General features: G+C 42.0%; 4 protein-coding genes across 6 annotated transcripts; 1 reads left to right on the forward strand and 3 right to left on the reverse strand.

Moving 5' to 3' along the window:
* Positions 1-22,475: 22,475 nt before the first annotated feature.
* LOC111970606 (apoptosis facilitator Bcl-2-like protein 14) lies at positions 22,476-26,497 on the forward strand. Its single transcript, XM_023997419.2, has 6 exons — positions 22,476-22,584; positions 22,958-23,600; positions 23,940-24,044; positions 24,235-24,296; positions 24,629-24,910; positions 25,305-26,497. The coding sequence occupies exons 2-6, from the start codon at positions 22,967-22,969 to the stop codon at positions 25,350-25,352; spliced, it is 1,131 nt and encodes a 376-aa protein (XP_023853187.1). The 5' UTR covers positions 22,476-22,584; positions 22,958-22,966; the 3' UTR covers positions 25,353-26,497.
* A 152-nt stretch (positions 26,498-26,649) lies between these two features.
* LOC111970507 (uncharacterized) lies at positions 26,650-33,907 on the reverse strand. 2 transcript variants are annotated; one of them, XM_023997309.2, is made up of 5 exons: positions 30,522-33,907; positions 29,979-30,263; positions 29,151-29,220; positions 28,654-28,764; positions 26,650-28,201 (listed from the first exon to the last, which is right to left on the reverse strand). In XM_023997309.2, exons 1-5 carry the CDS (start codon positions 30,721-30,723, stop codon positions 27,538-27,540), a joined length of 1,332 nt encoding a protein of 443 aa, XP_023853077.1. In that variant the 5' UTR covers positions 30,724-33,907; the 3' UTR covers positions 26,650-27,537. The 2 variants fall into 2 exon arrangements, with proteins under 2 accessions (XP_023853077.1, XP_023853067.1); XM_023997299.2 differs by having other exon boundaries at positions 29,151-29,274.
* A 101-nt stretch (positions 33,908-34,008) lies between these two features.
* On the reverse strand, positions 34,009-39,336 carry LOC111970698 (large ribosomal subunit protein P2). 2 transcript variants are annotated; one of them, XM_070445895.1, is made up of 6 exons: positions 39,211-39,254; positions 35,908-35,952; positions 34,972-35,095; positions 34,779-34,827; positions 34,349-34,441; positions 34,009-34,141 (listed from the first exon to the last, which is right to left on the reverse strand). In XM_070445895.1, the coding sequence occupies exons 3-6, from the start codon at positions 35,092-35,094 to the stop codon at positions 34,065-34,067; spliced, it is 342 nt and encodes a 113-aa protein (XP_070301996.1). In that variant the 5' UTR covers position 35,095; positions 35,908-35,952; positions 39,211-39,254; the 3' UTR covers positions 34,009-34,064. The 2 variants fall into 2 exon arrangements, with proteins under 2 accessions (XP_070301996.1, XP_023853246.1); XM_023997478.2 differs by lacking the exon at positions 35,908-35,952 and having other exon boundaries at positions 39,211-39,336.
* Positions 39,337-51,948: 12,612 nt separating this feature from the next.
* Positions 51,949-60,708, reverse strand: LOC111970636 (adenosine receptor A1). Its single transcript, XM_023997443.2, has 2 exons — positions 60,165-60,708; positions 51,949-54,555 (listed from the first exon to the last, which is right to left on the reverse strand). The coding sequence occupies exons 1-2, from the start codon at positions 60,473-60,475 to the stop codon at positions 53,886-53,888; spliced, it is 981 nt and encodes a 326-aa protein (XP_023853211.1). The 5' UTR covers positions 60,476-60,708; the 3' UTR covers positions 51,949-53,885.
* Positions 60,709-64,385: the final 3,677 nt, after the last annotated feature.

A 64,385-nucleotide genomic window follows, 5' to 3' on the forward strand; every position in this document is an offset into this window, starting at 1 on the left:
TGCAGTAGTATCTAAAAATTCACAGCAATACACACAAATCTAAAAGTAAAATAATGGAATTAGTAGTGTGCAATATACAGTACATTTAATGACATATGTTCTAAGYTGTATTTATGGTTTAATGAGTGCCTTTAATTAAACATCTACCCTACTTCCCTACGTTTAGTGTTTTCCATTTTGATTTGTAGTCATTGACAGAGAAATACAGGTATCTGCCAAAATAATGGAAAAACAGGTGCGTCACACAGGTGTGGTTCCTGAGTTAATTAAGCAGTCAAAATCCCATTAAGCTTAGGGTACCGCATAAAAATGCTGGGCAGGCCATTATTTTGGTCATTATTTTGGCACCCAGGTCTATGCCCCCATCAACAGGGCACTAGTGGTTACTGAATGGTTTGATGAGCATGAGAACAATGTAAACCATATGCCATGGCCGTCTTAGTCACCAGATCTCAATCCAATTGAACACTTATGGGAGATTCTGGAGTGACGCCCGAGACTGCGTTTTCCATCACCATAAACAAAACACCAAATGTTGAAGAMTGTTGAAGAATGGTGTTGCGTCCCTCCAATAGAGTTCCAGAAWCGTGTTGCATCTATGCCAATGCACATTGAAACTGTTCTGGCTCATGGTGGCCATATGCCCTATTCAGACACTTGGTGTTGGTGTTTCCTTTATTTTGGTGGTTACCTGTACAACCAGTTCACATCCACATATAGAATGATAAATAAAACAAAAATAGAAACTGACCCAGTGCTGTAGGTATCTCAGGCATCATGCCTATAGGCATCATGCCTATTGTAACTGAGGGTGGCAGCAATATGTAACACATGCACAGAATTCATGCAAATATACTGAATATAACTTGGCCATCAGTGTCCACTCAAAAATGTCTGATACATGAGGTCACTGGCTGTAGGCCTATACCTCTGCAGACTAGTAGGCCGATACCTCTGCAGACCAGCAAGCCTATACATATGCAGACCAGTAGGCCTATACCTCTGCAGACCAGTGTTCCTATACAGTACCTCTGCAGACTAGTAGGCCTATACCTCTACAGACCTGTAGGCCTATACCTCTACAGACCTGTAGGCCTATACCTCTACAGACCTGTAGGCCTATACCTCTACAGAACTGTAGGCCTATACCTCTACAGACCTGTAGGCCTATACCTCTACAGAACTGTAGGCCTAATCCTCTACTGGCCTGTAGGCCTATACCTCTACAGATCTGTAGGCCTATACCTCTACTGACCTGTAGGCCTAATCCTCTACAGACCTGTAGGCCTATACCTCTACTGACCTGTAGGCCTATACCTCTACAGACCTGTAGGCCTATACCTCTACTGACCTGTAGGCCTAATCCTCTACAGACCTGTAGGCCTATACCTCTACTGACCTGTAGGCCTAATCCTCTACTGACCTGTAGGCCTATACCTCTACTGACCCTGTAGGCCTAATCCTCTACTGACCTGTAGGCCTATAACTCTACTGACCTGTAGGCCTAATCCTCTACTGACCTGTAGGCCTATACCTCTACTGACCTGTAGAGACCTTAGGTGGTGAGAAGTGAGTAGTCAGAATGTGACACCGTGCCTGTTTTCTTGTTAACACTTTGTGTTAACTGTTATCAACGCCTTCTCACTGCACTGTAGACTCAGTGCTGCAGTCAGTCAGCATGATGACGGTCTTTCTCTCACTCTGTAACCCTCTCGAAACAGCACAGAGCTCCCTCGTGTGATTGCCTGAGGATGTGTCATGTCACAGGAGGATGGGTTCTTTTTATATCTAATAGATGGCAGAAAGAGTGAATGCCAAGTGCTTGTTTCCTCAAACGCTGTGTTTGAAATCAAAAGAGTGAGTGGGATGGGGATTGTTTGAAGATGGGGGTTGTGTATATAATGGGCCGTATCAATTAATGTAAAAACGTTAAATAGCTTTTAAAAAGATCAGAGATGGCTATTTTTTTTATCCCCGTCGGCCGGGATAAAGTATGAAATACTCCAGAGATTTGAAATGGAGGAGATTGCCCGCATGACTTAGAACGGACAGAAATATCAATGGTATTCACCCTATGACAATATTTCTACACGYCAGATGTACAATATACTGTAATGAGCTTGACAATGCCTTTTGCCACAATAGCTTCAAAAGCACTGCATTAAATATTCAAAACAAATGAATCTTTTATAAGATGATCTGATCTTGGCTTCCTAGGCTAAGAGCAGAGTGTTTCAGTTGTAAGAAACAGGGCACATTATAGATCCTGTAGGTGTGATACACAGCACAAATAACGGATTGATGCGTACACACTGTTTCTGTGTTTTCTGTGTTGCTGAGTTTTGATTATACTGACGGCTGTCAATTTATTACCAGTTCAATTCATGTGACTTGCTGCTTGATTTTGGTCATTGTCATGTTGGTCAGTATGAGTGGGGTCTGTTGGGTTCTGTGATCAGATGTCTGTAGTTACTACCTAGCCAAGTGGCCTGCCCTAGCGCCCCACTGATCACTGATGGTGGCTAGTGGTATCTCCAAATCACTGAGCAGCCTAAGTGTATTCTGTCATTAAACAGACAGGTTGTAGACACAAGGTCGAACACAAAGTGAAGCAGCATTTATTATTCATCAGGCAGTCCAAAAAGAGATCAAATGCATCCTGCCTTGATACCGCTCCCAAACCAAGAAATCCATTGAAACGTCCAACAAATGGCCGACGCTATGACACCGTACACCATAATGAACCGCGATAATGGTTCTATAATTATCACAGTTTTACTCATTTCTACAAATGGTAAAATGCTGTTCCGATGTTTTATTAATACGGTGGACGGTGCCGTGCCAGAGCACAGAGAGTGAATCTCATATCAATGTGACCGGGTTACTGTTTTGTCAGCAGACACGCAATGAGCCAATTATAGAGCTGCTCAGCTAGCAGCTTGTATACCCAAGTGTCCTCTGGAGGACAGAGTCCCTGGTGTTGAAGGAAAGGCTAGGGCAAAGGCTGGCTGTATTCAAAACATCCAAAGTCTCCTCTCCTCTCTCTGTCTCAACTACCTTGATTATCTCCTCTGAATGTAACATACTGGAGGGAAAGAGTGGCATCAGCCTTGAGCGTACCCTTCCCTTGACTTTGAAACTGTCTGATAATATGAAGGAAAAACACAGCCTGCCTAATTGTGAGTGACAGGACAATCATTATGGATTAGAGTTTGATAAAAATTCAGGCGTCATGATCCGCTATTGGTTGGGCATTGATTGCATGTCTCTGACTTTGCTGACCAAGAACATTCTGACCAGGGTTTTGCATTACTTTTATGCCTCCTTTATTGATTGACTGACAGTTTATGATGACTTTGCAAAAGACTCCCTCCCCTTTAACTGGCACCCTATTACCACTACTCCCTTTAGAATATCATTTGGYCGTCCGTTTCATCAAGGCAAACCAACTACAGCAGATAAACGTTCAGACTATGACCTCTACAGGATAAGATGATCTTTGACCTTGAGGTTAGCTAGCGTAAAGTGCCTTTTTGCCCTTAGCCTGTGTCATTTGATAAGGAGTATGGCATGAACAACCTGACACTTGGATGATGGGACATGTGAAGTGCGAGCAGGAAAAGAGGACAAAAACAAGCTGACATAATACGTAAAGGCCTTTCCCTGTACCCTGTCTCATAGAAATGTCATCTCACGATTTCAGCTTCGCACCATCTGACAAACATGTTGGAAGGGGTAGTAGTTTATGGAGAAGAGGAGAAAGGAGAGAGGAAGGGAGGGGAGAGGAGAGAGGGAAGGGAGATGAAATGAGAGAGGGGGAGAGGGGGAGGGAAGAGAGGAAAGATGAAGAGTGGGCAGAGGAGAGTGGGAGGGGAGAGGAAATGAGAGAGGGAGGAGAGGGTGGGAGGGAGGAGGGTGGCTGGAAGACTAGTATCTGGCTGGTGGCTGGTGTGTCTGGGAAAGGAGAAGGGAGAGGAGAGGAGGGGAGAGAGGAGAGGAAAGGAGAGGGGTGGCTAGAAGATGAGTATCTGGCTGGTGGCTGGTGTGTTTGGGAGAGGAGAGAGGAGAGGAAGAGAGAAGGAGAGAGGGGGAGGGAAGAGAGGAGAGAGGGAGGAGAGGGGGGGGGTGGCTGGAAGACTAGTTTCTGGCTGGTGGCTGGTGTGTCTGGGAGAGGAGAGGGGAGAGGAGAGAAGAGAGGAGAAGAAAGGAAAGGGGGGTGGCTAGAAGACAAGTATCTGGCTGGTGGCTGGTGAGTCTGGGAGAGGAGAGGAGAATGGGTGGCTAGAAGACGATGTGAAAAGCAGCGCGAATCAGCAGCTAATCGCTTGTTTCCTGGTATGAGGGTTTTTGCGTGGATGGCGGTCAGGAAGGCCAGCCCGCAGTCGTGCTGAACCTGCTGGCAGAGCCAACTCCCGTAGGCAGGGGTTGTGCTGGTTGAGCACGCCCACATTTGCCCAGGAAGCCTGGAGGTTGGCTCGATGGGGAGGCCGGCCCCTGGCCGAGGACAGGTTTATAGCTGGCCTCCCGGGAAGGATCAGCCCCCATGCTGGGAGGCCAGTCCCCGGTCATGGCCCGGGGTTGAGCTGGTCTGCCATTGTGCTGGAAGCCTGGTTGGGCGAGATGATTGGGAAGAGGATGGGGTAGTGACGGGTCAGTTGGATGCACTAGCAGTACAGACTGTTGGTCAGGTAAAGATACAAAGGAGGGAAGCTGGATGCAGTTTAAATACTAGGAGGTGAGCTTGTGGCTAATGGTCATTGTATTCAGGTGTGCAAGGTGGCTTTGTTCTGGCTCTGCGACCACATATGGAGTACCTTCTAAGAGGCTAGGGTACAATATATATGGGGCGGCAGTTAGCCTAGTGGTTAGAGCGTTGGACTAGCAACTGAAAGGTTGCAAGATCGAATCCCTGAGCTGACAAGGTAAAAATCTGTCATTCTACCCCTGAACAAGGCAATTAACCTGCTGTCACTGAAAATAAGAATTTGTTCTTTACTGACTTGCCTAGTTAAATAAAGATTAAATATTTTGCCCTATTACAGGGGCTGAGTCACTGGCTTACTGGTGCTCTTCCATGCCGTCACTGACGTGATCTTCCTGTCCGGGTTGCCCCCCCCCCCCCATGACGGAGATCCTTGTGGGCTATACTCGGCCTTGTCTCAGCCTCCAGGATGGTAAGTTGGTGGTTGAAGATATCCCTCTCGTGGTGGGGGGTGTGCTTTGGCAAAGTATCCTGCCTGTTTGGCCCTGTCCGGGGTATTGTTGGATGGGGCCACAGTGTCTCCCGACCCCTCCTGTCTCAGCCTCCAGTATTTATGCTGCAGTAGTTTATGTGTCGGGGGCTAGGGTCAGTCTGTTATTCTGCAGTATTCTCCTGTCTTATCCGGTCCTGTGTGAATTTAAGTATGCTCTTCTAATTCTCTCTTTCTCTCTTTCTTTCTCTCTCTCGAGGACCTGAGCCCTAGGACCATGCCTCAGGACTACCTGGCCTGATGATCTCCTTGCTGTCCCAGTCCACCTGGCCATGCTGCTGCTCCAGTTTCAACTGTTCGCCTGCGGCTATTGAACCCTGACTGTTCACCAGACGTGCTACCTGTCCAGACTCTGCTTTTCAACTCTCTAGAGACAGCAGGAGCGGTAGAGATACTCTGAATGATCGGCTATGAAAAGCCAACTGACATTTACTCCTGAGGTGCTGACATGTTGCACCCTCGACAACCAGTGTGATTATTATTATTTGACCCTGCTGGTCATCTAATAACATTTGAACATCTTGGCCATGTTCTGTTATAATCTTCACCCGGCACAGCCAGAAGAGGACTGGCCACCCCTCATAGCCTGGTTCCTCTCTAGGTTTCTTCCTAGGTTCTGGCCTTTCTAGGGAGTTTTTCCTAGCCACCACCTGCTTCTACACCTGCATTGCTTGCTGTTTGGGGTTTAGGCAGGGTTTCTGTACAGCACTTTGTGACATCAGCTGATGTAAGAAGGGCTTTATAAATACATTTGATTTGATTTGATTTGATAAAAATAAAGAAAAACCCTTGAATGAGTAGGTGTGTTCAAACTTTTGACTGGTACTGTATATATATATATATACTGTGTCAATAGGTTTTTCATATGGTTGAAGTCATCTGTGTAAACTGCTGACCTGGACACTTGCATGTAATCAGAGCACAAACAAATAAGCCAGTGAATGTCCTTGGCTGCTATTCTAGCCAGTTAAATTCACCAAACGTTGGGAATTTTGGGAAAACTGACACCCTGCTAATTTATAATACATGCACACACCAGACAGACGCGTCACTGTTAGAAGATCCAGAGCAAAGTGTAGCTCTTACCTTATGCATTAATTCAGTCTGCTCCCTTCTCTGTCAAAGACATTTTCTTCTAATCATTATAATCCAAATGCGCTCTGACTGATCAGCACAGTGTCAAGTTACTGTTCAATATGTTCCTGAAAACCTGAAGTCGCCATCCACAAGTAAAAAGTAGCATGGGTGTGGGTTGCACACAAAGCATCCAGATAAAACAACATCATAATGATCATTGCTTGCTCAACCTGTGCGCAGTCAAAAGAAAATGCCATGCTTGCTAACTTAGCTATGTGATAAACCTTTCTATTTTTACCAAGAAAGATAAATAAACGTTCAATCAGTACTGAGTGAATAAACAAAAACATTTTGGAACGAACTCATGCTGTCATCACGAGACTGTTTAAATAGAGCGTCAACTTGGTTCACAGCGTGACGGTTAGCGTCACTGCCCTGGGATTCGAAAGTCCTGGGTTCGCCTACCGAAGGGGAAATGTGGAGTATAACACCCCCCTCCCGTTCCTGACACACACACACATGCACACAAGGTGCACACGCACACAAGGTTTGTGCTTATTTTCATGCATTAGGTGTCTCTTAAAGAGCATTTGGGTTCGTTGGGCATCGTTGAATGGCAAGGGACAGGGAGTATGACGTGTWCTAGTGCACACGTCTTGCTACTACGGAGGGAAAAACGGTGGAGACCAGCTCTCAAACTCTCAAAGAAGACGTTGTTGCCTTCATCCGTCAGATGCACGCCATCCCTACGATACAAATGCACACGATAATTTGCACAGGTTGTAAACGTTTCTCTGCCATGTATACATGTGGGCTCTTTGACTGGAGTTGGACAGCTGTGGACAGCGTTACTAAGAACATTTGTAGCTAAAGGATTTAGAGACTAATCATTGTCAGATTTGTTCTTAAAAGTGTTTTGTACTTGTCTAATGACTTTGTATTTTGTTTCTCAGCAGTTTGTCATTTGTCACAGTGTTTGTATCAGGAGTTACCTAAATTTCTCTTTACGAGTCACAGGGCTATGCAGGTTTTTTTATTCAAGCCCAGTGCTACTGTACCACACCTGATTCTACTACTCAGCTGTTTATCAAGACCTCAGCTGTTCATCAAGACCTCAGCTGTTCATCAAGACCTCAGCTGTTCATAAAGACCTCAGCTGTTCATCAAGACCTCAGCTGTTTATCAAGACCTCAACTTTTCATCAAGACTTCAGCTGTTCATCAAGACCTCAGCTGTTTATCAAGACCTCAGCTGTTCATTCATCAAGAAACCTCAGCTGCTCTCACCTAAATCAAGCACTCTCAAGCTGTTCATCAAGCAGCTGACCTCAGCTGTTCATCAAGAACCTTCAGCTGTTCATCAAGGAACCTCAGCTGTTATTCAAGAACTCAGCTTTTCATCAAAACTTCAGCTGTTCATCAAGGACTCAGCTGTTTTATCCAAGAACTCAGCTTTTCATCAAGAACTGAGCTGTTCATCAATACCTCAAGCTGTTCATCAAGACCTCAGCTGTTTATCAAGAACTCAGCTTTTCATCAAGACTTCAGCTGTTCATCAAGACCTCAGCTGTTTATCGATACCTTGAATAGTATAATCAGGTGAGGTAGCATTGGGCTTGAACAAGAAAGACTGCATAACACTGTAACTCTTCAATAGCAATTATGGCCATCCCTGAATTGTATGTACAAAGTTTACTATGTCTGATGAATGTACGCTTGATTGTAAATTGTATATTTTGCAATAACTCACTGTTGTTTACAGGTAGTACAACACCTTTCTTCAGTGAACTTTAAAGTACATTTTAATGTAAATAGTTAATGAGTACACATTAATTATTTTGTGTATTTTCTAAGAGCTTTCTCGATTAGCTTAAATGTCTTTCTGTTTTTTTGCTTCCCTCTGGAAAATCAGCTGTTAATATTAAATCAATACTAATAACTACATTATTTATTTTGCCATTCTTCATTATTGTGTAAGTTTACTTTACTTTTATTGCTGTGTTTTGCTGTGTTATAATGTTGTATAATAATGTTGTATAATCAACTTCCGGTGTAAAAACCATGAAAATGAAAAACAAAAACCGATGTTTTAAGTGAGAAGAAGGCATTGGTCTGAAGCTGAAAAAGAAAGGTAATTCACGAGCACCATAATGCTCTACCAAGGTGTTCCAGCACACAGCTTTGACCTACTACAAAAGCTATGTATGTTGATCTATTGTGCTAGCAACAATGTGTAGGTTGCTTAGGATTCAAACCTTCTCAAACAGCCTAATTCATACTCTTTAGAGGGATAATGGACTTTACAGTGTCCTGCTATTAAAATATAGTGTACAAAACATTAGGTATACCTTCCTAATATTGAGTTGTAGGAGTCATAGTTTTGAGAGAAATCTTCTTTAATGTCACAGAGTGCTACTGCAAAAAAACTACATAATATCATCTTTCAGGTAATATTCATTATTTTCAGTTTTTAAACTCCACACTTTTATGGAGAGTTTGAAATTGGGATCCTTTTCTCACGACAAGGGCAAATCTTTCCTCATAAAATTCACCTAAATGTTATTTTGAGCACAAATAATGCAACAAAATCTATTTTTTAATTACTAGGAAAAGAAAGTTACCTTGCAGGACAAAGATGAATAATAACAATACTATATTTTATTTAGCGGACGGCTTTCAGGACATTTCACATTAACAGTAGGTCTACATGAGAACAAGTGCAGCACAGAAGATCATAAAATCTATTTGAATCAATCAAATTAACATTTAAATCAAAAGATCAGTTGAAACAGGACAGATAAAAAGAAGATTGAGGGGTTGGGTAGAGGATACAAACCCGGTAAGGGTTTAGGTTTGGGGGGTATGGTTGGGTAGAGGATACAAACCCGGTCAGGGTTTAGGTTTGGTGGGTATGGTTGGGTAGAGGATACAAACCCGGTCAGGGTAAGGGTTTAGGTTTGGGGGGTATGGTTGGGAATAGGATACGGACCCGGTTTAGGGTAAGTGTTTAGGTTTAGAGGGTATGGTTGGGAATAGGATACGGACCCGGTTTAGGGTAAGGGTTTAGGGGATATGGTTGGTAATAGAATATGGGCCCGGTTTAGGGTAAGGGTTTAGGGGATATGGTTGGTAATAGGATATGGGCCTGGTTTAGGGTAAGGGTTTAGGGGGTATGGTTGGGAATAGGATATGAACCCGGTTTAGGGTAAAGGTTTAGGGGATATGGTTGGGAATAGGATATGGACCCGATTTAGGGTAAGGGTTTAGGGGATATGGTTGGGAATAGGATACGGACCCGGTTTAGGGTAAGGTTTAGGGGGTATGGTTGGGAATAGGATATGGACCCGGTTTAAGGTAAGGATTTAGGTTTAGGGTGTGGGTTGGGGGTGACACATAGGGATTCATAGGTATACTGAGAATGTTCTGAAGGGGGGGTAGGACAGAGTCAATCATAAAACACAGGTTATAGGCATCCTTGAAGAGGTGTGTTTCATTAATACATTATTTTCTTATTTTACCCCCTTTTTCTCTCCAATTGCGATCTTGTCTTATCGCTGCAACTCCCCAACGGGCTCGGGAGAGGCAAAGGTCGCATCCTCCGAAACATGACCCACCAAACCGAGCTACTTAACACCTGCCCGCTGCACCAATGTGTCAGTCAACTGATGACCAAAGTCTGACTGCAGGTGCCCGGGTCGCCACAAGGAGTCACTAGAGCACAATGAGCCAAGTAAAGCCCTCCCCAGGCAMACCCTCCCCTAACCCGGACAACGATGGGCCAATTGTGCGCAGCACTATGGGACTCCCGGTCAAGGCCTGGGATCGAACCCGGGTCTGTAGTGATGCCTCAAGTGACTAAGACCGCTGCGCCACTCGGGAGGCCCTAAGAGGTGTGTTTTTAGTAGATTTTGTTTGCATGTTGTATGTGTGGGTGGAGTGCATTGCAGGGCCTCGGTGCAGAGCAGTTGAAGGCCCGGACACCCATGGTGGAGAAGCGGAATGGGGGGAGACAAGGAGACCTGCAGAGGAGCGTGACCTCTGTCTTGTTGCTGTTAAGTTTCAGGAGGTTCATGCTCATCTAGCTCCGGATGTCTTGGAGACAGCTTATGAGGGAGGGGAGTGGTGGGTTTGGTGGAGAGGTATAGCTGGGTTTCATTTGCATAGCAGTGGAAGTGAACTTTGCGATGTAACATGATCTTTCCCAGGGGTGGGAGGAATTTGGAGTGGCCCGAACACTGACCCCTGTGGGACACCCTGTGAGACAGCCACATTCCCTGTTTCAGTTGCACAAACTGTTGGCGGTCAATGAGGTACAGTTAGTGGAAAACCAGTAGAGTGCAATGCCCGTGACACCAACACCAGCCAGACGATCCATGAGGAGGTGATGTGAGATGGTATCGAAGGCTGCATTGCATGGAGGAGGTCATTAGTGATTTTGATCAGGCTGTTTCAGTGCTGTGTTTGGAGCAGAAACTGGACTTGAATGGTCCATGAAGGTTATTAGAGTTGAGATGGTGTTGTAATTGAGTGACCATAACCCACTCCAGTATTTTGAAGAGGAAGGGAAGGTATGAGATTGGACAGAAGTTTTTGAGGGCATTCTTATATTTTAACAGGTGATCTGTGTATGCTTGAGAATTAACTACTAAACCAGTCCTCTGTACAAACGCTCAAGACAACGTCCACTGGCTTTTAACTGCTGTAGCTCCGGGGTGTACCGGGGAGCAGTGTGAGGGTGGAGTGAGGGTATCCAGGGAGGAGGAAAGTCAGTCATTGTAGTGAGAAACGGGGTCAGGAGAGGACTGGAAATCAGGACTGGGGTATGTATTAATACGGCTGAGGTCAGGACTGGGGTATGTATTAATACGGCTGAGGTCAGGAATGGGGTACGTATTAATACGGCTGAGGTCAGGACTCGGGTACAAATTAATATGGCTGAGGTCAGGACTGGGGTACGTATTAATATGGCTGAGGTCAGGACTGGGGAATGTTTTAATCAGGCAGAGGTCAGGACTGGGATATGTTTTAATACGGCTGAGGTCAGGACTGGGGTATGTATTAATACGGCTGAGGTCAGGACTGGGGTATGTATTAATACGGCTGAGGTCAGGACTGGGGTATGTTTTAATCAGGCTGAGGTCAGGACTGTGGTATGTTTTAATCAAGCTGAGTTCAGGACTGTGGTATGTTTTAATCAGGCTGAGTTCAAGACTGGGGTATGTTTTAATATGGCTCATGAGATCAGTGGGGTTTATGTTTTTTACCTTTCCTAAAGGAAATGATGCGTTGGACATTTTGTTTGGAAAGGGGGGGCGGAGACTTCAAACTGAACAACTTTGTGATCAGAGATGGGGAGCTCAACATCAGTTATTTTGCAAGGAAGAATACCAGTGGATAAGACTATATAAAAACGTGTCGTTTGTTGTGAGAGGGGAAAGCAACATTTTGAATGATATCAAGACCATCACGTAATGACAAAGTCAGCAGCAAAAGTACAGCTTGCAGTAGCATCAATGTGGATCACCTACAAGCAGTACATTGGCAGACAGAAGCCATTAATGAGGACAGTAAAAACAGATCAGATGACTTAGGTGGTCTATAAATGGTTAAAATGATCAGTGGTTGACAGCCAGGGAGTTTACCAGACAGACATTGAAAGGAAGAGAGCTGGCATGCACTAACCAGGGTTTTGATTTCCATGAGCAAGAAGCACAAAGGTATTTCAATGCATAACTTGGAAATCCCAGTCCGAAGGCAACAGCACTAGAATATTATTTGCATTGTGGGAGGCAACCTGTCTGCCTAGGGAGATTCAAACTTACCTTTGCACCTAGCACTCTTTCAAGAATCCTTAATCTACAGCAAAGAAATCTTGTCAAGAAGGAAGTTATGTTCATGTTAGGGACAGCAGGCGACTGACGCAACGTTCAGCCTCGGTTCTCTGGATATCCCTGTTGCCAATAAGATGTCATTTCAACTAACTTCCTGAAAATTTGCAAAGGTCTGGTGCGTTTCAGTCTCCCTAGGCAGGCAGGTTGCCTACAACAATTTAAACAATGGTCTAGTGCTGTTTCCCTAGGGATAGGATTTCTGAGTTACACCATGAAATAACTTGTGCTTCCTGACAATACAAGAGAGATAAGATCTATATAATGAAATCACGTTAACAGTCATTTTGCAAAAGACTCCCTCCCCTTTAACTGGCACCCTATTACCACTACTCCCTTTAGAATATAATTTGGCCGTCCGTTTCATCAAGGCAAACCAACTACAGCAGATAAACGTTCAGACTATGACCTCTACAGGATAAGATGATCTTTGACCTTGAGGTTAGCTAGCGTAAAGTGCCTTTTTGCCCTTAGCCTGTGTCATATGATAAGGAGTATGGCATGAACAACCTGAAACTTGGATGATGGGACATGTGAAGTGCGAGCAGGAAAAGAGGACAAAAACAAGCTGACATAATACGTAAAGACCTTGCCTTGTACCTTGTCTCGTATAAATGTAATTTCACACAACTTCTAATTTGTTGACCCAGACATCCCTTAGTGTATGTGCTGAAATGTCTTATAGCTACAGCAGATTAATCAATTGTGTGCGCGTGTGTGTGTGTGAGTTTGCGTGTGTGTGTGTGTGTGTGTGTGTGTGTGTGTGTGTGTGTGTGGTGTGTGGTGTGTGTGTGTGTGTGTGTGTGTGTGTGTGTGTGTGTGTGTGTGTGTGTGTGTGTGTGTGTGTGTGTGTGTGTGTGTGTGTGTGTGTGTTTGCGTGCGTGTACCTTCCACCTGCTTATTAGGCATAAATTGGTATGGAGGACAGACAGGTGAACACATCCTGCATCTTGGTGGGTGTGGCAGAGTCTTGGGCCTGGTGACAGACAGTGAGGCCAAGCCTGTTCAGGAAGGAAGTGAAGAGTTTAATTCCAAAACGCTATATATACATTTTCAGAAATGTTGGTCAAATCTAATCAAATCAAAGTTTATTTTGTCGCATACACAGATTAGTAGTTGTTAAAGTAGGCGCAGCGGAATTAGCAAATTGGTCAATTAGAAATTGGTAAATTAGCTTTTATTGTCTGAAGAAATTATGAGAGAGATCAGTGTGTTTTTTCGACTATCTGATCATGGCATGGAGTTGTTCAATGACAGACATGTACTTGTTTAAAATATATCACCTGATGGTTTAATTTCAGAGAGACAAATAATTATGTTTTTTTTTTACTAAGTGCTTTACAGTATACCTGCCTCACTCTTTGATAAATAAGTAGTACTGCTAGGTTTTACACAGTCAAATGTAACAAATAACAACGTTTTTTATTCAAGAACTGTACAAATTATAAATTTCTGACGTCAAATAATAAAAAATCGAAACATAAAAATCGATACAGTAATATGAGATCTGTATGTAAAACTTTTACATTGGACATTTGAATAATTTACCAGATGCTCTTATCCAGTGCGACTTACAGTAAGTGCATTCATCTTAAGACGCTAAGTGAGACAACCATATATCACAGTCAAATATACAGGATACAAACATTCCATTCCAGCTAAACAATGGATATACAGTATAGTGTTTTGTAAAAAATACATTTTCATACACACAAAATCTATGAATAACAAATCTATAATTTCTGATGAAAAAACACAAATGTGATAAATTGGTAGATATAGCATTTTGGAAATGAACTCTTCAAGTTATACTCATGTCAAGTCCTGTAAATGATGCAATGAAATACCTTCCTGCTTCCTGCTCATGGAAACTAAGCCCTGGTTTCTGTATTACATAGAAAAAGATGATATCAGATGTGAGCAGTCTGAATGATCGTACCTGGGGAAGTTTATGGAAATTGTACACTGATACCAGGGTCACTTGTGTTGACTTATGCAAGTCACAAGTCCCTCTAAATGTTACTGTTTAGTGTTTAGTTGTGAAAATACTAGAAAAAAAGTTGTGTGTTATTAAATATTCCAAATATATATACCTATGTGAGGATAATGTGTGTGGAGGGAAATATTTTAATGTGTTTTAGACAATTCAAATAGAAGTGTATATTTATCCTCTTAAGGATCTGACCCTTTTTTACATTTTCGCCTAAAATGACATACCCAAATCTAACTGAGCTACAGGCTGTTAGATTTGGGTATGTCATTTTAGGCGAAAATGTAAAAAAGGGTCCGAACTTAAGAGGACAAATATAGAAAAATATATAAGCAAGGATATGCATATTCTTGGTATCATTTGAAAGGAAACACTTTGAAGTTTGTGGAAATGTGAAATTAATGTAGGAGAATATACATTAGATCTGTAAAAGATAATACAAACAAAAAAACAGGCCTGTTCAAATATTTTATTTTTTCATCATCTTTGAAATGCAATAGAAAGGCAGTGTGTATGCAGTGTGTATGCAAAGTTTCAGATTTATCCAGTGAAGCATTGCAATACTGCACAATATTTTTTATCAAGTCTACCCAAATGTGCCGAATTGGTCAATTGATACATTTTCAAGTACATAACTATAGAGAACATACAACATTGATATGGTAATACAACATTTAAGTTTACACATTCCCAGGAATGTCATACATGATGGATCATTAGCTTATACACTAACTTTCACACATCACACCTCGCTTCATACTCGTCGCCAAACCCACTGGTTCCAGGTCATCTACAAGACCCTGCTAGGTAAAGTCCCCCCTTATCTCAGCTCGCTGGTCACCATAGCAGCACCTACCTGTAGCACGCGCTCCAGCAGGTATATCTCTCTAGTCACCCCCAAAACCAATTCTTCCTTTGGACGCCTCTCCTTCCAGTTCTCTGCTGCCAATGACTGGAACGAACTACAAAAATCTCTGAAACTGGAAACACCTATCTCCCTCACTAGCTTTAAGCACCAGCTGTCAGAGCAGCTCATAGATTACTGCACCTGTACATAACCCATCTACAATTTAGCCCAAACAACTACCTCTTTACCTACTGTATTTATTTATTTATTTATTTTGCTCCTTTGCACCCCATTATTTCTGTCTCTACTTTGCACTTTCTTCCACTGCAAACCAACCATTCCAGTGTTTTTTTTAGTTTTTATTTTACTTGCTGTGTTGTACTCACTTCGCCTCCATGGCCTTTTATATTTTTATTTATTTATACATATATTTGTTTGCCTTCACCTCCCTTATCTCACCTCACTTGCTCACATTGTATATAGACTTATTTTTTTTCACTGTATTATTGACTATATGTTTGTTTTACTCCATGTGTAACTATGTGTTGTTGTATGTGTCGAACTGCTTTGCTTTATCTTGGCCAGGTCGCAATTGTAAATGAGAACGTGTTCTCAATTTGCCTACCTGGTTAAATAAAGGTTAAATAAATAAATAAAATAAATAAAATAGATGGCCGGACGGGGTGGGTGTGGAGCCAGAGACAGCAGGGGTTCAAACTGTAGAACCCAGTTCCTACATTTGAATATACAAATTGATTTTATCAAACAAAACTATGCTACAATTTATCTCTGGTCCCCTCAGGATCACAAATCAGAGCAAGATTACTGAATGTAAGTACATGATTTACCTTCAGAGGTGAATGTATCAAACCAGTTGCCGTGATAAAAGTGTTTTGTTGTTGTGTACTTTCCTCAAACAATAGCATGGTATTTTTCACTATAATAGCTACTGTAAATTGGACAGTGCAGTTAGATTAATAAGAATTTAAGCTTTCTGCCCATATAAGATACATCTATGTCCTGGAAAGTTTGCTGTTACTTACAACGTCATGCTAGTCACATTAGCAACAACTGTCCCGGTATAGTGACACCGATCCCATAGAGGTTACATTATTGTACAGTCCTCTGTGAAATACATGACAAGGTCAAACCAGTTTACATTATCTTTAACTGTGATGTCATGGGGAAGACCAACAGCTCTTTTCCTGATCTAGAATTCTCCACTATCAGACTTTGTTACTGCAAGCTGCTCAATAATGAGACTGACATGTAGGTCCTCTCCAATAATTCAGAGTTGTTTAAGAGTTTAGTTTGTGATGACCAGTTGTCCATCAGCAATGAGGAAGCCCTTTATAATTATTCTCAATCAGGTGATCTAATTAATCTTCACAAGGTTGAGCCCTAACAATACAATGACTCTGCTATACACTATCTATCTATAGACACATTAGAGACTTTTGGGTTTCACTTTGGTTTCTCTATGACATGGTTTAAGTTAGCTGCCTTTCCAACTGATGCATATTTATTTTAAATGGTACTGATTTCTCTAAAGTCAGACTGAGGATACTGCAGTATCTAACTTATAAACCTCTGCAGCAGCCAAAATGTGTTTGAGTGCGGCAGAAGCAGGTAATGACCTAAGAGATAAAGATTGATGACTGATTACAGAGTGGTGTCTCTTCCTGCTACGCTGCGGTGCGCTGTCCCCCCAGGTCAACGAACGCACCATGTGAGAGGAAACATGAGTCCGACATTTGTCCTGCTTAAGGGCCATAAAAAATGAAGCAGGACACCTGGAGTATCAACCTGGATCAAATTAAGTTCAATTTAAAAACAAGATAAGGCTCCCAAACATAGACAGCTATCAAGCTGCTAAAGTGGTTCAGCAACAAATCTCTTAATTTCATCATAAATGTATCTTAATATATAGTACAAAAATCTATTTGCCCTAACAAATTATTATCAGTGTAGAGTCTTACATTACAAAAAATAAAAGTACGAAAATTAAGAAAATACCAGTGCCCTTTCAGCTGCGCCTCCCAGAATGAATAGTGTTTGTGAATCATTCATCTGTCACACTTTCTTCTTGGGATCAAATTATGTCTAAGTTTTTTGTTTACACCTCATTTACTCTAATTCTGGAGTGCATCATATGAAGGCCAACCTGTCACATTAGAGACCATACAATAACATACCACATTCAAGGTCCTTACTGAAATGACCAGTCATCTTAAAGCAAACCAGCATAAAGGTACTGATCCATTGGATAGTTGGTGTGTTTTGCACAAATATTGCGTTGATTATCAATCTATGTGATCACATAGACATCACAATGATGAACTCTCTTATTGTGTTTCACGGTATTTGAGGTGACAGCCGCTGGCAGTAAAGTGTTGCCTAAGGGTTCAACTTAAGTAAGTCAAAGTGGATGCCAGCGACTCTTCCTGGGACGGTGAATTGGATCACATAAGAGAACGCTCGTTGATCAGATAAACATATTACTATGTGAAACGGATATGATGCGTTGTCATGTAGAAAAAGGAATAATGTCAGCTCTACAAGTTGGTGTGTTTTGCACTAATGTAGCTTTGACTATCAACCTATGTGATCACAAAGCCATCACAATGATAATGTCATGCCCTGATCTGTTTCACCTGTCCTTGTGCTTGTCTCCACCCCCATCCTGGTGCCGCCCATCTTCCCAATTATCCCCTGTGTATTTATACCTGTGTTCTCTGTTTGTTTGTTGCCAGTTCATCTTGTTCGTTCTTGCTTACCAGCGGTTTTCCTGACAGCTCCTATCGTTTCCCAGCATCTCTTTGCTAGTCCTCCTGGTTTTGACCTCTGCCTGCCCCTGACCCTGAGTCCGCCTGCCGTCCTGTACCTTTGCCTTACCTTGGATTTTTCGACCCCTGCCTGCCTTGACCTGTCGTTGCCTGCCGCTGTCTCTACAATAAGCATTGTTACTTCGACAGTCTGCATCTGGGTCTTACCTTGATCGCTGAGAGATAAACTCTCTTATTGTGTTTCACAGTGTTTGGGGTGACATTCTTTGGCGTTGAAGCATCACTGGATGACTAGTTGATTTTAGTACATAATACATAGTCTATTGTGGAATGTAAATATCATATTGATTTGATCAAATTCCTCACCAAATTTTTAACACTGAGGATGTACCATTATTTTTAGAAAGGTACAACAAATTAAATCCTCCCTAAAAGCAGTTCAATTATGAGAGAGCCCTTCATAATCCTCTCATAGTTTCATGATCTGACTGTTGGTCAAACATCAGGGATCAGTATAATGGCCTGTTGTAGAGGCTGACTAACAGAGGGTGAACAACACTAATGCCACTTTGTATGCCACTGTAACTGTATGAGTTTCCAGTTGGTATTTCAGGAGAGAAATAACTGAACATCCTTCACATGAGCCAGCTGTTCACTACTAGCTCTGTAATCCTTCTGTAAGGTCAGCCTGGGTGCAACATGTATTGCGTCTGAGTACAGAATAGTATAGAATATAAAAGTAGAGATTAGAATACAAGAGAATATAATGGAATAGAATAGAATAGCAGAGAATATAATGGAATATAAGAGAATACAATGGAATACAATAAAATAGAATACAAGAGAATAGAACGGAATATAAAAAAATGGAATAGAACAGAACAGAATAGAACAGTGCCTCCCGAGTGGCGCAGCGGTCTAAGGCACTACATTGCTGTGCTAGAGGTGTCACTACAGACCCTGGTTCGTTCCCAGGCTGTGTCACAACTGGCCGTGATCAAGAGTCCCATAGGGCGGGGCACAATTGTCCCAGCGTTGTCTGAGTTAGGGGAGGGTTTGGCCGGGGGGGGGGGGGTAGGCTGGTTGAATTTGTTCTTAACAGACTTGCCTAGTTAAATAAAAAGTCCATCTCAAAATTCACAGTGATGTGTAAATGTGTCATCCACAAACATCAAGTTGTCTATAAAACGAACCTATTGGTTTTAGTGCATTACATAAAAGGAGACCAGCAAACTGAAACTTCACCCATATGTAAATCATGGATTTGGAGAGSCAACAAATGCTTGATTTGCAAACGTTTTTTTCTCTCACAAACTTCTCTTTTTTTCTTTTTCCAGGTACAGTATATACATTGAAAAGCAGAAGGGAGTGGGTGTCTGCAGCACACAGGGTGAATTGTGCAGCAGGTACTATTGAGAGGTTTTACACACCATCCCCAGTGTTCACAGAGAATGTTAATAAGGCATAGTGAGTCAGCAGCCACACTCATTATGCAGGTCATGATCATGCCATTTAAACCACAGTGATAAGAAGAGGAAAGACGGAATAGTACATTGTTCAGTTTGTGTGCAAAGCACTTTGTGAAAACTAATGAGGATGCTGCAGGGGTGAAGCCACAAAAAGCTTCATGAATAAATGTGATTGATTGATTGAGGCTTGTATTTTTCCATTGCACGGTGTACAGTATGTGTAGTCTACTGATTGTTTATGTATTGTGATGGTGTGCTAAGTGCTATGGTGTTAACAGGAAATATAATTGTGCTCCTGGGTAAAAAAAAAAATTGGGGCGACATTTGGTCAGAAATGTTGCAGATGGGAGGATAAAGTCCCTAGTGAGACACCATGGGAGAATGGAGAGACATATCGCAAGAGGAAATGGTAGAATGATGATTTACTGGGAAATATGAGTTTATCTGTGGCTGTCTGAAGGTTGGAATTAATGAGTGTTGGAATAAATACATACACACATGCACAGTATAGATATTTGAGCTCCTCCAACCAATCAGAGGTGAGGGTGGGGATGTGATTATTGTATGTTTTGCATTTAGTTATTTATGTTTTGTGTTATGGTTTCACTCTGTGAATGGTGTGTGTGCTGGCCATGGTGCTTTCGGTTGCGCACACTTCCATGCCCGCCTGGGCGACAGGCGGGTCTTGGTGCTTCCTGCCCTTGAAAATATCTTTGGGTCGGGGGCAGGAGCTTTGCCCTGCTGGCGTCTCGGGGAGGGTGGGGGCGAACGCACCCATTGACCAGAGCACCCACTGATGGGAACGGTCATTCGAATTGTCTATACTACTTTCTATACTATTGTGTTGTATTATATTGTATTGTATTGTACAGTATTGTAATGTGTTGAATTGTATTGTATTGTGTTATATAGTATTGTATTTGTATTGTATAGTATTGTCTTGCATACTATAGTATTGTATAGTATTGTCTTGTGTTGTATAGTATTGTATTTGTATTGTATAGTATTGTATTGTCTTGTGTTTTATAGTATTGTATTTGTATTGTATAGTATTGGCGTGTGTTGTATACTATTGTATTGTATAGTGTTGTATTGTATAGTATTGTAATGTGTTGTATAGTATTGTATTGTATTGTATAGTATTGGCTTGTGTTGTATAGTATTGTGTTGTATTTGTATTGTATAGTATTGTATTGTGTTGTACTGTATTGCATTGTATGGTTGTTGTTATTGATTTACTATAAAATGCGATGTAGGCTATGTGTGCCATCCAATAGTGTAAATCCAGATATATAGCTAGCTGGTTTTTGACTATAATGGTGCCTTGTGAGTAGCCTGTATTGCATTGCATTACATGATGAACTGAGAATTCAACAGAATCCTTTTTTGTATGAGTTAGTATTCTGCCAGCTTAATCTAAATTCTGGTCATATGACTACAGTGTGTGTGGCTGACATTGACTGGAGCAAATAGATTAACAGGCTTTGAACATGACCAAAGCCAGCGGGTCATTAAAAATGAAAAATCACAGCCATAATAGTAACAGTCAAAAATAAATTTCAGATCAAATGAACCCAAGTGTAAATTAATCAGAACCAGTGCATTAACGTGAACGCCGTCCCTTTTCTTATCTCTACTCCTCACATTCATCTCTGGTCACAATCATGAGCTGTGGTCGATTTCATGATTAATGCGATGCACCTTTATGATGGAATAAGATTACACTTCAAATAATGTAGCCTTGAATATGAGGAGTGCAGCGTAGACTTTTAATGGACTCTAGAAGTGTATGCCACTGCAGCCTAATGGCTATGTGGCCATACAATATAACCATATACTGTAGCCTAGTTGTGTCTTGATCACTTTTCTTGAATCGTACAGTGTAGTCATAACACTTGTCAGCGAATGGCTCAGACACCATCCACTTTTTAGGAACTGTTCAAACTTCMATTTCAGAGAATATAGGTCACTTTAGGGTGGTGTATAGACTTAAAGCCCATGGCTCCTATAAGGAGCATAGTGCGTCGATGAATGTTCTCTGTCTCTCTCGGTTCAGGGCAAGTTTTTCCAGGTCAAAGGTCACACCAGTTGGGGCCGCTCTCAGTCATATCTGCCTGGAAGTCTCTCCTCCTCCTCCACTTCCTCTCCTTCTCATCCCCCCTCCCCTCCTCCATCCTTTCCAAGGTTGCACAATAAAATCCACAACACTGCTTGGGAATATGCAGAATGACCCTGAGTCCAGGTTGGAACATGTAGCATCATGCCACCACAAAGACCTGCCCCAAAAAGAGCACACTCAATGATATATCATGTATTTTTGTGTTTCTCCAGACCTAAAGGTTATGGTAATATATTATCAGCTGAACCGAAAGTCCAAATSCCGCACAAAGTAGTTACTCACATTTTCCCTGCAGTCAACAAATGTTCTTATCAGTAGGCTACGGGTTTGACTACAGAGGTCCAGAAATGGTGATGGCAGCCTTTATTGCTGCCTTTGACAGTAATAAAAGTTGACTTGACTGTGCCCAGTGTGTATGGTCAATCATAAAACAAGAGGGTGAGGATTCTGTTTTGTTTCTAGTCGCATATGCCACTAAACCTGCATTATTATATAGGCCATATGAATGTTATTTTGTTGATGGGGAAGTGTTATCTTAATCAAATCAAATGTATTAGTCACATAMACAATTTACAGCAGGTATAAAAGGTGCAGTGAAATGCTTATGCGTTAGCTCCCTCAACAATGCAGAACATAAATCCTTTATCAATAATAACAACGATGAAGTAAAAAAATTAAATAAGAAGTAGTAGAAGTAGCAGAAGATGTAATATGCATAGTAATAAGGGACTGGATTTACAATGGATTTACATATTTAAAGTGGGTAGTAGAATCAATAGTATATATTAGAACAGCAGCATCGACTGTGTGTGTGTGTGTGTGTGTGTTTCAGGTTAACTAAAACCAATACCGTAATTTCCCCTTGTGGGACGAGCAGGACAACACCGAAACCGTAAACAAGCCCTAAAGTACTGTTGAGGAGAAATCATATGACGCATTGAACTTCTACTCACCTGCTACACTTCAGCCACGCGCTCTGCATGAAGGGTGGTGATAGGCTGTCGGTAAAGAAGGAGGCGTAAACCAAAGCGTCATTATATGTCCTGAACAGGGTTTTTGTTGAAGAGGTCATATTTAGGTAAGGATATCTCACCTAGTCAACACGTCGAAATCAACACATTTATCGGGAAGGGAACAGCAAGACAGTTAGTGAAAAAGTGAGTAGCCTACTGTATGATATTCTATTATATTTCATGTTGTCGACTGACGTATTCACATGGGAAATTGGTAATGGTAGGCTACTGTTAATGTTCAGGAAGAACTRAGATCAGCATTGGGTGAAATACCACGACCAGAGAGAACTGTTATGCAAGTTTTTGGGCACCCAATGCTGTGTTTAATCGTTGGTTTAGCCGTATTTCAGAAAATGTAAACGAAAACTTTACTTTAGGCTATTTTACAAGTGAAACCAAAACAACCAGAACAACATATCCAATACAATTGTGCAATTGTGACATATCATAATGTTGAAAGAAATTCGTATTTACGGTAATGAAAAAAATGTATCTAATTTTGCATTATCTATTGTAGATTACTATTATGCAGGTTACAGAAAAGAAGATGCCCAAACAGGCCCAGCTGCTCTCTCTTGGCCGCAAGGACACCAGTCACCTCTTGGAAGTGTATGTGAAGCGCAGCATCAGTTTAAGTGACGGGACATGTGAGGACCAGAGGTCACCAACAAAGCCTCGGAAGTGGGTGACACTGTCAGAGAAACGCAGAAGAGTCCACCGGCATTCTATTGACTCCTTGGTCACCTTAGGGCCCAGCAAACTTGAAGAGGGCGATGCCACCAGCACACCACACGACGAGGGCTTTGTTATACCAAATGTGGCTCCTGTAGAAATCCCAGGGCCTGCTGATATTCCTGAGATTGATGTGTCTACTGAACTGGAGAATAAGTCTAAAGAGGGAAAGAAGAAGACCAAAAGGCCCTCTCTCTGGAAAAGTTTTCTGGGTTTCTTCTCGAAGAAGGGGAGTGACCAGAAAGATGAGCATGAGTCTGGTACAGAGACTGGTGGACAGTCACAAGGAAACAAATCCATAAAAAAGCAATGGCGCTCCATGAGGAGACTACCTCAGAGAAAAACTAAGAGTGACAGCCTCAGAGGGTCTGTGAGGAGATCATCGTCTCGGAACAGGGCCAACACTACAGAAATAACTGGAGTTGAATGTAGGTTTGAGCGGGCATGGCACCCAAACATCACACACACTACTGTTTTTGTTGTTGTTGTTATGATCCTTTTGTTCAAACAGGATTTTGTGGATAATCTTAGTTTAACAGTGTTTTGGGAAATTGGGCCTTAGTTGGTAGTCCAGTTGTTAGAGAGTTAGTTGGTAGTCCTGTTATTAGTTGGTAGTCCTGTTATTAGAGAGTTAGTTGGTAGTCCTGTTATTAGTTGGTAGTCCAGTTGTTAGAGAGTTAGTTGGTAGTCCTGTTATTAGTTRGTAGTCCTGTTATTAGAGAGTTATTGCATGAAAAAAATACTCTGTTACTTGTTACTCTCTACAGCGGTTGTGAGTGTGGTGCTTACAGACTCGTACTATGAGAAAGTGTCAGAAGAGCTGGAGAAGATTGTGTCTGAGGAGAAAGAGACAGACACAGCTTCTACAGATGGTAAGTAGCCTATCATCAAGCAATGTTCTCATGTGTATTGATGTCTTATCTAATCATAATAGAAATCGCACATTCAATAGCATCCTAAGCAATCTATATATAAAACTGTAACGGCCATGTAATACAGCACATCACACATCTGTTACAACTGTGTAGACTTCTATTGACCCTTTCTATCCATTTCTTACAGAGGACGTCATCAAAAGGATAATTGTTCTGATGAAGCAGCAAGGAGACGTCATTAATAACAAGGTTTGTGTTCATAAACTACAAAGAAAAATAATGTATGTGAGAAACTTAATACAAAGTCTATCTTTGACACTCAATGCTTCTTTCACATCCAGGATAGCTTGCTACCCAGGCTGGGTAGTACCCAGGCTGGGTACCAGTCTGTTTGTGCTAACATTCCACCCCTTGTACGCAGTATCCTATGCCAAACAGGTTTGGTAAATGGCACAGAGTACAAGGAGTGGAATATTACCACAAAACTGGTCTGGATTTCAGGCTAAATGTGCTATTTCCTCATGGATAATAATGTATTACTCTATGGTCACTCATGAAAGTATGTCCTGCTCTCTCCATAGCTGAAGGAGAACCCCAGCCTGAGCGCTTTCTTCCAGAAGCTGTCCTACAGTACCTTCCAGCAGTTGGCTGATACGTATGTGGAGACAGAGACCCCTACAGGCCAGAACCGCCAGACACCACACACTGTTGGGCCCGGGCCCGTCAACGCCCCAGAGCTGGTCAAGCTGGCCTTCACTCTGGACTTCACAGCCAGGGTGGCCTGTCTCTCCAGACAATCCACAGGACACATCATGGGCCTGGGCAATCGCTACTTAGAGGACCGCTTCACCCAGACACCAGAGGCAAGAGTCAGCCCTGTTTTCTCTTTTAATTCAAATGCATGTAATTATGTGTAAATCACAGGAGGCTGGTGGCACCTTATTTGGGGAGAACGGGCTCGCGGTAATGACTGAAGTGGAATTAGTGGAATGGTATCAAATACAACAAATACATGGTTTCCATGTGTTTGATGACATTCCATTTGCTCCGTTCCGGATGTTACTATGAGCCGTTCTCCCCTCAGAAGCCTCATGTGGTATAAACTAAAATAGAAGGGATTGTCAGAAGGGATTGTGACACAGAAACACCCCCAACACACAAGTTAAAACCTGTTTTGTACTTTTAACCACAGTGCTGTTAGCAGGTGAATCAAGGAAGATCACATATGTTTCTAATGGCATTTATTTTGCTTTGCAGGTTAATCCAGATCAGACGTTGCATAACCAGGATGGTCCTAATCATTGATGCACCACCACATGCAAATGAGACCAACTACTGCMGGGGAAAGTAAACATACTCAGTACTGTAATAGCACATGTAGTGTTCCTTGGGACACAAATAAAACCCAGAGGCAGGTCACCTAGGGAACATCACATGACAGCCACTTATGGTAGTCCTTGTACCAGTAAATCTACACTAGGTAATCTAAATAACTACTATGTGTACAGGTTAGTAAGTCAAATATATCCACTTCTTACCACTTGTGGTGCAGTCTGTATTTACTTATCTGAATTAGTGATAGTAAGTACTATGTAGCCTACTGTAACTGCATGTACTTGCTACAAGGTACAGGTACACTGGTTATTTTCCTACAGCAGGGTATCTTAATCCTGGTTCTGTGGACTCAAAGGGGTGCACAATTTTGGTTTTGCCCTAGCAATACACACCTGATTCCACTAATCAAAGGTTTGATGATGAGTTGATTAGTGACATGATGTGTGTAGTGCTAGGGTAAAAACTCAAATGTGCACCCCTTTGAATCCTCAGGACCAGGACTAAGAAACACGCCCCTACAGTAACCCTAGAGTAATGCATTGTTTCTGGCGATTCTACTTATGACACGTGAGAAAATAAGGAAACCAAGCTATTGATCCAAACTATTTATGTAGCAATATTTCCAGGTGGTAGAAATATATTTTCTCTAATACTGTGGTCCTGTGTGGCTCAGTTGTTAGAGCATGATGCTTGTAACACCAAGTGTCAATTCCCACTGGAGCCACCCATATGTGAAATGTATACACGCATGACTATAAGTCACTTTGGATAAAAGCGTCTGCTAAATGGTATATATTATTTCTACAATATCAATGTTTTACAGATTTGATAGAATGCACTTTACAAAACTTTATCTGGCTATGTAATAATGCAATGCAATGTCCAGCACTTTACACAGTGCACTAGTATTAGTGCAATTACATGAAAATTGCAGCATACTTCTATTAACTTTTTTAAACTATTATTGTTATTGGCAGTGCAATCTTTAGTTTCATCATTGTCTACCTGTTTTGGGCTGAACAACTGCTGATGAACAATATGACATTTATATAGATGTGTATGCTGGCATTCACACTATTTCTTACATGAATAAATTATGTTTTTGTTAAAAAGCACTACTTCTACTGATTGAAATGCATTATTTGATGGTACCTTGGTTGATACAGTATCAGCATTTGACTTTGGTTAATGGCCAAACTGTCCTTCGAGAGAGAGCTGCATTCTTGAAACTGCCAGAGCTTTGAGTAAGAAAGAGAAAGCCACAGCCTTTTCATTTGTTAACTACTTTTATTTAAATGAACTAAGTTCCACTCAACCTCAGCAAAACAGCTGGTCAAGGTTAAAAGGCTTAACATTGTCTCAATCCAAAGGTATTACTATTCAGCTAACAAAATAATGGTGTTTATTAGGATCCTATCAAACACTGATAGTAACCAGATAGGAAAAAATGTTGTGCTTGCTATTTGCCGCCTTTCTTATGCCCAAGGCTGTAAATTCCTACCGCCAGTGGGCGAATGGAGTTCTCCGTTCAAGATGATGTTTTCATCTCTGCCGGGTAGCCCCCCACTCATAGGACTGTCACTCACTTGATGAACAATACCCGCGGTCAAATACCTGAAAGTAATTTGATTAAACTAGTTGAGGTGTAATACATGTCCTGTGGACATTATTTACCTTTATTTAATTAGGGAGTCACCATTGAGACCAGTGTCTTTCAAGCGCTGCATATACAATTTCATAAAATACATAAATCTAATACAATATAAGTACTACCTTACCTGGAAGTCGGCTGATAACGTAATACCTACTACTTTACCTGGAAGTCAGCTGATAAGGAACATGAGGGAGTTGTTTTGACTATGTGACGTGACTAAGAGGGACTCTACACTATTCATCATTCCTTCCAGTCATTGTGCATACTGGAGTGAGAATGGAAGGGCGTAGTAGAAAGAGAGCTTTTGTGCTTACTGCCTCATGCGGCACATGAGAGTCGACTTCACTAATTTGGTTCAACATACATTATACTTCAAAGTACAAACTAGTTGTGAATTGGATACAGGCAGACTTAGGTCTGCTATTCATTTGCTGAGAAAATCACATTCCTAACCATGTGACCCGATCAGGGAAAAACTCCTGACCCTAAAGTCAGCCAACATTAGTAGCCAGTATTGGCACACTCCACAGGAAGGCTGGGGAGGAGAGCTAACCCTTCCTCCACCTCATCCCCTCCCTGAGACATCCTCTCCTCCTCTTCCTCCACCCCCATGTAGGAGATGTGTGGGGAGGCCAGGGCCTCTTTCTTTATGCAGGGGCCATACTCCAGTGGCAGCAGCCTCTTGCTATGGTGGAGTAGAGACTGGTTGTTGGGCTGATTGGGCTGGTTGTCCATCGCTAGTTCCAGGTTGAAGAGGAGGGAGAAGCTCAGGGGGTCAGGGTGGCTCTCGGTTGGGGTGTTGGGGCTCTCGGTTGTGTAATGGGTGCTGGTGGTGGACAGCTGGAACCGCAGGACGGAGCGACGGCGCTGCTGTGGAGGAGGATCCTCTGCACTCTTAAACTGTGTATGTTTTTCTTTGGCAGATGCCAGAAAGCGTAGGGGCCACAACCTGATAAGATTGCAGGGCCACAACCTGATAGGATTGCAGGGCCACAACCCAACAGAATTGTAGGGCAACAACCTGACAGGATTGTAGAGCCACAACCTGACAGGATTGCAGGGCCACAACCTGACAGGATTGTAGGGCCACAACCTGATAGGATTGCAGGGCCACAACCTGGCAGGACCAACGGGCCAAAATCTGACAGGACCAGAGGGCCACAACCTAAAAGCATCACAAAACAGAGTGTAAGAGAGAGCACTGGCTGCACTAGCCTGACAGAAGGTGTTATGGAAAAGTACTTGGTAGAAGAGAGATTAAAACAAACATGTCTGACAGACAGGAGCTACCCACCAGGTAATGGCAGATCAACATTCAATTTTGATTGATACATAATTGCCCACAGTTTAAAATGAACCACACCTAGAAACCCTGTAGTCAAATTTGTTGATGTCAGGATTAACCTGACAAGAACATCTATTGAAATATGATTTACCAACCACGTTGATATCATACGATAACCAGACAGTATGTTGAAATAACAAATGGTGACTCAACCAATTCTAACCTGATGGGGATGCTCTTGCCAATAACACCATGGTGTTTGTGTGGCACATGATTTCCAGTAACTGGGATCGCTGACTTACAGCTGATATGATCTGACAGTCACGTCTCACCTGTGCATGAGGTTCTTCCTGGGGTGAGAGAGCTTTAGAAGGAATGGCACAGCCATTTCGACACCCGGCCACAGCCACTTCCCTGGGACTTGGCGGAGCCAACACAGCACCCTGGGGGACGTAAAGTACACACAAGTTGAAGCAAAGAAAAACATATAGACACAAATGTACAAATGGTAATATGGTATGAACATAAGCATGACAGAACGAGCCATAGTTACAGTATGTAACCAAGGGGTAGACTGTACAGAATGTGTACTGTAAACACTATCAGTTCACAGCTAAGTTTACCCTTGGAAATCGCCGGAAATGTCTATGAATTGTCTATGGAAGTTTCCATAATTCTGCTTATTTTAATGGTGTTAGTCATAGTAACTATGCTATCATGTTTTGATTGATGGACATTTTATAGTCAGTGGGGTAATGTGACTTGTTTTCTTTGTTCTTCTGATAAATTCAATATGGTTGTTTGTATAGATGCTAGTATTGAGCATCACCTGTAGTTGACATGGAGAAAGATAGAGGCTGGCAGTATGTAGGGCAGCAGCAGGTAGGACAGCAGACGGGCTGGGAAGAATGAGTTGTTTACACCACATTTAGCCATGAGGTTGCACAGCAATGCTGAAACAGTAGACAAAACAAGCACAACCACAACTGTATCAAAAGGTTGGCTGGTTTCCATTAAAGTGCCGTAGATCAATTAATTACTCCCTTTTTGTTCACAAAGCCCTACTACACAAGCTTCCAACTTCCCTACTTTGTTGTTATAGTATAAAAAAAACATTACATACCAAACCCGCTCACAGGGTTGGTTAACTCTCGAGGTTCCTCAGATCTCCCCCAAATTAGGTAAATCCTAAAGTACACTGCAATTATACGCTCTGATGCTGCTTGTGCAATTTAAAATAATGATTGGGGAACTATTTGCTGAGGAATGTGGCTGTTTTTCTTGATTGTTTATTGAGCAATATTTTAGTTTGTTTTTGTCCTATCTGATTTTGATTTGATTTTGTCTATGAATTGTATGTGCAGGGCTCCCTTGCGAAAGAGACCCTGGTCTCAATGGTGAATCTCTGTCAAATAAAACATAACGTTATGATATTTTAACAGTCTTGGCTGTCAAATGTGAAGAAACCATAAAACAAAACTTGAACGTGAGAGATAAATGTTTTGTGTTTTACTATTGAGCAACGTTTATAATTGTCTCACCCATCTGGGCATGGCTTCACGGTTAAGGGACAGCTGAAGTTGTGGCTAAATGCCCACTAACAACACAGCAGTGGCATGACATGGTGATGTGGTGTGGGTGGTGTCGTCATGCATACCTCTCTGGACCCATGGTGGCAGGCTGAGATATACAGCCTTCTCTAGAGAGCTCAGGTTCCACCTCAGGTCCTCCAGGCCATGGGAATACTCCTCAGGCAACTCTGGATCCAGCTCTGAGTCCGTCAATACGTCCCCTTTTTTCTCCTCTTCCGCCTCTTTCTCCTCCTCTAGTGTTACCTCCTCCTCTTCCTCCTCTTCTTTCAGGACAGGCTGCGAGTCGGTGTCACTCCCCAGAGAGGACTGGGAATGAACGTTTCTCATCCTTACTAGAGGGTGCTTCATATCTGCAACACATTTTAATTTGGTTGAACTTTTGACTCTGGTCTATTTATACATTRTAATAACTACAGCTCTCATCAGTCCACTATGAATCTCTTTACACAGAGCGATGAGGTCATTTGTCTTCAAAACAAAGGGATCCCGTCCACAAAGCTCTTATAGTGTACAGTGTACCTAAACATTTCAAAGCAAACAACTAGTTAAGAAAAAAAGCAATTCACACTTTTATTGTGTCATGCATGCAGTTAAAGGGTAACACTTGCCTCTGTTATTAGCATATTTCATTTTCCAGGGAGATAGATACAGGCACAAGGAGAGAAGTAGGAGCAGGGGAAAAGGGGTCGAGTTCCTCCCCCAACCAGCACAGTGTGGAGTGGACACTGGACAGGGATATTTGACCAGGCACTGTTTGGACTGCCAGACTATGCAATGTTGCAAGGTGAAACTATTTTTAGTGGACACCATGACTCGAAATTCCCCAGCAACAGATTCATATTTCTGTATTTACTTTTTAACCTTTGAGTAGATATTCTGGAGAAAAAAAATATTTGTAATTGGCATTGTCTGTAAAGATGCCATTTTCAACCACCTTCTGAGAGAAAATGTGTACTAAATGAAATATTGTACTCAATTTATCCACAAGATGTCACTGCTGTGTCATGAATGGCAGTAGACCATTTCTCGTCCCCCTTAGATATTGTTAAAGATGCCAAATACAGCGAAATATAACACAGGTGGAATACAGGAGGAGTCAGATGGGGACTTGATCTGCATGGAGCTGTATGCAATACACCAAGCAGAGTTAGAGTAGTAGTTTCACAAGCAAACAGGTCAAGTACGGATCAGTGACATTTCAGTCCAAATACACTATATATACAAAAGTATGTGGACACTCCTTCAAATTACTGGATTCGGCTATTTCAGCCACACCAGTTGCTGACAGGTGTATAAAATCGAGCACACCGCCATGCAATCGCCATAGACAAACATTGGCAGTAGAATGGCCTTACTGAAGAGTTCAGTGACTTTCAACATGGCACAATCACAGGATGCCACCTTCCCAACAAGTTCGTCAAATTTCTGCCCTGGTCAACTGTAAGTGCTGTTGTTGTGAAGTGGAAACGTCTAGGAGCAACAACGGCTCAGCCACGAAGTGACAGGCCACACAAGCTCACAGAATGTCACTGCCTTGTGCTGAAGTGCGTAAAAATCATCTGTTCTCGGGTTGCAACACTCACTAAAGTTCCAAACTGCCTCTGGAAGCAACGTCAGCACAAGAACTGTTCGTCAGGAGCTTCATGAAATGGGTTTCCATGGCCGAGCAGCCGCACACAAGCCTAAGAACACCATGCGCAATGCCAAGTGTCGACTGGAGTGGTGTAAAGCTTTCCGCCATTGGACTCTGGAGTGATGAATCACGCTTCACCATCTGGCAATCCGGCAGACGAATCTGGGTTTGGCAGATGTCAGGAGAACGCTACCTGCCCCAATGCATAGTGCCAACTTCAAAGTTTGGTGGAGGAGGAATAATGGTCTGGGGCTGTTTTTCATGGTTCGGGCTAAGCCCCTTAGTTCCAGTGAAGGAAAATCTTAACGCAACAGCATACAATGACATTCTAGACGATTCTGTGCTTCCAACTTTGTGGCAACAGTTTGGGGAAGGCTCTTTCCTGTTTCAGCATGACAATGCCCCTGTGCACAAAGCAAGGTCCATACAGAAATGGTTTGACGAGATCGGTGTGGAAGAACTTGACTGGCCTGCACAGAGCCCTGACATCAACCCCATCGAACACCTTTGGGATGAATTGGAACGCCGACTGCAAGCCAGGCCTAATCACCCAACATCAGTGCCCGACCTCACTAGTGCTCTAGTGGCTGATTGGAAGCAAGTCCCCACAGCAATATTCCAACATCTAGTGGAAAGCCTCCCCAGAAGAGTGGAGGCTGTTATAGCAGCAAAGCGGGGACCAACTCCATATTAATGACCATGAATTTGGAATGAGATGTTCGACGAGCAGGTATCCACATACTTTTGGTCATGTAGCGTATTTTTTGTTTTGGGGTAGCGATAGGAAATGAGTAAACAAAATATATTCTACTAGCTAGGTGAAGCAGAATCACTTCCTTACATATTTGGACAGTGAAGTAAAACAATTAATATGGCTCTATAACCCAGAATTTGGGATTTGTTATGAGGCGACAGCACAGAATGTCACCTTTTATTTGAGGGTATTTTCATACATCGGTTTTACCATTATTATTGAATTCCCCCCATTTTGAAGTTGTCATAAGTATTTAGACAAATTAACTTAGTTTATTCAATTTAGTCAAAAGTTTAGTACGCATCGACTATATCAAGCTTGTGACTCTACAAACTTGTTGGATGCATTTTCACTTTGTTTAGGTTGTGTTTCAGATTGTTGTGCCGCCCACCTCCCCTCAGACGATCCCGCAGGTGAAGCCGGATGTGGAGGTTTTGGGCTGGCGTGGTGCCAAATGGTCTGTGTGTAAAACGACTTGGGAAGCAGTTTATGGTAGAGAAATTAACATTAAATTCTCTGGCACCAGCTCAGGTGGACATTACTGCAGTCAGCATGCCAACTGCACACTCCCTCAAAACTTGAGACCACTGTGGCATTGTTTTGTGCGACAAAACTGCACATTTTAAAGTGGACCTTTTTTGTCCCCAGCACTGTGCAATGATCATGCTGTTTAATCAGCTTCTCGAGATGCCATTGGCAAAAGAGAAATGCTCACTAACAGATGTAAAATAATATGTGCACAGAATGAGAAATAAGCTTTTGTGCATATGGAAAATGTCTGGGATTCTTTATTTCAGCTAATGAAACATCTTGCATTTATATTTTTGTTCAGTGTATATTCATCCAAATACTTGACACCTTCAAATRGGGTGACATATATATTTTTAAAACCTTTTTTTAACTAGACATGTCAATTAAGAACAAATTCTTATTTTCAATGACGGCCTAGGAACAGTGGGTTAACTGCCTTGTTCAGGGGCATAATGACAGATTTTTATCTCGTCAGCTCCGGGAATTGATCTTGCAACCTTCCGGTTACTAGTCCAACGCTCTAACCACTAGGCTACCTGCCGCCCCCATATACGCGTAAAGTACTTTCATTTCCAAATGCTTAAACGGAGGTATGAAAATACCCTCAAATATAACGTGACATTCTGTTCTGTCACCTCAAACATTTGATCTCATATCCAAAATGCTGGAGTATAGAGCCAAATTATAAGGTTTAGCTTCACTGTCCAAATAAACACGTAGTTGAGACTACCTCAAAAAGCACACACAATAGTCGTTACAATTAACTGAAGTATTGTTGATTGTAAACTTTACCGTGTCTAAAACGTAAATCCCATGCTATACTGTGAACAAAAGGGAGCTAAGAAAAAAAAAAGTAAACATACCAGGGGTTTACTGGTCTTGATATCTTATAATCCAACAAGGTTTCTTTTTTTAGCATAGATCGACAAATTAATCCCAACAGAGCCACTGCACGCAAGATACATTTTCCCATATCAAGAAAMCGTGGTCGTTGCCAAAAGGAACACTACTGTTCTGCCAGACTTCAGGTTTGGCGAAGGCCACGGTCATTATCTCAGTGAGAAACACAATGTGTTTGTGTCATTGTAACATTCACTTTCCCCCCCTTTACAGTCCTACAACATTGAACGTTAATGATTAAAAAAAAAACATTTAAAAAAATGAAGACAACAGTGACTTTCTTCTAACCATTTCCATTTTATTATTGGTTTTCAACCTCTAACGGAAGGAAGATTAATCAAAGAGTCCAAATCCCATGTCATCATCAGATCCCTCTTCAGATTCCTCTTTCTCCTCCTTTTTCTCTTCCGCTACACAGACACACAAACATAGGTTAGTTTCATATTTGGGAGCCTACCCCCAAAAAACATTGACCATTTCCAGAAATACATATATATAATCAAAGTGCATTTAAAATATCAAGCGTTTTCCTCTAAATGTGTCTTCTCGTGCAATTCATTTCAAATAAACGTGTTTCAGTCCGTTGAAATTAATGACTCCCTACTATGATGGCTTACCAGCAGTAGGAGAAACTCCAGCTGCAGCAGACCCAGCAGCAGCAGGAGCCGCCACAGCACCACCTGCTGGCACGGAGGCCAATTTAGAGAGACCTGCAAAGAGCAACGGAGTAATTCATTGACAGGTCATTTAGATTGTACAGTGACTGGTGATTTGACAACATTTGCACCTATATGCAATCTACAGACCAAATCTGATTCACACGATGGTGCCAAACTAAGCTGTACTGGTATTTTGGGTATTTTATTTGGATCCTCATTAGCTGTTGCAAAAGCAACAGCTACTCTTCCTGGGGTCCACACAAACCATGAAACATGACATAAAACAGAACAGCCAACAGTACCGTTTGGGTTGGCCAAATAGTGTAAATCTGGCATAATTATGTATGATTTCATGAGTCAAAACAAAGACATAAGGACAATGCCTCACCAGAGTTCATGACTTCATTGATGTCTTTTCCATTCAATTCATTGACAACCTGTGGAGACAAATTCAGGTTTTTATTATCACCAGTTACTATGTAAACCAAGGCCTCTGTCCTGCAATAGTGTCGAAGTACACAAAAGTAACTCAGTTCATCTTCTCAAAATACAAGACAGCATTGCCCTAAATGGAGGCATACCTTGTCTAGGCGCACATCTTCGGCCTCGATTCCTACACTCCCCAAAATGGTCTTGATATCCCTGGAGGAGGGGCTGGTGTTGCCACCGAGCACAGCCAGGAGGTAAGCGGACACGTAACGCATTCTGCAAGCAGGAGGATGGAGAAGGAGGGGAAAAATTATTATATATATATTATTATTATTATATATATTGGCCTACTTGAAATGCACTCTGGATATACATACTGGCCATATCCAGGTCTATATTAGGATAGKRRTWRMCWAATTWGKYWAYYMCTATGATTATTTTATAAATATATAATCATAGTGGTTAACTAATTTGGCTACTCCTATCCTAATATAGACCTGGATATAGCCAGACACGGTAAAGTTTAGAATCAACAATACTTGAAGTTGAGGTAATTGTAACGAAATGACACATGAAAAAAAAAAAAAATATATATATTTCTTTTTACAATTACCTCAACTTCAAGTATTGTTGATTCTAAACTTTACCGTGTCTAAAACATAAATCCCATGCTATTCTGTTAACAAAAGGGAGCTAAGAATAAAAAAACATAACCACTATTTACAGTTTTTGATATCTTATAATCCAACAAGGTTTCTTTTTTTGCATAGATCGACAAATTAATCCCAACAGCATCACTACACGCAAAAATTTAATTTTCCCATATCAAGAAACCGTGGTCGTTGCCAAAAGGAACACTACTGTTCTGCCAGACTTCAGGTTTGGCGAAGGCCACGGTCAATATCTCAGTGAGAAACACAATGTGTTTGTGTCATTGTAACATTCACTTTCCCCCCCTTTAACGGTCCTACAAAATTGGACGTTAATGAAAAAATAATGAACATTAAAAAAAATGAATTGAGACAAGTGGCTTCTGACTATTTATTTTCTAGTGATCGATGACAACCGAGCTCGCTGCCCAGACTTACATAATTACAAAGAGGAGATTCTCCTGATTAAAATGGGTGTCCAACCTGAAAAAAATCCAAATATACACATTGTGAGATATTTGGCGAAATAGACCGGCATGCCTCTCCATAGGAAAACAATGGGTGGAGCGCAGGGTTCCAAGGGCAAAAAGTATTTTGGGGCTAGCATTTGAAGACAACCGAGCTCGCTGCCCAGACTTACGTCATTACAAAGAGGAGATTCTCCTGATTTAAAAAATGTGTCCAACTTGAAATAAATATATCTCACAATGTGTGTATTTACTTGGGGAAATACAGACATGTCTGTGTAGAATTTCCCCATAGGGAAACAATGGAGCATCCTCAGAGTTCAAACAGTAATGTGTCATTTCTGATATTTGAAAGGCTAGTGTTTGATGACCGCAGAGCTCACTGCCCAATCTTACATTAATACAAAGGAGATTCTCCTGATTAAAATGGTGTCGGACTTGGAGAAAAAATAATAATAAAAATTATATATATATACACACACACACGCATTGAGAGAAATTTGGCAAAATAGACATACATACCCCTAATTACTTAACCAGTTTACCATTTATCTACTACCATTTGCCCTTTTGTGTTTAACATTTTGTGGTTTGTAATCTTAGTGGTTTAAGAGCGTTGGGCAGTAACCGAAAGGTGGCTAGTTTGAATCCCCGAACAGACTAGGTTAATCTGTTGATGTACTCTTGAGCAAGGCACTTAACCTTCGTCACTCTAGATAAGCGCATCTGCTWAATGACTAAAATGTAAACTAGGCCTCTATGTGAAAGCGTGGCAATGATTTTTTAACTTTTCATTATGCACAGGCAGGCAGGTTGGCAAACAGACTCCTCTGATGGCAGGCAGCACACCCATGAAAACAAACTGTTCAGCAAAAAAAAGGCACTTTTGAGAGCTACCAGATTTATTATATAAAAAAAACACATTTTTAGTGTCTGTGTTTATATGTTAAGGGGGTGTTACTTTTGCAGATAATGTCACCCATCTAAATACAGTTTTTTTTATATAACTAAATGTATAGTGTTTATGTCCGTTTCATTGCTATGGTTTACATAGTTAAGGTGAGTGATAAGTGATAAAATTAACTAGAAAATGTTATATTTTGCAATTCTGAGTAATTACTAGTTTGGTAAGGATATACAATTTATTCATTACTACCGCAGTTGCTAAATAATTCCAATAGATGGAAGCATAAGACCACAAATACATTTCAGAAGATTCGTTCTCCCTGGATACTCCCTTCAGTTTTCCCGTTCGTGCTTTTTTCTGTCTCTTTCCACACTTCTAACACAAGAGGAAGGACTGAACATGCATTTAACAGATTACTRTGAAGTAATATAATGATGATTCATGTTATTACTACTTGTTTTTAAATGGGCATGTTTTGAAAATATACTTCATTACTATAACTTTTATCAATAAGCCTGAACATTAATTCAGTCACCTCTGGTCAACAAAACATATTTTGCCTAGTACATTCATTGTCAAATTCATCAACAAGCATTGACCCGCTCTGCCTTCTCGCAAAAGTAGCCAATTCATCAAAATCCTGCGAAAAGCTTGTGTCCTAGGCAGCAGCGTGCACTGACTTCTCGCGCAATCGAGGGGCATATTGAGGTAAATTTTCTAACCGCAAGGGTTGCATGATGTCATTTATTGACGAGCTGGAAGAAACACTCGTCTTTTCTATTCTAGGCTGTTTACTCATAATATGATACACTAACAGAGCTTTTTATAATACATGTCTACTAGGGTTGAGGTTAGCACACCTGTCTAGTGATTATTTGGCCATGTCTACTAGGGTTGAGGTTAGCACACCTGGTCTAGTGATTATTTGGCCATGTCTACTAGGGTTGAGGTTAGCACACCTGTCTAGTGATTATTTGGCCATGTCTACTAGGGTTGAGGTTAGCACACCTGTCTAGTGATTATTTGGCCATGTCTACTAGGGTTGAGGTTAGCACACCTGTCTAGTGATTATTGCCATGTCCTACAGGGTTGAGGTTAGCACACCTGTCTAGTGATTATTTGGCCATGTCTACTAGGGTTGAGGTTAGCACACCTGTCTAGTGATTATTTGGCCATGGTTCAATACCTGCTGTAGTCAATATTCTTTTGCTCCCCCAAAAGCAACAGGCCTAATATGAGATAAATAGCAACCTGTAAAGTAATGAGTGACCATTTTAGAAAATCATGGAACATATAGTTTTTGGTTGCATGCTATTTTATGTCAATTATATTGCTGCTACAGCCTATAATTGATGCTTCATGTCCTTATGTCTTATGCTGCCATCTATTGGAAATATTTTGCAATTAAAAGTTATTAATCCACAAAGACATTGGTGAGGCAGCTGCGAAATAGTAAAAGCCATTTAGAAACAACAAATCGTCCAAAAAAATAGGTTACTATTAAAAAAAAAAAATTTTTTTAAACATGTCTTCTGGCTGTTTAAAAATCGGCCACATCTTGAAACTTCGTCCAGTGACTTGCGGTTTGTTTAGGTTTACACATTTTTCTGATGGAGGTAACAACAACGTGTACCCAGGCGAACAGTGAACATGCTCACCAAGTAACGTTAGCCTTGTTGATAATAAATTACTTGAGGTAAGCCTATGGTTTAATGTGGGCACGTTTTGAGAAGTAGAACAATGGACTGGGAATAGAACGTTCGATAGGCGAGTTGGTTTCACGGTGCTCAATAGAACTAATAGAAGCTGGCAGGGTGAAAATTGCCCTAAAATAATCTGTTTTTACGCGATTACTTCAAACTATGGCAAACAGTTGGGACAGATGGTAATATTATGAAACTGGGCTACACTGCGGATGCAATGAACCAGTTATCACAACAACAAAAAAACGTTAATTTCATGTGTCCAGCATAGTACAGGCCACGGTCAATATCTCAGTGGGCTACACACTGCGTTTGTGTCCTTGTAACATTCACTCTCCCCCTCCCCTTTAACGATCCTACAACATTGAACGTTAATGATAAAATAATGAACCTCTATTTATTTTTTTAAAGACAACACTGGCTTTCTTGTGCCCATTTACATGTAATTACTGGTGCTCATGCAATGGTGTCGTGTTAGTTAGCTAGCAAACGCTGACATTAGCTTCTATAAAGCTAGCAAAACTTGCACGCGCCCTTTTTTGCTAAACGTGKAACATATGTTATACAGAATGGATTCTGATCATATACTTGCACATTAAAACATCTGAACTATATTATTGAAGCCGTTTTGATGGTCTAACACGTATTAAATAGTTTAACTTACTTTAAGTCTATACAGACACGAAACGTCGGTCACGCTGAATCTTCCGGAAGAGAAAGAGGGTCGTCACCGGAAGATAGAGGAATTTGCGGTGCCCAGATATTATTGGTCCATCATCAAGCCTCATCCAAAAAMATCAGCTTGGACGAGATGCGCCTGACGACTGAAGTGTCGGTATGTATAAATACATTACCACTGTAAATAGTTTTAGGATCTTTCAATTTCTTCGCGACATAGCTAGGACTAAAACATGTTTTTATGAACATGAATGTCAKCAGCAGCACATTTTGTCCAGCAATAAGTCAAGCCATGACGAAATTAAATTATTATTTGGAATGTGTGATTCAGACTAGGGGTAGACYAGTTTCGTATGAAACCAAAGAATATCTATTAAATTGACAAGATAATCGAGTGACCACTCTAACAATGGAAATACATGTATTTAAAGGTGGAAGGCAGGCGGTCGAAGGCCAGAGCAGATGGGACCATTCTAGCCAATGAGASGTCAGATATACGCTTGTGACGGACAGGCTTACTCAGATATATTTTTGTTGCCGAAATGCCACGTGAGCCCAGTTATATCAGTGAATACGTAACACCCTAACCATTATGAAACGTCTATTCAATCAAATAAGCCTATGTAGCAATTTTTTTTTTTTATGGAACAAATTCGACCCTTTTCATTGATCCTCATAAAATAATTCCTCACTTCATAGTCTTATTTTCATGAACAGATATTGGGTAGGGTAAACCCTCCCGCTTCACATCTTCCTCTCTGGTGAAACTGGCACTGGTACATATCCAGAATAGTCCATCTCTGGTATGGGTAACCTATATCATGGAACCAAAAAATGGTCTATCAAACATAAACTATGCCGCAGAATAATAACCAATTATGAATACACACAGTTTCTTTTATTGAATAATTGACAATCTTGGACTTCAGATTACATCTAGTTGATTTCGCACAATCAGAAACAAACAAAAACAGGATTTACAAACAGACAAAACAGTCTATCACATTTCAAATATTTCTGTCAAAGCAAAGTAGCCTACTGACAAATAATAATCTTTGGTGTGGTGATCCTCGGGTGATCATGAGGATGTGTTAGGCATCTTTGTCGTTGTCATACTGTCCAATTGGCCTACAGTTCAATCATCTCCTTCCCTTCCTCCTGGGTGAACAGGTATGTGGCAAAGTCGAACAAAAACACCTTCATCTTATGCCAGTTTGACACCCACCACGTTTTGTTAATAAACTCCCCAAACAGCAGAAAGAGGGAGAAGATGACAGATGTGATGAGGAAGACAAGAAAGCAGCGGTAAGTGTAGTAGGTAATCTTCTCCTGGCAGGTCTTCTGATCCCAGGGCACGGCGTTGCGGGCCTCGGCATATCTGATTAAGTGTAGCAAGGCAGCATCGTCCTCCCCGGTCATCCCTCCCAAGGCCTGTAGCAAGGCAGTCTCCTCCTCGGTCACCCCCCCCAACGGCTTCTCGGCCTCCATCTCCCTCTCATCTTCAGTAACCGCGTCTCCCTTTGCCATCTTTCTTAAGACTTCCTCTATCGGGAGATTCTAGGAATCACGTCACCCTAAGTCCTCTAGTTCAGGATTTCAGGTTTTTGAGATTTCGTGGTCAGAAAACTGAAGAACAATAAGAGATGGGGAGAAATGCAGAGCGTCTGGTGATTATAGTTTCACAGCACCAATACTGCTTGAGTGTCCTTCCTAAAGATTGGTATCCAGTCTGTCGATCAGCACTCTCGGATCTCTGATAGCTTAGCTTCCATTGTCACCTCTTCTGTTTTTGTCTGGCTTATTTTTTGTATATCCTTTGAATGGTTATTTTTTCAACTAGAATCAATTATGATCTCATCCATGCATTATACTGTCTTGTTTTCTTTCTGTCAAAGCTCAAGCGTCTCCAGGGACAGTTTGTGTTGGACTGGCTGTAAGGCAGACATTTCTAGGCTGATTAGTGAGGTCAGGACACCTCACTAAGAAGATATAAGAGATTAAAAACAGTGGTGTAGTGGAGGGTAAACGGAAGTAAACGTATTTTTTCCACTTTTTYTTTTGCTTGACAGTTTACCAACCTTTTGCGGAAAAATTATTAAAAGTATAGGCAGCATGACTTTTTTTTACCGCAACCAGCGATCAGAGTTTACCACTACATCACTGATTAAGAGACTYTTCAGATTGAAGAGAGTTGAAGTAGAGGCAACGCTATGAGATTTAAATTCAGATAATATGTACATTGAAGATGCACTATGCAGAAATCGCTCCGCCATTTTCAGGTTGCTAAAATTCTAATAGTTCGCTTAATTCCAGTTTGTGACAAAACAAACAAGTATAGTGTAGAGAACCATTGTACCATCTAAACCACTGTGAAATATATTTTCCATAACCAAAAATATTGTATTTTCAACTGTTTGAAGCTGCTTTACAAAACCGAAAGTAAAAGGCGCAAAAACGAAACTTAAGACAGGGAAGCATAGAAATTGGACACCTAGAACATATCTACCTCTTCTTAAGCCTGCTTTCAATGAGAATGGCAGATCTATAACACATATTTGGTTGGGTCGACCAAAAATGTACTTCTTGCAGCTTTAATTTTAACTTTTACATTATCAAAGGAATGTCACATGCCGAGAGAGGGTTGGGGATTTCATGACACACATTTTTGCTCCACAGCTCAAATGTATTGTAAATATCCCAGTATAGCCACTAGCCAGTAAGCATGCTTTTAACAAACTGTTTCACTATGAAAGCAACATTTCATTATATAACACTCATGAATGAATAATGCAACCAGACCACATTACACCCTTGAATAATGCAACAATTCAAAACCATATTGGACAGTTTATTTTCTTGTCCGTACACTCATTACATTTTAGCTTCAAGACAATAGCACAGATACTGCTAGCTAGCTACCCACTAGGCACAGACATTAGATCAATGTTTAGTTTTGATTTACATTTGGTTGAGTTTTCAACTAATGTGAATTCAATGTGAAATCAACAATTTTTTTTGCCATTTCATTGGATTTAGGTTAAAAGTTGAGTAAGAAAAAAATAAGATATGCCCTTAATAAGTTGATTACTTTTTGCAAATCCAATAAGTTTTAAACATTGATTCAATGTCATCACATTTAATTTTGGGTTAAAGTGACGTGGAAACAACTTTGATTCAACCATTTTTTCCCCAGTGGGTAGCTAGCTAAGAACATGTTTCATCAAGTAACGTTAGCCTATATATATATAAAAAGAACAAWTACCCCTCTCATACGAATTATAAAAGTGTAGTAGTCCTACCTTACAACTTTAGCTTATCAAAGTTAAGAACAAACCAAGCTTCATTTTTATCAATATCATGCAAATCATTACAAGTGGTAAAAGGAAAGTGTGACTGAAAACATGGGTAATTCACTGGGGAGTCGATCAGCTGCTTGCTGGCCAAATGTATATTATTTGTTCATAATCACCTCACGGCCAAGAAAAAAATCAGCTCGGACGAGATGCTCCTGACAAATAAAGTGTCGGTATGTATGAATACATTATCACCATAATGGTTCAAGGATCTTTCAATTTTTTCAAGTGGGCACATGCCTTGGTGGTCACGATAACTAGACTGTATTGCACAAATGGGTACCTCACAAAAGCCATTGAACAAAACTAGTCCTGCCTGTGTGTCCCTGAATATGGATTCACTCTGTTGTCCCAGGTYCTTTATAAGCAAACCATTTTCTGGTGAGTGGCAGTTGACTCATCTGTATAATTGTGATCATTATTCCTTTAGGTCAATTTCGTCCAGCAACACATTTCGTCCAGCAATAATTCAAGCCATGATGAAATTAGATGATCCTTTGGAATTTGCGATTCAGGTTCGGGATAGGCTAATTTGAGTGAAACTCCTTGCATTTGAGAATCTATGGTAGTGTAAAACGCTCTAATCCACACACTGAGCAGTTTACAATCCTTCTGTTTGTTGTGGGAGAGCATAATTGAATTAAAACATAAGTTAGTTGAAATMAAATMAAATAATTTAAATACAGTAAGACATTGTTAGTTTGGCAAAAAAAACTAAGCCAACATGTGGGTTAAATCTTTTGTCCAATGGAAAATAATTGAAAAAAAGGCAGATGACCTATGTAGCAAATTAGGCTAGGTGTGTGTGTGTGAGAGAGAGAGAGAGAGAGAGAGAGAGAGAGAGAGAGAGAGAGAGAGAGAGAATTTGAGCCTGCAAATTTCAATTGGTTATAGTTGAAAAAGTATAAATGGTATCAAAAAGCTGAATACTATCACACTATTGTGCCAGACCGGTCAGCACATTTTAAAGTGTGAATGGCATTTCTAGCTTAAATGGTTGAGAATGACTTACGGTTCAAACTTTTACCATGTTAAACTATGACCATTGTAATGCATTGTGATTTATGCAAGTATTTTTGTAGTGTGAAAAGTATTAGTAGTATCAAAACGKTTTTTTTCAAGCAAGTTGTTTTGGTGTTGGTAGATTTTATGGTTTTGGTGCTACAGGTGGTAGCGGAATAATAATACATTTTGTTAAAATTATGTGTAAACAACATTGATTCAACCAGTGTGTGTCCTGTGGGAAGTATGAGCAAGCACACCTAATTATTCATGTAGACAGTTGACTTTATTGAATAATTAACCATTTTGGAGTTTAGACGATTGTTCTGATTATATCTAGTTGATTTCCTTGCACACGTTCAGTAACAAACAAAAAACAGGATTTCCAAACAGACAAAACAATCAATCACATTTCAAATATTTGTGTCAAAACAAAATAGCCTACTGACTGACAGATAATAGTTTCAGGTGTGGTGATCCTCAGGTGATCATGAGGATGTGTTCGGCATATCTGTCAATGTCTTACTGTCCTATAGGCCTACAGTTCAATCATGTCTTCACCTTCCTCCTGGGCGAACAGGTATGTGGCAAAATTGAACAAAAAGGCCTTAATCTTATGCCCGTTTGACACCCACCATGCTTTGTACATAACCTCCCCAAACAGCACAGACAGGAAGATGATGACGAAGATGAGAAAGCAGCGGTCAGTGTAGTAGGTAATCTTCTCCCTGCGGGTCTTCTGGTCCCAGGGCAGGGCTTGGCGGGCCTCGGCATAGCGGCTAAAGTGTAGCAAGGCATCCTCCTCCTCAGCCGTCTCCCTCTCATGTTCAGTAACTCCGTCTCCCTGTGCCATCTCTTCAAGACTTCCTCTATTGGGCGATTCTATATATCTCTTCACCCTAAACCCTCTAGTTCAGGAATTCAAGATTTCAATGTTCACAAAACGAACAAATACTTAGAGATGGAGAGAAATGCAGAGAGTGGTGATTATAGTTTTACAGCATCCATACTGCTTGTGTGTCCCTCGTGAAGATTGGTATCCAGTCTGTCGATTAGCACTCTTGGATCTCTGTTAACTTAGCTTCCATTGTCAACTCCTCCTCCTGTTGTTGTCTCTGTTTTCTGAATCAACGAGAAACAGTCTTGATGTCTCCTGTGTGTTATTCTGTCTGGTTTTCTCCCTGTGTTAGACTGGCTGTAGGGAAGAAAGTGCCAGGCTGATTAGTTAGGTCAGGACACTTCACTAAGAAGATATAGGGGATTAAGCCACACAGCAGTTTACAATCCTGTTTGACCCAAGGTAACAGATTGTAAAAGATAGAGAGGGGGAGGGGAGAGGGAGAGAGAAAGAGAGATAATTCAAATGGAAAATTGGCTATTGTCAATCAAGTCAGTGTCCTCTTATACAGACAGTTAGCATGATTGATAGGAGCACAAGTCCTCTTGCATCAGTGTCACCTCTCCCATGTCCTGTCATGGAGTCTTTCAGCTGGGTAGACTGTGCATTTCTAACAGCTCCTTCTAACAGATCCATGCAGGACCTGAGCCACACAAGGCTGCAGTGCCAGACGGATTACCAGGAYGTGTGCTCCGGGCATGTGCTGACCAACTGGCAGGTGTCTTCACTGACATTTTCAACATGTCCCTGATTGAGTCTGTGATACCAACATGTTTCAAGCAGACCACCATAGTCCCTGCAACCTGCCTAAATGACTACAGACCCGTAGCACTCACGTCGGTAGCCATGAAGTGCTTTGAAAGGCTGGTAATGGCTCACATCAACACCATTATCCCAGAAACCCTAGATCCAGTCCAATTTGCATACCGCTCAAACAGATCCACAGATGATGCAATCTCTATTGCACTCCACTGCCTTTTCCCACCTGGACAAAAGGAACCCCTATGTTCAAGCCCGACGCCCTCTCCCGTCAGTTCACCGCAGACAACACAAGTTCCGAGCTAGAAACCATTATGCCATCCTCCTGCATCGTTGCAGCTGTCTCCTGGGAGATTGAGTCCAGTGTTCGTCAGGCTCAGCTGAACCAGCCTGATCCTAGAAACGGTCCTTGTAAGGCTCTGTTTGTGCCAGATTCAGTTCGTTCTGATGTTCTTCAATGGGCCCATTCTACTCACCTCACCTGTCACCCTGGCATGAACCAGACTGTCGCCTTCCTGCGTCAGTGATTTTGGTGGCCCAACATGGAGAAAGACGCTCGGGAATTCATCTCAGCCTGCTCGGTCTGTGCTCGGAACAAAACCTCCACCAAACCTCCATCTGGTCTGCTTCGTCCTCTTCCCATACCCAGTCGCCCCTGGTCACACATAGGTTTGGACTTTGTCACTTGCCTTCCCCCATCGAATGGTAACTCAGTCATCCTCACTATTATTGACCGATTTTCCAAAGCAGCTCACTTCATTCCCCTCTCCAAGCTTCCTTCCTCCCGGGAGGCTGCGGACCTGCTGGTATCCCGTGTTTTGTGGCTGCATGGCATCCCTAGTGACATTGTTTCTGAGGACCCCAGTTTACATCCCAGGTATGGAGAGCCTTCTGCACAGCTCTGGGTATTAACCAACGGCCAGGCCGAGCAGGGCAACCAGGAGTTGGAAATTGCAATACGCTGTGTGACTTCGGCTAACCCTTCCTCTTGGAGTGCCCAGCTACCCTGGGTGGAATATGCCCACAACACCCTCATCAGGCATGTCTCCCTTAGAGTGTGCTCTGGGTTACCAAACTCCCTTGTTCCCTGCCCAAGAGGTTGAAGTAGCGGTGCCCTCTGTCCAGGACCACATGGGCAGTTGTCGTCGCACCTGGAGGAGGGCCCGGGCTGCTCTTCTTCGTGCCTCCGCCAGGACCCAWWCCAAAGCTAACCGTCGCCGCGCTTCAGCCCCAGTCTACACTCCAGGCCAAAAGGTATGGCTTTCTGATATAGAATTTTGTTACCAATGTTTATAGTTTTCAAGTATTCTAATCGGTCTGCAACCCAGTGTGTAAAGTTCTGGTTTAAATGAAACAGACAGAATTCCCAACTCACAAATAGTCCAATCAAAGTTTATTCACGAGAGCTCTGCCGTTCATATACAAAGATATTMATTTTATAACATTCTTCTGACCTACGCACACACATGCACACTAACATTAGGAGAGCTATCTTCTTCTCCAGAATTCTCACCACAGTTTACCACTACCCAGCTGACAGTTCCAGTCCCCCCCAGATAAATGAAACCTGGAGGGCTACTCCCTGTCCTATCTTACATTCTCAGAGTTATAGCCGGGTCGGTTCAACCATAGTTGAATTGTTTCTAGGTGTTTTCTTAGGCATACRCACACATTCCTCCCTCTCCCAGTCTAACCTAGTCGGACTTATGTTTCATATTTTAAATTACTCCTTCTCCATGCTACATAACCTCTAATCCCTAATGGTTAAGTTTCCGGATATAATTATTTAATCATTTATCTTAAACCTTATAAATTCTTTTATCACTTTCATCTAAGGACTTGCCCATAAAAGTGGTTTCCAAAAAACTAGCTCCCCGATTCATTGGCCCCTTTGAGATTGATCGTGTCATAAACCCCTCTGCTGTTCATCTGAAACTCCCAGACTCTCTCAAAATTCACCCCAYCTTCCATGTATCCTTAATTAAACCAGTCTGCTCCAGTCCCCTCCTGCAGCTGATGCTCCACCYCTCGGCTCATCGATGACCATCCTGCCTATACCGTCCGGCGGCTTTTGGATGTGTGCCGTTGGGTTCGCGTTTGGCAGTATCTGGTGGACTGGGAGGGATACCGGCCTGAGGGGCGCTGCTGGGTGCCCCGTCGCCACATTCTGGATCCCTCCCTCTTACAGGATTTTCATACCTCACACCCAGGCAAGCCGGGTCGTGCGCCAGGCGGCGTCCGTAGAGGGGGGGGGGTGGTCCTGTCACATCTGCTCCTGCTACGCCCTCTGGTGTTCATCCGGTGTCTTCTTGACCTGCAGTTACTCCCCCTGTACACTCTCTCTCCCTCCCTCTCCCTCTGTGTGATTGTGTGTTTGGAGACAGGTGTGCTGGAATCAGAGCATAATCAAGATTTCTACAAATACTCAGTCCTGCCACTTCCACTCTGCCAGATCGTAATCTCTGCTCAGTCAGTTCATGATTCTAGCCATTTATGATTATTCAAGATCCTGTTACTCTGCTGTGCCTGTTTCCCTGCCTGACACCGTTTATCCTCTCATTGCCGTTACCGCTCTGTCTCTGGCTCCTGTCTCCTGTTCCACATCTCACCACCCAACTACCTTGCTCTGGATTTTACTCACCACCACTACCTTGGATTCCCCTCAGTCCCTGTTTACCCTGTTATACTCAGCTAACTCCAACCTCAGTCTCCAAATCTGGATTTTCTGCAACTCATCCGAGCTTCCAGATATGGATCTGCACTCCATATCTCCCTGTGTACAATAAATATTTTGGTTCATTCATCCCTGTTTCCTCATCTGAGTCTTCTCTTGGGTTCCCCTGTGTCGCTCCGCTTAACAGCTAAGCTGTCATCAAGGCAAAGGATGGCAACTTTGAAGAATCTAAAATATATTTTGATTTGTTTAACACTTTTTTGGTAACTACATGATTCCATATGTGTTATTTCATAGTTTTGATGTCTTCACTATTATTATACAATGTAGAAAATAGTAAAAATATAGACAAACCCTTGAATGAGTAGATGTGTCCAATCTTTTGACTGGCACTATACAGATCATCTTTTCCTCAGACACAGCGAAAAGAAAATCTAAAGATGTTGGAATTATTATATCTAGACAGCACAGATTAAAGGCCAGGCAGAACGAAGTGGACGAAGGAGGTTGTGAAACACTTGGTGGTGCTGTGAATGGGCGGACGAAGAGTTTATTGTAAGTCATATTTATCTCTTATTTATTCTCATGTATGTTATGTTTGAGTGATAATGTACTTACTGTATTGTGCTTTGCCGTGAGCTAGCACTTATCCCTGAGTTGTTGAAATCATATCTGCTATAGGCACTCTAGCCTAGTGCTTAGAGTGTTGGGCCAGTAACTGAAAGGTTGCTGGATCGAATCCCTGAGCTGACAAGGCCATCCTACAATCTAAGCTTGATGCCATCAATCTACACAAATTATCAATKAACCTACCAGGTACAACCCCAAATCCGTAAACACGGGCACCCTCATAGATATCATCCTAACCAACTTGCCCTCCAAATACACCTCTGCTGTTTTCAACCAAGATCTCAGCGATCACTGCCTCATTGCCTGCATCCGTAATGGGTCTGCGGTCAAACGACCATCCCTCATCACTGTCAAACACTCCCTAAAACACTTCAGCGAGCAGACCTTTCTTATCGACCTAGCCGGGGTATCCTGGAATGATATTGACCTCATCCCGTCAGTAGAGGATGCCTGGTTATTCTTTAAAAGTGCCTTCCTCACCATCTTAAATAAGCATGCTCCATTCAAAAAATGTTGAACCAGGAACAGATATAGCCCTTGGTTCACTCCAGACCTGACTGCCCTTGACCAGCACAAAAACATCCTGTGGCGTACTGCATTAGCATCGAATAGCCCCCGTGATATGCAATATTTCAGGGAAGTTAGGAACCAATATACACAGGCAGTTAGGAAGCTAAGGCTAGCTTTTTGAAACAGAAATTTGCATTCTGTAGCACAAACTCAAAAAAGTTCTGGGACACTGAAGTCCACGGAGAATAAGAGCACCTCCTCCCAGCTGCCCMSTGCACTGAGGCTAGGAAACACTGTCACCACTGATAAATCCACTATAATTGAGAATTTCAATAAGCATTTTTCTACGGCTGGCCATGCTTTCCACCTGGCTACCCTTAACCCCGTCAACTGCCCGGCACCCCCCACAGCAACTCGCCCAAGCCTCCCCCATTTMTCCTTCACCCAAATTCAGATAGCTGATGTTCTGAAAGAGCTGCAAAATCTGGACCCATACAAATCAGCTGGGCTAGACAATCTGGACCCTCTCTTTCTAAAATGATGTGCCGAAATTGTTGCAACCCATATTACTAGCCTGTTCAACCTCTCTTTCGTATCATCTGAGAATCCCAAAGATTGGAAAGCTGCCGCGATCATCCCCCTCTTCAAAGGGGGAGACACTCTAGACCCAAACTGCTACAGACCTATATCTATCCTACCCTGCCTTTCTAAGGTCTTTGAAAACCAAGTTAACAAACAGATCACCGACCATTTCGAATCCCACCGTACCTTCTCTGCTATGCAATCTGGTTTCAGAGCTGGTCATGGGTGCACCTCAGCCACACTCAAGGTCCTAAACGATATCATAACGTCCATCGATAAGAGACAATACTGTGCAGCCGTATTCATCGACCTGGCCAAGGCTTTCGACTCTGTCAATCACCACATTCTTATCGGCAGTCTAAACAACCTTGGCTTCTCAAATGACTGCCTCGCATGGTTCACCAACTACTTCTCTGATAGAGTTCAGTGTGTCAAATCGGAGGGCCTTTTGTCTGGGCCTCTGGCTGTCTCTATGGGGGTGCCACAGGGTTCAATTCTCGGGCTGAATCTTCTCTGTATACATCAATGATGTTGCTCTTGCTGCTGGTGATTCTCTGATCCACCCCTACGCAGATGACACCATTCTGTATACTTCTGGCCCTTCTTTGGACACTGTGTTAACTAACCTCCAGACGAGCTTCAATGGCATACAAGTCTCCTTCCGTGGCCTCCAACTGCTCTTAAATGCAAGGAAAACKAAATGCATGCTCTTCAACCGATCGCTGCCTGCACCTGCCCGCCCGTCCAGCATCACTGCTCTGGGCGGTTCTGACTTAGAATATGTGGACAACTACAAATACCAAGGTGTCTGGTTAGACTGTAAACTCTCCTTCCAGACTCACATTGAGCATCTCCAATCCAAAATGAAATCTAGAGTTGGCTTCCTATTTCGCAACAAAGCATCTTTCACTAATGCTGCAAAACATACCCTCGTAAAACTGACCATTGAACCGATCCTCGACTTCGGCGATGTCATTTACAAAATAGCCTCCAACAGTCTACTCAACAAATTGGATGCAGTCTATCACAGTGCCATCCGTTTTGTCACTAAAGCCCCATATACTACCCACCATTGCGACCTGTACGCTCTCGTTGGCTGACCCTCGCTTCATACTCGTCGCCAAACACATGGGCTCCAGGTCATCTTCAAGTCTCTGCTAGAGAGAGCTCACTGGTCACCATAGCAGCACCCACCCGTAGCACGTGCTCCAGCAGGGATATCTCACTAGTCACCCTCAAAGCCAATTCCTCCTTTGGCTGCCTTTCCTTCCAGTTCTCTGCTGCCAATGACTGGAACGAACTGCAAAAATCACTGAAGCTGGAGACTCATATCTCCCTCACTAGCTTTAAGCACCAGCTGTCAGAGCAGCTCACAGATCACTGCACCTGTACATAGCGCATCTACCCTGGGGCGGCAGCGTAGCCTAGTGGTTAGAGCGTTGGCAGTTCGAATCCCCGAGCTGACAAGGTACACATCTGTTGTTCTGCCCCTGAACAGGCAGTTAACCCACTGTTCCTAGGCCGTCATTGAAAAAGCAAATTTGTTCTTAACTGACTTGCCTAGTTAAATAAAGGTAAAATAAAAAAATTAAAAATCTGTAAATAGCCCATCCAACTAGCTCCTCCCCATACTGTATTTATTTATTTATCTTGCTCCTTTGCACCCCAGTATATCTACTTGCACATTCATCTTCTGCACACCAATCTTTCCAGTGTTTAATTGGTATATTGTAATTACTTCGCTACCATGGCCTATTTATTGCCTTACCTCCCTTATCTTACCTCATTTGCACACACTGTATATATACTTTTTTCTACTGTATTATTGACTGTATGTTTGTTTATTCCATGTGTAACTCTGTGTTGTTGTATGTGTCGAACTGCTTTGCTTTATTCTTGGCCAGGTCGCAGTTGTAAATGAGAACTTGTTCTCAACTATCCTACCTGGTTAAATAAAGGTTACATTTTTTTTATTTTTTAAAGCCAATTTAAATACTAGTTTCTATTGTAAATTGATCAAACTCGGTCATGTTTCTATTGAAAGTAGTATGTGTGGAGAAATACCCTTGAATGTAGTATATGTGGAGAAATGCGCTTAAATGTAGTATGTGTGGAGAAACACACTTGAGTGTACTATGTGTGGAGGAATACCAAAAACCAAAATGTATTCAGCCACCAATTATTCTGTTCATACATAACATATTTAAGAAAAAAAACGTTTTTTCTGTTCAATTTACAGGCCTTTTTTCAATATAATGAAAACCTCTGTGGCAGCTATTCTATCACCTCTGTAAGAACCAACGCTGGAGATGAGAAGCCGGTACAGAGAGTTGAACATTTAATGTAACACAGACATGGAACGGGACAGGAACAGCGTCAGAACCGTGTAAGACAAAGACATACAACAATTAATGCAGAATTGGGGAGCAGAGCTGGGGAACAGACAGATATAGGGGAGGTAATAAAACAGTGATTGAGTCCAGGTGAGTGCAATGAATCGCTGATGCGCGTTACGAGGGAAGCTGGTGTGTGTATTGATGGTGGCAGGAGTGCATAATGTAGGGCAGCCTGGCGCTAACCCTAACCCATCCCCATTATCCCCTGGGTATTTATACCTGTGTTTTCTGTCTGTCTGTGCCAGTTAGTCTTGTTTTGTCAAGTCAAGAAGCGTGTTACACCGTGCTCCTGCTTTTTCCTTTTCTCTCTAACCCCAACCCTGCCCAAGGGGCAGGCAAGAGAATGGTCGTGGACAGGCAAAAGATCATAACCAGATCAGAGTCCAGGAGTTACAGAGTGGCAGGCAGGCTCGAGGTCAGGGCAGGCAGTATGGTCAGGCAGACGGGTACAGAGTCCAGAACAGGCAAGGGTCAAAACCGGGAGGACTAGAAAAAGGGGAAAAGGCAACGCAGGAAAACGGGGAAAAAACGCTGGTAGAAAAACTGGCACAGAGAGACAGGAAACACAGGGATAAATATACGGGGGAAAACAAGCGACACCTGGAGGGGGTGGAGACAAWAACGAGGACAGGTGAAACAGATCAGGGTGTGACACATTGAGTCCCCCCATGTTCCTGTTTTGGGATTGTCTTGGCTCCAAAAACACAACCCTGTTATTGACTGGACCACAAGTTCAATCCTGGGTTGGAGTCTGTTCTGCCGTTCCCATTGCCTCAAAGCGGCACAGCCTCCCCCGAGACGGCCTCCTCAGGGCTTAAGTCAAGCCTCCGATTTCTCTGCAGTCCCCGCAGAGTACCATGACCTCCTGGAGGTCTTCAACAAGGCACGGGCTACTTCTCTTCCCCCGCATTGTCCCTATGATTGTGCCATTGACCTTCTTCCAGGCACCATACCGCCTCGTGGTCGGCTATATTCCCTATCCGACCCGGAGACCAAGGCCATGGAGGAGTATATTGAGGACTCTCAGGCTGCTGGAGGCATGCGTTCTACTGCATCCCATGTTTTTCTTTGTGGAAAAGGACAAGACCCTGTGTCCGTGCATTGACTACCGGGGCCTTAATGACATAACGATCAAGAATCGTTACCCCCTACCACTCCTCTACTCAGCTTTCGAACCTCTCCAGGGGGCTACCATCTTTTCCAAGCTGGACCGTCAGAATACCTACCACCTGGTTTGGTTACGTGAAGGGGATGAGTGGAAGACAGCCTTCAACACTGCCAGTGGACGTTATGAATACCTGGTCATGCCGTTTGCACTCACCAACGCCCCCGCGGTCTTCCAGGCCTTGGTAAACAATGTGCTCCGGAACATGTTAAGTCGTTTCGTGTTTGTCTAACTCGACAACATCCTGTTTTTTTCCCGTTCTGCCCAAGAACACATCCTACATGTTCGACAAGTCCTTCAGCTAATCCTGAAGAACCAGTTATTTGTGAAAGTGGCGAAATGCAGATTCCACCGTTCTACCCTCTCCTTTCTTTGATATGTTATCACTGAAGGCAATGTACAGATGGACCCGGAAATGGGCTGGTACTTGCATTTAAAGTCTTCCTGTTTACGGGATTGACTTTCCCAGGAGGTGCCTATTGCAAATGTTAACGAGATGTTAATTAACTTAATTCTCATAATTCAGTGAAGTGCTTTTCGTTGGAGTCTAGTCCACTAATGGGGGCCATCACAAAACAGACTGCAGTCCATATGCTGTATCCTTCATCCCAGATGATGGTTGGAAAGCAGAAGTCTCCTTATTATTGCACTACGACTACTTCTTTGACACAACATTTCGCAGGAGAAGCATATCAACAGGGCAGGTCGTGGGTACGGGTGGACTGGGGTTTTCTCAAACAGGGGTGGTGGGCTGGGCTGGTTGGGGCAAGGGCTGTTCTCTGTGGGTTTACACAGCATGCAGCAGTGGAAGATCTGGACCAGCGCGTGGCACGGAACCGCTGTATTCGGAAGGCATAGACCAGCCGGTTGAGGGCAGACTTGATGTGGGTCATAAAGATTCCCACATACATGGCACTCTTGGGCATCCCACACTCCGGGCAATAGAAGAGGATGCAGTTCATGACATGCAGCGGCAGCCAGCACAGAGCGAATAAGAAGACGATGAGCGCCAAGGACTTGGCTAGCTTTAGCTCCTTGTCCAAGTACTTGCTGGTGTCGCAAGTGGCCTTGGCACGCATGTTAAGCTGCTTCCGGATCACCCTGAAGATCTCAGCGTACAGCCCGATCATGATGGTCAGAGTAACCACCACCCAGCCAAAGAAGTTGAAGTAGACCATGTAGTCCATACGCATGACCTTGGTGAACTTGCAAACTATTATGTCATCGCTGGTGATGCTCAGGTTACCCTGTGTGTGCTCGTTGTGCCAGCCCAACATGGGCACCATCCCCGTCAGGGCAGAGAGGAGCCAGCATAGGAACACTGCCACCCATGCTCTGTTCTGGGTCACGATAATGCTGTACCTGCAGAGGACCAGAGGAATTATCAGAGTCAGTTTKAAAAATTATACAGTACATTGACAAACATAGAACATACAAAACAGCTGGAGGTGAAGCTTAGCTTAGACTTTTGATTATCTCCAGACAAATATGTCTGAAAACCTTTCCATAAGCCATTTGTTTAAGATGCTTGCTGGACGCATCAGGCATGCATTTTTACAGTACATGCTGTTCTAAGGAGCTAAGTATGAGATTTTATGAATACCAATGATACACCATCTCTGTGTAATGCATTAGTGATTACATTAATTTATGCATGTATTAAGTTTTGTTCAATATKTTTATTTCATTTATTTGTGTTTTTAATCCCAGCCCCCATCCCCACACGAGGCCTTTTGCCTTTTGGTAGGCTGTCATTTTAAATAAGAATTTGTTCTCAACTGACTTGCCTAGTTAAATAAAGGTTAAAAAATKGTATTGTTTCAGTGCCACTCAAGCTAACAGGCTGTCAAACCTATTATGTGACAGAAGCACAATGGATTAATTTATTCTTTGAATGTGATTTATAAAATGTCAACAAATAATAATACAATATATAGATTTTTTTTATTTTGGCACAAATCGATTTTAGAATGCAAAATACTGAGAGATAAGAAAATGCAAGCTATATTGCGTTCAGATTTTTAATGAAGGCGATTTATAAAGTGTCACCAAATTTGGCACATATTGATTTTAGAAGTGGTCCCGTGTGGCTCAGTTGGTAGAGCATGGCGCTTGCAACGCCAGGGTTGTGGGTTCATTCCCCACGGGGGGACCAGGATGAATATGTATGAACTTTCCAATTTGTAAGTCGCTCTGGATAAGAGCGTCTGCTAAATGACTTAAATGTAAATGTAGAATGCAAAATACTGAGAGTTAAGTAAATCCAAGCATCTATACTGAATAAAAATATAAACACAACATGCAACAATTTCAACGATTTTACTGAGTTACAGTTCATATAAAGAAATCAATCAATTGAAATRAATAAATTAGGACCTAATCTATGGATTTCACATGACTGGGCAGGGGCACARCCATGGGTGGGCCTGGGAGAGCATAGGCCCACCCACTTGGGAGAAAGGCCCATCCACTGGGGAGCCAGGCCCAGCCAATCAGAACAAGTTTTTCCCCACAAAAGGACTTTATTACAAACAGAAATACTCCTCAGTTTCATCCTCTGTCCGGGTGGTTGGTCTCAGATGATCCCGCAGGTGAAGAAGCCGGATGTGGACGTCCTGTGCTGGCGTGGTTACACGTGGTCTGCTTTGTGAGGTACTGCCAAATTTTCTAAAACGACGTTGGAGGCAGTTTATGGTAGAGAAATTAACATTCAATTATCTGGCAACACCTCTGGTGGACATTCCTGCAGTCAGAATGTAAATTGCACGTTCGCTCAAAACATGAGACATATGTTGCGTGACAAAACTGCACATTTTAGTCACCTTTTATTGTCCCCAGCACAAGGTGCACCTGTGTAATGGTCATGCTGTTTAATCAGCTTCTTGATATRCCACACCTGTTAGGTGGATGGATTATCTTGGCAAAGGAGAAATGCTCACTAACAGGGATGTAAACAAATTTGTGCACCAAATTTGAGAAAAATATGTTGTTTGTGCGTATGGAACATTTCTGGGATCTTTTATTTCACCTCAGGAAATATGGGACCAACGCTTTACATGTTGCGTTTATATTTTTGTTTAGTATATTTACATTGGTTTCAGATTTTTATGTGAGAACACAAAAGTTGGTAGTATGACAGAAATCAATTTTAAACTACATTGATGATAATTTAATATAAAACAACAAAATGAAGGAACCTTTGATAGTAAGTTGCTGTTACCATATATTGCTCTCTTACACAACTCCCCTGTCCACATGACACTACAAATAAATGAGACACACGAGGAACTCTGCCAAAAATGCCCAACGAACCAGCCTTAAAAGTCACTCCTTGGGACGGACAGGAACATTTTTATTTACTTAAAAGCTTTCAATGTCTAGCCCATTGATTTCTATTAAACTAAGCGAAGATATATGGCTTCCCAGCAGTCTGAGAGAAATTATACTTAGATTGCTACTGCACACTCCCTTGGTATCCCTCACACCACAAACAGGGCTTTTAAATTACAAATAAAAGTTAGCATGTAAGTCATCAATGTGTAATTTAAGTCATCAACGTGTAATTAGAATTAACAGAACATTTTCTTCACTAGGAATACAGTAAAATACTCAAGTTGTTGCCCTAAAGCAAAATCAATCTCATTATAGACAATCCTATATGAAAAGTTTTTGCAAATGTATTGCAAATGAAATACAGAAATATCTCAACTAACATAAGTATTCACACCCCTGACTTAATACTTGTAGGAGCACCTTTGTCAGCGATTACAGCTGTGAGTCTTTCTGGGTAAAATGCAAAGAGCATTGTAGATTGTGCAACATTTGCCCATTGATTATTTGTTACATTCTTCAAGATCTGTCAAATTGGTTGTTGATCATTGCCAGACAACCATTTTCAGGTCTTGCCATAGATTTTCAAGTAGATTTAAGTCAAAACTGTCAGTTGGCCACTCAGGAACTTTCACTGTATTCTTGGTAAGCGACTCCAGTGTAGATTTGACCTTGTGTTTTGGGTTATTGTCCTGCCGAAAGGTGAATTAATCTCCCAGTGTCTAAGCAGACTGAACCAGGTTTTCCTCTAGGATTTTGTCTGTGCTTAGCTCCATTCCATTTAGTTTATATTCTGAAAAACTCCCCAGTCCTAATGATTACAAGCATACCAACATGATGCAGCCACCACTATGCTTGAAAATATGGACAGTGGCACTCATTAATGTGTTGTATTGAGTTTGAGTTTAACCCCTTTTTTGGGGTAGGCATAAAACTACCTCCATACTTACATTACTTAAAAACATTTTTTTAAACTGGTACCAACTTCAGACCAAATCCCAACCTCGTACAACGCTGGGCCAATTGTGCGGCTGTGATTGGGACGCCGGGTTGTGATACAACCTGGAATCGAACCAGGGTATGTAGTGCATCTCTGGAGCCCACCAATCAGGACCTAATAGTCATATATTAGTCACATAATAATTTAACACGTTCATACATGTTTTATGTAGTTATTACACATTGATTACACTATCACTTGTATTTCATATGTCACAACGATTAATAGATACTTATGCTATGACGCTGGTAAAGTTTTGCCTCGCGCACCTGCCCTTCCCAAAGCTCTGGGCACTGCTGGTAAAAAAAAAGAAGCTAGCTATAGCTGATGGATGCAAACAATGTTCTTCCCCAAAAACATAGCAAAACGACATAATCTGTTTCAGTAGTTATAGTTAGCTAGCTAACTATCTAGTAAGGTGTCATCATCTAAAATACCCCTAATTTATAAGAGAGTTCTTATTTGATTAAATAGGACCCATCTATGTGAAGCTAGTCACAATAAGGATAAACCACACTAGTGGTATTTGCGGTTAGCCTTCAAAAGAAAAGTGTCATTTATATTTACTATGGATCCCATTAGCTGCTACTCTTCCCGGGGTCCAGCAAAATCAAGGCAGTTAATACAAATAACATTATTTGACGTGTCAAATAAACTTGTTGACCTTTTTTTTTTAAATTTTTTTTTATTTTTTTTATCCCAGCCCGTCCCCAAAAGAAGCCTTTTGCCTTTTGGTAGGCCGTCATTGTAAATAAGAATTTGTTCTTAACTAACTTGCCTAGTGTCACCGAGTAGACTGATAAACCATTTCATTGCTCCACATTCCAACCTTGTTAAACATTATCTAGTCTAAATATGGCATGATTCCACCAATTGTAACTTTCTGCGTCACTTTCAAAGATAAACCTTTACTTTGAAGGCGAACTGAAAATTCCACTAGCGTGGCTAATCATTATTGTGGCTGGCTTCACAACACATAACCCGGTCCGGTCAAGCCTCACCAGCCAGATGAAGCTAGCTGGCTGCTTATAACGTTAGCTCTGGGCAACAGGGCCAAGTAGCGGCTAGCTAGTTATTTTCATGAACTGAAGTTAAATGTCAATAGGCGAACAACAAGTGGCTACCTAGCTAATACCTACGCCCAAGGATTCCTAAATCATTGCTAAGAATATTGAAAATGACTGCAGTTTTTACTGGTCATTGTTTTCAGGCTGGTTGCATTAGTGCTAACGTTAGCTATCTACCGCCGAAGTTCTGTGAAAGGTTGCGTCAATCAAATCTGGWATCAGGATATAATGTGATTCAGAGTCACTGATTATACTATAATTATCTTTATTTAACACAAGTGATAAATGGTAAATGCAATTTTCGTATATACGGGTTCACTGTATCACCACGCAGRGTAARGCAGAGAACTGACTGAAATAGTACAGACATCTTCTTTTATACTGTTCCAGAGTTAGTTCCAACTTTAGAGTTGGCCTGTCACAGTAGAGGCTTAGCGTGGTTTTAAACTTGCTAGCCTATCGGTGGTGTCCAGTCACAGCACTCAGGATTGAAATGTCCAGAATGGTGCTTGTGAAGATTGAGCTGATTTGTTGGTTTCTACTCATTCCTCCGTTCCTGTTTTCTTGTTATTCAGCATTTTCCCTACACATTCCTCAGTTCCTGTTTTCTTGTTATTCAGCATTTTTCCATCTTGTCTCAACCTTGTGGTTTGCACAGTCGACACCCTAGATTAACAACAGCCTTTCTGCAGTCACACTATGTTTTGTGATTAACATGTCCTACTTCTATAAGGCATATATTTATGTTAAAAGAGAACAAAACCATCCTTCACAGTTCTAACATCTGTATCAAAGATATTTGCCTATTTTTTAATCCTGCTCGTTTGATCCTGATCTTATTTCAGATGCGCACACAGACGTTTTCCCATTCGGTCGAACAAATATGCCTCTTTACCAACGCGGGATTGTAAACACATCGTTCGTGGCCGGCGTGTGCTTGTAGTGCTTCTGATCGTAATTGTGGCGCTTGGCTTGCACGTGCAAATTCAGCATACACAACATTCTATAATATAATTGTGTTATTTCACGTGTCAAATAGTGTTATTTTGACACGCAAATACCCAAACGGCATTCCATAATTGCTTACTCATTGGTGTTTATGGCTTCTTTATAATCACTTTGTGACATCTGCTGACGTAAAAAGGGCTTTATAAATAATTGTGACAACGTTTGACATGTCCATGTCTCAGACATAATGCATTTTATAGTAGGCCTATGTTAACAATGCATTTCCATATTGAAGCCATGCAATTACTTAGAACAATGTGTCTGCAAACAAATTCACCATATTTAGAAAATGTTTCCTCGTGCTATTTAACAAACTAGGCTAAAACGGACTAACATTCTTATTAGAGTTGATGACAACGCAACACATAAAAGACTATAAATACACAACTTAAAGCAACCATATATTTAGCCATGGAGCAGCACTACAGCCAGCACTATGATTTAACATTGCATTAGGTTCGTTAAAATAGAGCCCTCTGTGTGGTAAAGTTGGCAGTTGTTTTCAGACTGTTCAGAACGCTACCTGGGAAAAGTAAATAGCATACAGCCAGTGTTATTCGACTCACTTGATGGGAATCTTGACCCGGAGGTAGCGGTCGATGGCAATGGCCATTAGGGACAGGATGGAGCCCTGGGTGATGATGAGGAGCAGGCAGGAGAAGAAGAGGCAGGTGTAAAACTGAGTCTTCAGTCCCAGACTGATCACTACAGCTAGGGGGATGACCAGGACTCCCACAGTGATGTCGGCCACCGCCAGAGACACGATGAAGCAGAACGTGTCCCTCAGGGCCCGGTTCGTACAGACCACCAGCACCACTAACACGTTGCCCAGCACAGAGGCCAGGGCTATGGCTGTCTCCATGGAGATGTACATCATGTCCACATGCTCCTGTGGCTTGACACCGGGAGGAAGACATTTTAAAAGTCCCCGGATTTCCCTTTGCCTTTCCTCAGATTAAAAATTGTTTAAGAAGTAGTTAAATATTCTTCTTCAGTTGGTCCTTTGCATTCAGCTAATTTCATTGTGTCCTCTTCCATTCTGTGTGTTCTCTCTGAGCTGCTGCTGGTGAGAGAAGCGTGGGTGGTCGCCGACCTGGCATTGACTCACTGAGTGGGCCCCACACTGACCGGCTGATCCCCTGTGTCTCTCCTTCTCTTAGAGGGGAGGGGCCTCGTTCTCCTCCCATCACTCCTCTGGAACAGTAGGGAGCTTCTCACACATGCCATATGGGCGCGCACATGGCATGTGTGTGTGTGGGCGCGCACATTGCATGTGTGTGTGTGTGGGTGCGCATGTGCTATGTGTGTGTTTTTGTATGTGATAATCTGTGTGTGCACACATGTGGGTGAGAGGGGAGCTGTGACTGGTCTGGCAGGTGGGTCTCATAAAACATGCGTTTGGGATATTTGTTAACATTGCCACTCAAGATAACAGGGTGTCTAATGACAATGTGAGCGACCTAGGCACCATTTTAACATTTTAATACTCTTTCTGTCACCTGAGATGCACTGCAGACAGGACCTTGACACTTACCCAAGAGGATTTGTGAGAAACTAACATTCTGCCCCCCCACCCATGCTTTTGTGCTAACCAAAACCGATTTCATCCTCTTAAATGGCTTTGCATGAATGACTGGACTGCACGCTGTGTCCAGATGAGCTGTATGTGATGTGATATGTTTTTACTTCCTGAATAACAGAGAATCTGTAGAAATAGAACCTTACATCGCCTATAGATAATTGTTGTATCCTGACTTTTTGCCTTTAGCCTTGTTCATAAAGGTGAATTAATTAATCAATCCATCATCTTTAGTGTGACTAGAGTGCTTCCCCTGCCTGTATAGATGTCTCCTTAATCACAAAGAATCAATAAATAAGATACATGGGAGTAATTGGAATTATGTAATGTGCAAGTTATTCAGTTGCAATCCGTGATATCATTTCATACACCAGCTAAATAACTTTTGTGAAATATGGTACGTTTTGAATGGTACATTAGTGCGTAACTGTAGCCATTCAGTTATGTAACTCTATAGCGACAGGAAGATGATTGTGATTTTATCACATTTATATGCTCATGAATACATTTCAGCGCACATTTTCTTCCTTTTATCATTTTGAAACATCATTATAATTTTCTGTGATTTTTTAAAACTTCACTCTGTCCACCAGTTGCACATTCATTCCCGTTCTGTACCTTCTTTCCATCAACTTAACCACTCTGGACCAGCTCTTTGCTAAAATAGTTATGGAGCCATGCAAAAAAAGGGACACAATTTAAACACTGACATATTGAAATATCATATGCACTGAAATTAATTGAATTTGAGTGGCATTGCATAATTTTGATGACTGCCAGCAAGCCAAGCCGAAAACGTTTCWTTATCCTAAAACACTGTTTTCTCTTGCTTGGTTTTAATAAGGCAATGTTAATGTCTAAATCTGAAAGTCTTGTCAGCCACTATAAAGGATGCTGTAATGAAGCAATCTCTGTGATGGCCCTTCTCAATCCATTATTAAGGAGAGAAGAAGTTTCAACGTCTGCCCGTAAACACATTCATTTTATATTCTCTATTTTTTGGAGGAAACCGATGAATCAGGACTTTCTTTGGGGACATTGCCCCCTACCTCAGACCGTGCTCTGTGCATTAGCTTGTTGGTGAGCAGACACAACAGTAACTCACTTTTATTGGAGATTGTGTCACCTTCCCCATGTTCTTTACGTCATCTGAGTCCCAGGGATAGTCAGCTTTGTGTGTGTGTCTATGATAGAGCGACAATCGTAACATAGCAACAGTGAGCTTTGATGTATGGGTTGGTAAAGGTATGGTGACAAGCTTTTTATTGTGTGTCAATAAACCTTTAAAAGAGCTGTTTCAGGCCAATGAGCACATTTTTGTCAAATGGACCATTGATCAACCAACCTGTTGGCATGCTGTAGTCTACCAGTAGAGTAGCTCAGTTTGTAGGTCATGCCACTTGCAACATCAGGATTGTGGGTTCAACTCCTGGTGGGACCACCGATATGAAAAATGTATGCACTCACTACTGTCAGTTGCTTTCGATAAAATAGTCTGCTAAATGGTATATTATCTACAGTACACCTTTAGATGAAGCAGGGGACAGGTGCTCAAAGTAAAAACATTCCAACTGCCTCTCTAGCCAAAATATTTTACGTTTATTTGCCTATTTGTTTTCTGAAACAACACACTCACTCATCACACATTGTAAGCAAGCTAGTGCCAGTGACTCCTAAGCCTAAGGTGCTYGGGCGATGGTTGAGCCCTATCTGTCCGCTAGAGTTTTGACTTCTGGGTACGTTTTGCAACAGAAACCCACTGGCCAGTGAATACACCTCTGAGACTGTAACCAACCCTATGAATAGCAGTAATGAATTAGTACAGTACCATGCAGAGGTTCGCCAGGTCATGTTCCTCAGGGGATTATGTGGCTGTGGTGAAGAGATCCCATTACCGGTAACCAACTGAGTGTAATGTTCTCCACATCCTCACCAAACTTCCTATTGGAGATGAAGGATGCCTCCAACAACCATTAGCACTTAATACAGCTCTAAAGCTACAGTACACAATGCTAGCTATCCTATTATGACTGCTGTAATGCACATCGATACAGAGAAGAGGGTCGTAGACTGGGTGAATGTGTTCCAATGGTAAAATGTAAAAACAGTGAGTTAACATATATAATATTGTATTTTTGTTCTGAGGGAGTCAGCAATAAAACAATGGCATTGAAAACGTAATACCAGTAGGATTTCAGAAGACTAGAAGGAGCACGAGCTCTACTGCATTATCATCCACACAACTTCTGTGGAAGATTCTATTGTTTTCTCATCATAGCTTAATAAGGGGTCTATGTTTTGACACAACGAGCCTTTTAACTTTACATCTAGTGTTTTTTGCTTCTTCTCTTTTTAAAGAATGAAAAAACCTGCTTCAGTCCCAACGTAAAACCTGCTTTAGGCCCATGAGGTTTACAGATTATTTTATTATATTTTTTTACTCACTTAGCAGACACTCTTATCCAGAGTGACTAACAGTAGCAATTAGGGTTAATCAGTTTGTATACCTGTTTCATCTCTTGTAGTCCTTGATGTGTTTATAACAATGTTACAAAGCATGTTGAGGTCTGTAATTTTTATCATAGGTACACTTCAACTGTGAGAGACGTAATCTAAAACAAATATCCAGAAAATCACATTGTATGATTTTTAAGTAATTAATTTGCATTTTATTGCATGATACATCAGAAAAGCAGAACTTAATATTTGGTACAGAAACCTTTGTTTGCAATTACAGAGATCACACGTTTCCTGTAGTTCTTGACCAGGTTTGCACTCACTGCAGCAGGGATTTTGGCCCACTCCTCCATACAGACCTTCTCCAGATCCTTCAGGTTTCGGGGCTGTCGCTGGGCAATACGGACTTTCAGCTCCCTCCAAAGATTTTCTATTGGGTTCAGATCTGGAGACTGGCTAGGCCACTCCAGGACCTTGAGATGCTTCTTACGGAGCCACTCCTTAGTTGCCCTGGCTGTGTGTTTCGGGTTGTTGTCATGCTGGAAGACCCAGCCCATTGTGAAGAGGGTTGGAGTCTGTTTGATTGAGTGTGTGCACAGGTGTCTTTTATACAGGTAACGAGTTCAAACAGGTGTCAGTTATACAGTAATGAATGGAGAACAGGAGGGCTTCTTAAAGAAAAACTAACAGGTCTGTGAGAGCCGGAATTCTTACTGGTTGGTAGGTGATCAAATACTTATGTCATGCAATA

The sequence above is a fragment of the Salvelinus sp. IW2-2015 genome, linkage group LG1 (genome assembly GCF_002910315.2).
Source record: "Salvelinus sp. IW2-2015 linkage group LG1, ASM291031v2, whole genome shotgun sequence".
In the NCBI taxonomy this organism is placed as follows: Eukaryota; Metazoa; Chordata; class Actinopteri; order Salmoniformes; family Salmonidae; genus Salvelinus; species Salvelinus sp. IW2-2015.

Coding starts and splice junctions, on each gene's coding strand:
- LOC111970606 (XM_023997419.2), top strand. CDS start 22,967: ATGCAGGTTACAGAAAAGAAGATGCCCAAACAGGCCCAGCTGCTCTCT. Junction 23,601..23,939: donor AGAAATAACTGGAGTTGAAT/GTAGGTTTGAGC, acceptor TACTCTCTACAG/CGGTTGTGAGTGTGGTGCTT. Junction 24,911..25,304: donor GCTTCACCCAGACACCAGAG/GCAAGAGTCAGC, acceptor TTTGCTTTGCAG/GTTAATCCAGATCAGACGTT.
- LOC111970507 (XM_023997299.2), bottom strand. CDS start 30,723: ATGGTGTCCACTAAAAATAGTTTCACCTTGCAACATTGCATAGTCTGG. Junction 30,264..30,521: donor GAAATATGCTAATAACAGAG/GCAAGTGTTACC, acceptor AATGTGTTGCAG/ATATGAAGCACCCTCTAGTA. Junction 29,275..29,978: donor GCCACCATGGGTCCAGAGAG/GTATGCATGACG, acceptor CTACTGTTTCAG/CATTGCTGTGCAACCTCATG.
- LOC111970698 (XM_023997478.2), bottom strand. CDS start 35,094: ATGCGTTACGTGTCCGCTTACCTCCTGGCTGTGCTCGGTGGCAACACC. Junction 34,828..34,971: donor AAGATGTGCGCCTAGACAAG/GTATGCCTCCAT, acceptor TTGTCTCCACAG/GTTGTCAATGAATTGAATGG. Junction 34,442..34,778: donor CAATGAAGTCATGAACTCTG/GTGAGGCATTGT, acceptor TGCTCTTTGCAG/GTCTCTCTAAATTGGCCTCC.
- LOC111970636 (XM_023997443.2), bottom strand. CDS start 60,475: ATGATGTACATCTCCATGGAGACAGCCATAGCCCTGGCCTCTGTGCTG. Junction 54,556..60,164: donor CGGGTCAAGATTCCCATCAA/GTGAGTCGAATA, acceptor GGTCCTCTGCAG/GTACAGCATTATCGTGACCC.